The following is a 72,089-nucleotide window of genomic DNA, read 5'->3' on the forward strand; positions in this document are numbered from 1 at the left end:
TGCCGAACTGGCAAGAAGCTGAAGTAATAAAATGCATATATGTCAAAATGTTCTCTGGTCAAAGACTATAAATTGAAATGTATTTTTCTGGTGTTGTTCACAGTCGTTGGAAGTCATAATTGGTATGACTGAAAAGAAAATTCTAGTCAGTGTCTAAAGCAATACTGGGGATCGACTTCTTAAGGTCTACATCAGCTGTTGTGCAAGAGGCCAAATTAGATACTTCCATGTAAATGTGGAGAAGGATCAAGTTTTGATGCTGCAAACACTTATGCATGTGAATGATCATATCTGTTACAGCTTTAAAATATAAAAGAGATTACAAAAACAGCCAGAGGCTTACCAGTAAGTACTTGCACATTTGGGACTTCATGGGAATCCAGTTTGTAATAAGCTTATCAGTTACGCTTCTCCAACAGTGGAACTGGAGTTAGAAACAATGATCCTTTTCTCTGATACCCTAGGAGCACATGTATCACATTGGAAATGTGAACAGTAGTGCTTTCAAAGTTGCTAAATTTTGTGATTTTTAAAGTATTGTAATCAAAGCCTTCTGTCATTTCAAAATCAGGTAATCAGCTAGGAACTGAAAATCTAAAACTAAGCAAACAAAAAGCTCTCTTCCCTGGCTTGAAGAGAAACCTGAATATAAGAGCACAGAAAAGAAAGAAAGAGAATCCCCAACTATTATTAAAGCCTTTTGAGGTAGTGTGTTGGGTTTTGGTTTTGTTTGGTTTGTTGGTTTGTTTTTTTTTTTTTTAATGCCAGTCTCATGACTTTCTGGGAACTGATTTATTGAAAGCCTTGGTTTGGCAGTTCTGTGCTTGGCTAGCTTGGGCTTGACCCAAGTCCCCTTTTCTCTTGGCAGCATTTAAAACAGTCGAGATGTAGCCTATACTCCTTCGTAATCCAAGACTTGTGTGTGCAGTCAAGAACCCTTTAGCACGGGAAACAAGCAAAGTGACCCAAAGCTGTGGGGCCTGGCTGGCAGCGCGGGCTGTGAGGCTGGGCTGAGGAGCAGAGAGCCTGCTCTGCTCCCCAGGACCCGCTCCTGCGTGGGCTTAGCGCAGCTGACATGCTCTGACTGGTGTAGAAATCCGGGTTTACTTTTGAATTGCACTAGTTTAGCTGGCAATAATCCAACTGCTGGAAACTCAGTTGCGCAGAGAGAACTCGTCTGGTATTTCCAGTTCTCCAGCATTTGCAGGAGCTGCTGCTGCACTCCAAACAGACACTCTGCAGCCGTCTCCTTCAGCAGGTCCTGTCCTGCTGGAACTGTGCAGCAGCAGCACCAGGCATTTTCGTGACCGTTCAGCAATCTCAGCGGTAAGGCAGCAATAAAACAATGCTTCCAATGTATTGCACTGGCTTTGCTTGTAGGCTCCTATTTCAAGGCAGAGCACTGCTGGTGTATATATATCATAGAGTAGGTTTCTCTTGCACTGCTCCTAGGGCTCTTAGTCAAACTGCTGGCACAGGGTTGGAGTTAGTAACCCATAGCATCACCGTTGTTCCAAACTGCTGAGGTAGCAATCTACCCTATAACTTTTTTACGCATTTCCGTTTTCTTTATAGAAATAAGGATAAAAGAATCATGCAGCTATCAAGACTTAAAACAGACCAAATGATTTGTTTTAAACTGGCACAGCTGTGCAGTTAGCAGAGTTCTGCTGCATTACACCAGCACAGACCTGGGCTGACCCTCACGATGCAGAGGCCTATACAAAGACAAGTAAATTAATATCTGACTCTGGTGTTTATGTCCTATGTGATTAAGCATGATACCTCTTTTAGTAGCTTCCTTAAGAGCAAATTTCTTTTAAAGTTTCCTTGTAACATCCTGGTCTCACTGATTTGCCTGAAAATTTCAGGACTAATGTTTGTTGCACTTGACAGCTTTTATCTGTAAACCAATGTCTTACTAAGGTGGAAGAAGCTGGAACTATTCAGTTATATAATGGAGAAGCAAATGCTTTTCCAGAAATTACTATTTGTTTATCGAGGGAGGGTGAGGGTGTGTGGGCTGTTTCCTGGGCCGGCATTGCTGCAGTCATTGCAGACCTGCTCTTGTCTTTGTCATTTGGTAGCTGGGACATCCAATTAATTAGGCTGAACTTGTTTCCTTTTGTATCTACTTATCCTGGGTTAATAGTTTAGAGGGCGTGTATGAAAGACTGAAGTCCCTGTCACTGCAAACATATGAATAGTGTTATTCAAAAGACTAGTCTCACTGCATGACAGACCAAGATGTCACCACACACAGCTAAAGCAGAAATACTCTGATTTCTGCATCTTTATTATCAAAAACCACTCAGATTTTACTGAAACAAAAATACTTTGATTCAAACACAAGGTCACAAGAGTTCCATGATTTTATTTCCATTTCTTATATTTTAATAGAAGCACAATAGAAATTAGCAGTTATAACAGCAGCCCCCTATATGCCAAAGCACAACCCGTGTTAAAGTGTGCTTGTCCCTCGTGCAGATGTCAGCCTCTCAAGCAGCCCGTATGGCACCTGCAGAAATGCTCATGGTCAGCCCAGGGGCAGCCTGCCTCTATACTGATGCAACGTGGTGCCCAAAACTGAGATGTCCTTCCACTGTCCTCTGAGGTGTGCTTGCTTGTCTCAGCTCCCCACACTGCAGCACATGGCTTGACATTGCACAGCTGGGTCTAGGCCTGACAGGGTGCATCTATTCTAAAGGAAGAGTGAGGAGGATCCCTCAAAAGAGTAGCTGAGACAGACCCACTCAGACCAAATATGAAACCAGAATTACCCACATCCTTCTCTGCTGTATCAATGTCTCAAGTGTATCTTCTTCTGCTTCACAAGAAAAAAAAAAATCTGGGGGAAATCCTATGTTCTCTTCCTCAGTTTTTTTTTGCTAGAGCTCTGACATCTTGTGTAAAGAAGTGTAATGGTCTCAGCTTCATTTAGGGCAACAGCATCTTGTAATCTCTCTTTGCTTGATTTGCTGAATTATCTTTCTTGTCCCACAGATTTGTTAGTGACTTTGCTTACTCTACAGGAAAAATACCAGTTCAGCGGTTTAGATTACACTGAATCTGGAAAAATTTAGATTGTCAGTTCTGCAAACCAAAATGCATATGAGCAGTTCTTCGACTAAAATGATCAGGACTATTAATGAGACTCATAGGCCTTGTGAGACTAACTTTACTCTGTATTTTAACTTACTGCAATGGAATGCAGTGAGCCTTTGATTATGTTAGGTATTACACAAATATTTTTGTAACTGATTTCTGAATATATTAAGATACAGCTAAGCAGCTTGAGTATCTTAAACTGATGAAGAAAAATGTTAGCAATTAAAAATCTCTTACAGGGATTTTGAAAACGTGATGAGAAGCAAATGACTAACATCTTGAAGAAGGCCTGAACCTTTTATATAGCGTTGCTCTGAAGGCTCTTGTTTTGATGGAGAAATTTCACCAGCAGTGCTCATGTGGCAAGGTGAAGAAGTGAACACAGAATGCACCTACATATCAGTGCAGGTGACAATACAGCTGCTGGTTTTACTCACAATATCGGGATTAAAAGCCCCCATGCAGACTTCGGTCATATTTTCATTTTGCTTGTAAAACCACCTTAACAATAGAGCCTACCTTGCTGTATTTTCCAGGATGTGATGTTTCAGTGTCATCATAAAACTACTAACAAAAAAGCTGCATAAGCAAAAATGTTGTATTCTGCTCTCCTACCATTAGCAGTAGTAGTGTGACTATGCTACCATTGAAAAATAAGTAGGTTACATTAAGAGCTGGATTCTCTTATCCATACATATTTGTATAGTGGGACTACTGCCATCAGATTTTGTATATGTGAGAGAATGAACATGAAAACAAGCCTTTACAAATATAGTGAACTTTAAAGACTATTGTGTAGAACAGTGACAGACCCATAAGAATGGTAGTGCTTTAGGATCTTAACAGTTGGTGATTGCATTTTAAGTTGGAAATTTTAATTACAAAGCAGAGCTATAAACAGCAATCTAACTCACCATTTTCACAGTCTGTTGCATTTGAGAACAAGGTTTTCTGAGCCCAAATAGTTGTACAGTAACACCTGAAATTGGTCTCTGCATAAATGAATTTCCCGAAAGTCTAAGTTGCCTAGAAGAACTGACTTCCTACAGACATGAAGGGTTTTCTGAACAGTTGTGTAGCATATATTTCTTACACTCTTCTAAAGGGAGCTAAAAATTGACCTTTCAGAAAGAGGGAGTTTGGAGCAATTACTTGCTCTTCAGTAGTTTCTTTGAAACTTTGCTTTACAGAATTAAACCTTAGAGATTCCTTCCCCTGTTTTTCCTCAAGGCATATATAGTTTGATCACTGACATGCTCTCTCTGTGGACTAAACCTAGTTTTATTTCTAAGAAAATGCTGAGTTCACTGGAGCATATAACTTGCCATGCTGCATTATGTTCATTTAGTCCAGTCGTGTATTTCTAACTGTTGTCAATTCCCAATGCTTCTGAGAAGATACAAAACCAAAACAAACCCAAACATATTTTTGATGGAATTGGGGTAATGGAGACTCTATCCTAATTACTACCTTGCTTAAACTTTGTGTTTCAAGCTTCTATTAATTTGGTTTTTTTGGTTGGTTGGTTGTTTATGGTTGGGTTGGTTTTGTTTTTGTTTTTTTTCCTTTTAATACTTCCTATATAAATAACAAGATTATCTAGAAATACAGTAATTCAGGACAAGATAATATTACCCTCCCTCTTAGACTCTTGCTGTGTGTTTTTACTACAATAACAACCTGGAGCAGTGAGTTCCACAGTCTAATTTGTTCTTTGATGAAAAGACCACACTCAGTTTGAAATATGCAAGTTGTCAGCTTCAGCTTCACCGTCTGCCTCCTCTTGTACTACAAGACTAAGAAAATGAAAGCTCAAAAACCATATTCTCTATTCTATTTTTATGTTTGCAAGCCTTTTGCTAGGTCTTGACCCAGAATTTCTAGGGATTATTTACTAAAATGTGACCTAAATAATACTGTACTTTGCAGTTACAAACAGCAAATCAAATGGTTTGGCAAAACAGAACGGACCAAAGTAAATCAATTGAAATGGGACAGCAACTACAGTTTCCCTAAAGGACAGTAGTTATAATTTAGAGTTGTCCTCTGATTTCTTAGGGCAGCTGACAGCTACTTGCCGCCTTGGGTAGGACTTTATTCACTGGTACTTAGTGTCAACACCAGTGGATTGACCACCTGCCTCAGTTGAGGCTGCTGCATGCCAAAGTGTCACCATGTAACTTAGGTTAGTTGCTCCCAGTCACCCTTTGTCTTTTCCTACTGACTGTCCTGCTGGCTGTTCCTTTTTGTTCGTGAGTTTGCGCTTTTTCACGAGATCACATATAAAGACACAAATAACCCTCGTTGCCCCAGGAAGATTGTTTTTCACAGAGCTTTCAATTCCACTTCTAGGAGCTGCTGTATCCCCAGGCTGACAGGGAAGTTTTAGATCAGGTTGACTGCTGGCCCCGAGTGCATTTACACTGAAGTAGTTTGCCTGAGCTTTTCACACATTACTGTAATTACATCACTGTTTCAAATTTATACCTTGTTTTTTCTCAGTGGCTGACTTGTTAACAGAAATACAACACAGCATAAACTTCCAACAGAAGGTTTCAAGCTTGCCCATTTCTGTTCAGCTCCTTTTCTATCCACAAGATGCCAACTGAGCACTCACCCCCTCTTGATTTTCCATTCCTCTACAGTGCTCAGTAAAGAGCTGGTTTGGTTTGGTTTTCTCCCAAGCCTCAGGCTTGCATATTTGAATCTATTCTTATTTATTTCATTTCTTAGGCAAAAAGTTCTAATTCAATTAGATGCCTTCTTTTTATGCTCCTTCGGTGTCTGCAGATGTATCCTGATTCTGTAGTCTTTTAGGCTGCGGAACAGCTCTACACAGATTTCAGCTGGGGTTGTATGATTTGTACATATAGGAATCTTAAGCATTTTCTTGATTATAGCCACACACTGTACTGTCTACATTGACAGCTCTGTCGTGTTCTGGAAACAATATTGTTAACATATAATGGGCAAGATTAAATTTTTACCTTCTCTACCTTATACAAACTTCGTTTGCCAATGTGCTCCTTGTACACCAACACTGATGAAATTTCCCCAGTCTTTTGTAGATTGGCAATAGAAATGAAGTTTGCAAGGCTCAGCTGAAGCAATGAGGAAACAAAATCTCAGCTGTCCTTACATGATAGGAAATTATGTAAAGAAGCAAGAAAGGCCAGATCTTCATGCTACCAAACCTCCATTTTCATGTGAAGTCTCAGTGGTTTCGACTGCCTCCATGTAGAAGAAACTCCATATAGAAGATGATGAGCAATCAGCAGGGCAACCAGCATAACCCTCTTGATCTGTTAAGTGAGAGCAAGGAACATACTTTGTTTAAAAGAAGTTAGAAATGACCAAACCAGAGATCTGAGCAGCAGGAATGCTTCATCTCATCTAATTAAATTCCAAAGATAAACATCTAGTCTATAGAGATGTTCAAACTACTCCCAGAATTCATCAACTCCAGGATGTAACAAAAGTTTGAACATTCAAGTGGAAAAGATAGTAACCAAACCAGCTGGTTTCAATGTAGGCTGCGTGTAGCAATTAATGTCAAATGTTGAACTTAAAAATGTGTTATCTACAGTCTAGTCTGAACATTAGGTCAGAAATAGGAAAAACCGTTCATTGTTTAACCAGTTAAATAACTTGGACTAATACTTCTGCCTTCATAGTGGAGCTCAGTTTTATAACTATTTTCAGCCCAGCTGTTTTCATCAGACTAGGTTCCTCTGCAAGTTTAGTTGATAACTTTAACACCTATTAGCCAACCTCAAATGCAACAAAGGTATGGGCCTTGAAAGAAATTAATATCCTACAAATTTCATGTCATCAGGAAAGAAGAAAAAGAAAATTGCAGTGTCCCCAGCTGGGTAGGATTGACTGAGTGATCTCATAACTTTGTGGTCGAGGGGGAGCCACAGTGGGCAGAGCTCTCAAGTTTGCCTCAGCCACAGGAAAGAATTCCAGCTATACCAAGTGAGTCGGTTACAGTGCCCTGTTTCCAAGAGCACACAACGCCAATCTATCTAGTTTCATGGAGCAACATATCTTTTTTGTAATTTCAGCTTCACCAGCATCTGAAGTATCAAATCTGTCCTTATGTGCCAGCCTTTCAATCCCTGTTCACCACTCAACTTCATGCATGGTATTCCCTAAAAAACAACATGTAATAGACAATCGTTAGCATAATTCAGACCCTTAAGGGGACTAAGTAAAACTAATTTCCCATTTCAATTTAATCATATTCCATTGTTTGGGTATTCTTGTAATACTCTAGTCCACCTGGTTTTTCAACTGACTTTGAGATACCCTTAAGGATAGCCAAAGATCGTGTCTTTTAATATTTTTTCTAAAGGCAAATAAATACTCTTAAGTCTTTCAGACCTTCTGCATACACAGCAAAATGAAAAAGGAGCAGCCTTTAAAAGTATACTTGGAATAGCAGCATGCTGAAATTCTTAGCATCCTAGAATTATTTTGCCTTTCTCCCTTTCCTGTCTTATGTTTCTCTTTGCCGAACCTCAGTGGAGGGTGATTTGTTCTGATAAGGTTTGATTGCAACATCGTAACTGCTGCAAGAGCAGGTACCCTCTTAAGGCTAAATCACCTTCCAGACTCAAAATTGCATCTTTGTAGGTGTGGGTGTGCTGATGAGATTCATCTAGCTCTGCAAATCAAGTGCCTTGATACATTCCTTATTTGCTATGCTTGTAAGGTGAAAAAAAAACCCAACAAAACATCTATGGGGGTATCTACTGCAGCAGTAGAACTGCAGCCGGTTTTCATGACACAGACTTTTGTTAATATCAGCTCAGCCTTTTTCTTCCTAAACTCCTTCAGAACGCCAGAATCGCTGCGGATTTATGACTTGTACTCAGTAGCAGCAGATTAACTCTGAAATAAGCCAGTGATTTCAGTGGAGGCATAACATTTACAACAAGAGAGGAATTGTATTCAGTCTCTACTTCTTTACATAATGTTCATGCTGGTACTTTTTTTTTTTTTTTGCTATAGTTTTTTTTTCAGCAGAACTTCATGATTAAGGGCTACACAGGATTTAGCTGAAAGCAACTTTGGCAAAAATTGCCATCTGTTTTCTTCTAACTAAACTGTTTTCCTAATAAAAGTGAGTTCTGGAGGCTGTTGTGGAATAACTCCTTTAAAGAGGTGATGGGGTGTTCCCTTTGGTTCTGCAGGCATTTTTGCATCTTTTGTGATGGTACTGGCGTGCTATCAAAAATGTCCCCTCTCTGGAAAACACAAAACTGAACAGTTTACTTCAATTTTCACTCTTCTTTTTTTTTTTCTAAATATATATAAATATTCCGGAAAATTTATGTCTTAAAAAAAAGGCATCTTAACCACTCCATTTGGAAAGAGTTGAGGGGAAAGATGGACTTCTATTTTGAGGTTTTGACTTGTCCATTTTGGTAGGACAGGGAGATGACATGAAGTCTTGAGAATATATTTTGGCTGAAAAGTTGTACCTCTGCTTCCACAGTCTTGCTTATTCCTGCTTGTTAATAAGGAAGCAAGTAAATGGAGAAAAATTAGAAGGGGCCAGGACCTAAAAATACGTCAGTGACTGGTTCCTAGTAAAAAGCTCTACTTTTTAATGTGATTTTTTTTTATTGACAAAGTTATATGGCTGTATGTCAGAACAGTGTATATGTCCTTTAGGGAGAAAAAAAAAAAAAAAAAAGGAAAAAAACACAGAAAAGCATTTGCTTTGGCTCTAACTTTTGTCAATATTTTTCAAGCTTTCAAACACTTGCATCCAATTCCTTGGTAACCATACGCCTTTTCTTCACCCACAGAAATAGTTCCATCTAAAAAGTTGTTGTCTGGATTTGTGCCTTTAACTCTTCCTAGTACCTTGCCTCCTATTTTATTTCATTATAAACACCTAACATAATTTTGCTGAAGCGAATACCTCCATGATTATGAGTGGCTTTGACTTCCAACGCTATGGACATGACCGAGCTACACCCACATTATAACTACAATAAATGCTGTCACTAAAAAAACAATGCTGTCACTGTGGAACAACTTGCACTTGTCATAATAATTATAACTATGAATGAGATAAAAACATTAAGTGGCCAGAAGCAAGAACTGCAGCTAAGTGCCAGCTGTTAGATGACAACCTTATGTAGCAGTGAAGGCATGTTTGGGTGACATGACACAAGAGCAGTGACATGAGCAGGTATGTCCTATCTGGGATACAGGAAACCAGACAGCTTGCTCCAACCTTAATTGCAAAGCAGCTTAATTTGTTAACTTGTCTCTTGTGCAATTATCAACGCTTACAAAAACAAATCACAAAATTATAATGGTGGCTGAAATAATAGATGGAACATAAAGTGAAGAGAAGCTGCTAAATTAATGTATACTGTGATTAAGTTATAAAATACGTACGCATTATTGGTATTTTATTAATACATGAAAAATACTTTCTGCAATTAGATACATTTAATGTTAAATGACAGACAAATTTAACAACAGACATTAAAACTATTAATTCAGACATTTATTGTAGTTTCACCAAATAATTAAATCATCTGTGAACTGGATTCATCTAATGACCACAAAATTCTTTCAATTCTGTTTCTTTCTAGCAAAGACTTTAAAAGGCAATCTAACATACATGTTTGAAAAAGAAATACAATTAACATCCATTAAGGTAACACAACCTGTTCATGTTGCTCGAATACTAACAAAAGAATAAACAATTTGGGTTTAGACCATACAATTAGTAATAGTAAAATTACCCTGCAATAATTTTGGTCTATGTAAGGTCTGCTTCTGTAAACATATTAATAGAAGAATATGTGTGTATTGAGTCATACGCATAAATATTCCCAGACAGAGTGGCTCGCTTCCAGGCTTGTACACTAAGTCCCTGTATAACTTTCCATGTTAGTGGCATGGTACAGGCAGAACTGCACTTCTATTCCAGGTTATGACATAAATCTTAATTGAATTAGAGGTTAAAGTAAAGGTGTATTGCATACCATTTAACATGCCAGAAAGTTTAAAAAATTCCTCAGGGCGATTTTTTTTTCCTTAGTTCTCCTTTCCAAAATGCCTTGTCCACTAAATGCCTCTTGGATTGCACATTTAGCTTTAGTAAAAGTAGATTCTAACACACAACTTGGTCTTCACCAACTAATGCTTTATGGCTTTGCAGGTGCACTAAAAAATAAGACCATTGGCTTAGAAATCTTTACTTTGAAAAGTGAATCTAGGATTGATTCCTAAGATAGGTCAATTAAAGTTAAAAATATGTTTTGTTTTTAATAAAGAGCTGTATTTTGGCCTTACTGCTAGAAGACAAACTTTTATATCTTGCAGTTACAGCATTCTTATCACTAACTTTATCTTTACAACCTACCTCTTAAAGAACTATGTAATTTAAGTTGATATGAGTATCTGAAAGCTCTCTTTATTGCCTGTAGTTCTTTCTGTAGTTTCAGCTTTAGGGCTAAAAAGAATATGATCGCTAAGTACACCTTTGTTTTTACTGCCCTGTTTTATCAGACAAACTGCAATTTTACACCTTGTTAAGGAAGCAAGGTGAGAAGAAAACCACACTATACTGTTGACAAGGAAGATAAGACTATTATTTATCGTGACATTTTTGAGGGATAATATTCTTCATGTAACAGGATAAGAGATAAAGCATATCCTATGGTGATAATGCACAAATTGAAAGGAACTTTCTTCCACATGCTATCAACACTAGTAAAGAAACCATGCCCTTGTGCAATAATGCTGTATTTGGGCCAGTTCACAATGGACTGTTTTGGAAGAAAAGCGAGCCTCTAATTCAGTCAACTGCACTGCACTGAATCGTAGACAATTTCTTTAGATGACTGCATGAAACAGGTTTTGGTTTTCCACTGTTTGTTGGTTTATTTTTTTTTCCATTTTCATTTCCCTTGGATCTTACTCTGACCTGCAGGTAAATGCCATCTGAAGAGGGAAGAGAAGTACCTTGAATACTAATGGCGGCTGGTCAGTGGAACCGCGTTATCTGCAGAGGCTGCAAGACATTTCAGAAGTTTAATGTACTGCAAAATATTCTGTTTCAAGCCAGGATGTTCTTCATGATGAAGAACAAAAAAGAGAAGGAGGAATCAGCCACTCTCATTTCTTCCTTAGAGAAAAATGGCATAAACAAAGCTGGAATGGAAATTTCAGCCCATGGGAGGAAATTGAACATACCTTTAATAGACTGAGATGTTCAGGTTCCATGGTGATGACTGTGAGAGAAATGCGTGTTCGAAATATACAACAAAATGCATAAAATAATCACAGATTAAACTCATTAAATGCCTTTAGAAGAAGCAATTAAACTCGGGCCTATATAATTAAATTTCATCAGTTTGTATTATGTAGTCATCTAGTTTATAGGAATGTTCTTTAAATTTTGTCCAAACAAATGTAAAAAAAATCAGTTGGTGAAGCTCCCCCAGATTCTCTGGGAGATTATTCCTTGCGGCTTTCCAGGCTGCCCTCCTCTTCTTCTCTTCCTCCCCACCTCCAGTTCATCCTATAATGTTATTATTCTTTTTGAAAGAGCTTTAATTGAAAATTCCTCTTAGTTCTTCCCCCAACCCTTCTTTCTTTATCAGACAGCCAGAGGGCGAGGTGTATTAATAGCAGCTGCATGATGCAGAGTTGGTAGCTCAAGTGGATCCCTTTGCACTGAGCTTTGCTGTTTGGCCTCCCTAGCTGCGTTGCCACTTTGCTCAGGAAGCACCTTCGCTTTCTTGCAAACAAACTGCAAAAGCACAGAGAGGACTGGGACTGCCTCAACTGCTCTGTCCTTCAGGAGTATTATCCTTACTGCTGTTTTCTTCTCCATCCCCATTGGATTGTATTATATATGAAAAAATGAAAATATGTAAATGAAAAAAAGTATGATCCTGTAAGGAACATTTAATGAAGAACTGTTTTTACATAACTGAGGACCTGGGGCCTGACCCCAGCAGGGAGGAAGGACAGAGAGACATCGAACTATGAATCCTTAATGTAAAACACAGTCTCTTCACAGAATATATACTGATACCTGTATGCATGCTGATACCTGTATTTACAAGTTAATTTAGGGGGAAGAGTAGCCAGAGTACCAGGAATCCATATCTTAAATAGATTGATAAGCGGAAGGGTATTGTATGTAAATTGAGGCAGGTGTCGGGGTAGTCTGTAAACCCTGAAGTACCCAACCGATGAGGAACGGGATTTTGGGGGGATATAAGCAGGGGCTTTTTGCCCTATTATGTGTGTTTACCATTAGGCAGAACACCCGATCTTGCAAAATCGTTATTAAAATATGCTTTGCTGAGAGATCCTGCCCGAGTCTATTATATTTGCAAAATAATTGCTTCACACAATCCTACCCCCCAATGTGAGTCTTTCCCCTACCCTGGGTGTTGAAGAAGGTGCGAGGGCCCCATCACTCTGCGCTGAGATGGAAGAGGGGAACAGGGGCAGCGCTCCCCACTCCACCTGCACCCTGCTCTCTCTGGAGGATTCTCTTCTCTCAAGCGCTCCCAGCCCCGGGCTCACCGCACCCAGACCCCGCTCCTGCCGCTGGCACCGCCAGCTCCGCGCCACCCTATCTGCCGCCACACCCGCCGTGCCTTATCGCACCCACGGGGCCCCTGACACACAGCAGGGCACATTATTCCCTCGCAGGGCTTTGAATGGGAACACCCGCACTGCCAACTCCCCGGCTCAGGCTTTACTGACATTTTCCCGCCCGACCTCAGACTCGGCTGCCCAGCTGTGCAGAGCAAGAGCTGCTTCTCCTCATCTCCTCGTTCACGCGTGCAACGAGTTTTTTCGAGGTTTGTTCTCGGACCGCTTTACCGCCGAGCAGCTATTGCGAGGACACACGCGCGGGAAGAGCCGAGTTCGGGTGACTTCCACCCGGGACATTGGCGCTTCCGAGCGCCGCCTCAGACCCGGCTCCGCGCGGAGGGGCGGCGGTGCGGGCTCTGGGGGCGGGGCAGGCCTCGGGGCCGTCGTGCCACAGAACCGCCTCACAGAGCGGGTGCTCGCCGCCGTGCCCCGCCACGGGACCCCGTCCCTCACCCTCGCTCTCTCCCCGTAGGAGCTCCGGACCCTCACGCTCCTGCATCCCCAACGAGACCCGCCGCTGCCGCTGCTCCCGCCGCCACAGCACGCCGCAGCACACGGCTCCTTCCGCGCCCACGGGCCGCTCGCGCGCCTCCTGCTCGCCCGCCCCTCCACCAGCGCCGGCACTACGGGCAACGGCTTCGCGCCGCCTGACGCGCATGCCCGGCCGCACCGCGCGTGCCCAGTCCGGGCGCAGGAGCCACATCTGATAGGGGGGAAAATCTGAACGGCGGCGGCTGCCGCCATATTGCGGAGCTGTCAGCGGCCGCCGCGCTTGGCGCCTCGTCCCCAGCGGCGCCGCGAGCAGCACGGGGCGGCCCCGCAGCGCCTCCTGCCCCGCTGCGAGCGGGGAGCTGCGCGGCGGGGGGGGACACACCGCCCTGCCCCACGAGGAGCGGAGAGCGCCGCGCCCAGCACCCTGCCCAGGGGTCTCGTCCCCCCCCTCCGCCCGACGCCGCGGAGCGCCCGCCCCGCTCGGGGGGAGCGGAGCCCCAGGTGAGTTGGGAGCGCGGGGAGCGGCCGCGCTGGCCCGGCGGGGCGCTGGGGCGAGGCGAGCGGGGGCGGGTCTCCCCTGCGCGACGCCCCGCGGAGCAGCGCGGGGGCGGCAGGCCGCGACCCTGGGGCCCGCTCCCCGCCGCGCTGGCGGCAGCCTGAGGCGGGAGCCCGCCCGCGGTCCTCGGGGCGGAGGGGGGGGCACCGGTACGGCGAGGCGACTTGTTGCGGCGGCGACGCCGCGTTGCGACGCGCGGCTCGTGTCTGGGCGCACCGCCCTCCGCCGGGGACGGGTACGGGGCCCGGGTCCCGCTCGGCGACCCCGCCGCCTCGGAGAGGGCAGCGGGCGGGCGGGCGCTTTGTTGGGGAAGCCCCGGAGCGCGGCCCGGCGTTCCCCTGCCGCGCTGCCCCCGCTGCATTATTCATGTCCCCGAGCGTCGCGGCTCTTGAGGTTACCGTAGACATGTGGCAGTCGGGTCGGCCAGCTGACTGTGGCGGTGTGGCAGAATAATAAGGAATTACTTCATAAACAAGTGCTGTGAAGCATCTGTTGCTGTCTATTGTTTTCAACAAATGCACATTTTTAGAGTCCTTAATACTGACCGACGTAATGGGCACAGCGGCCCTGAATAAGTCTTTGTGCATTGTTTTTTTTGAATGGATTAATGTTTTGTACGAGTCGTGGGCATCTGTAGTTAACCGTGCTGCTTAAAGTCTAGCAGAGATAAGGGGTTTAGCTTCAACTTTGTGGAATTCGCATCCCTTTTGTCAGTTTTCTTAATTCGAACGTGAAAAAAAAAAAAAAAAAGACTTTTTGGACCCCTTGCCAACACAACTAATCATATCACTTGCAAAGTGCTATTAAGCTGTCTTTTTCAGTCTATGTAACACCCTAGACAAGTATTTCATGTTCCACTTTCTGGTACAGGCTTTTAAAAAGATTCAGATTTTTTTAACTGAGTTGTGGGAGTTGCAGTTCTGAGTTTTAATTAATTTTGTCTTTGTGACTTGTTTGCGTTAGGCCACAGACATGTCCCTGCATCTTACTCAGTTTTGTTTTCATCAGAGATGCTTGTCATCCTGTTAATGTTCCGTTTTGAAGATGCATGTGGCTGCCCACCACTTCACGTATTCAGAAGACCCTAGAAATAACATTGCTGCTGCCAGCTCTCATAAAGTGCTTTGGCACAGTGCTGCTGGGCAGTGTGTCTTGTGAGGGAGGATGTGGAGATGGTATGCAGTAACATTATGGCTACTGTGATGAGGTCGTTTTGTGATTATTGAAGATAAGAGACAAGCAGTAACTGTTTATTGAATTATAATACTTGCCTCTATTGATCTATTGGTTTAGCATAAGAGGGGCTGTGAGAAAAATAAACTGCAAGTCAGTGCAATGTTCCCAGATAAGCAGCCTCCCAGCAAATAGCGATTGCAAGGCAGTGGCATATTTCCAAGCTTTGTGCCAAAGTGACACAGCTCTTCCAGCAGGTTGGGGAGACTAGAGAGCAAAAGTACAACCAGCAGCTTTAGAAAACACACAGACAATGACATGGTGTGACATGTCAGGGAGCTGCCCAGGGAGTTTTCCTTGCATGCTGATTGAAAGAAATGATGTAAAAGTGTTTGTGGAGATGACAAAAAGATTTCTGGTCTATTTCTGCCATTGTAGTAGGGAGCGTTGCAGGGCTTAATGATAATAGAGCTGCCAGAAAAAAGCTGATTCACAGAAATTTAGGTAAAGCCATAAAGAGAGTGAGAATATGGATCCAGCTACAAGGTGCAAAATTAGGGGGGTAAGAAGCGTAGAAGTTGGATTAGAAGGCAGTTCCTGGTAAAAAAGGTTACTTTAGCCACTGCCAGGATAGGTATACAGGTGCTCCAATAATCTTGCTCAGCTTTTTGAGAAGGAGTAGTTCTGTTGGCAGAGGTGAAGAGGGAAGTTTTTTAAGGTATTACTTCTTTTTGTTGGATGTGTCAAATACATCAAAGCTGTCCTGTCACTTTGTATTGCATTAGGAGTCTGTGGGAGTACAGGAAAGGGAGGATTTTCAAGTCTGTAAATGTAAACAAAACTTTATACAAACTTCTGAAGAAAGTCCTAATTGTTGAAAGATACTGAGCCATTAAAGTAGCATTCTGTATCTTGCCTACTCAGCGAGTTTACTCTAGAGCTGAAGGGGCCTAGGTAAACTTTCTCCTTTCTACATTGAAGGGCTGCACTTGTGGGCTAACCTTACTACTAGGCTAATTCTTAGTTGTGCTTTGCATTTAAAAACTCTTTTTCCTCTCTGCTTTAGACATTTATTAATCACTGCGTGAAACAAAAAGTTCAAGTTGTGTAGTATAAGGAAAAATAAATATTACATTGGCCTAAAAAGAGGGTTAATAATATTTACGACATTTCGATTTAAGAATGCTAGCTAGGGTATATGGAGACTAGATGCAAGTGGCCAGTTCACATTCATAAGTTTCCTTTGTTTTATGGAACTAGTTCAAAGAGACTCAACAGTGTTATTCAGAAAATATAATGTCTGGTTTTGAAATGGAATATATCCAGAATTTTGGTTGTGTCTTAATTCTTTGCTAACTGTATTTTTAGATAAAGGTTTATTTCACCTTGAAACAACAGAGTACCTGCATCAGTCCCACATCATAATTTCCATTTTTGCTTGTCTGTGAGAAGTACATGGGGGAAGATTTGCCATCCTGTCATTGTAGGAGTATTTTAAAGTCTTAGAGCTATTTCAAGTAGTGCAGTTGTGGGTACTTGGAACCTAAATTTTAAGTAAAGTCACTAAACTATAAATACAAACTTTATGTAAATTGTTTAGCATATCTGTAGCATACCAGTTTATTAACTGGTAAAACTGCAAGTATTGCATGAGTATTCTTTGGCTGATCTCTGTTGCTTTTTTGTTTACCTACTGTTTTAGCACCTGCCAGATTTTCATTTGTAGTTCTGAAGTTCTCAGGAACTCCAGTTTGGAAGAAACACTTTGCTCTTCAAGATATATTTAACTATAAATACATTTAATGTATAACATATCTGAAGTATTTCAGGGAAGGGAGGATTGGGGCAAATAGTGGTTTTAAGAAGGTAAAGATACAGCAGTACTGAAAAAAAATGGTATGCAATGCTCTGCATGTGATATCTAGCACTGGTCAAATCTCAATTATTACCTGTTAGTTATAGAATTCAAATTTTTTTGTGTGTGTGAGATAGGAGGCTTGTTTTGGTTACATCTCAGACAATTATGTAGACAGTGACTGTGTCTGAAAAAGTTGTATGCAGAAGTAAAGTCTGTAGCTAAGGAACTTCTTTATTGGACTGCAGCAAGCATGTCATTAGGGAGCTGTTACTGTAAAAGATGATTGCCCTGCAGGCATTCACAGGCTGCTTTGGAGTAGAGAGGCGTTTCTGCAGAAAGCCGAGACCAGTTAGTCAGGTACCGTAGCCTGTAAGTTGCCTATTGCTGTCTCCTCGAAGATCTAAAACTTTTCATTATCACAAAAAATGGAATGGTATAAGACTTTGAAAAGAAAAAAGTATATTAATTTTAAATAAGTTCCTGTAAATAAATTAGTTATGTTTCGGTGGCTAAAGCTCTGTGGTCCCTGCCACCTGTATGTAAGAAAACATATGATGAGTCTCTTGGTAGAGCTTAGGAGCTGGTGCAGAAGAGAGTGCTTCCCAGAGATGGTCCTGAGCTGTCAGATAGGGATAGGGTGAGTTCTCTGCCAGCCACGCATCCTGCTCAAGCCTCTGCCTCCTATCTCATCCTCACCTGACCTCAGACCCATGGCTGTGTGTATGAATGTTTCTTTTGAAAACAGCTGCTGCATAAATTATTTGACAGAATTTTGGCATCAAGCATTTTATGCACCATCATTTTCTGAAGAAAGCTTTCTTTGTCATCTTTCAACAATTGCTTTATTTGTTGGCTTCTGTGGCAAAACTGGAAACATGGATGGTACTGATTTAAAAATTCTAGCTGCCTTGCATTGAAATTAATTGGAATCACAGTTTTTCATTTCAAGAGAATTCTTGAAGTTCTTGATGATTTCTGGTGGTTTTGTGATATGGAGCCTGCTGATACTTCAATGGTATTGTCCAGATTATTGCACATGTTGTGAAGGTCTTGAGGGCTGGAGCATTGTAGCTATAGGAACTCTGCAGAGTCACAACCCTGATAATCCTGACTTGGAAGAGGTACCTTTGGGAATAGAAATGCCAGAGTGATGAGACTTTATATCTGGTAGGTCTCAAGCTGTTTTCAGAATGCAGGAAGCGATAGGGATATCATTCCCAGTCCCATTTGACTATTTTTTTTTTTCCTCTTATTTGCAGTACCATTTGGCATTGATGTTGAAATAAAAGTATAAATAATTGTTTTGAAGATAAAAACTTAGTAAAACTTACATAGTTTATACAGTAAGTATAAGTTTATTGGAAAGGCATAAGTTGCAAAAGTGAACTCCCACTCCAGTAATAACAGTGGAGATGCACAATATTTTGCCTGGCAGTGATTTTTTTGTTTCTTTTGGCCAAATATTTTCCTTATTTGTTTTTAATATTATGTAGTGCAAGTAACTGGGAAAGATAAGGTATTAGTTTTCTATTTGGTACTTTTTAATTTCAATTTATGTACAGTTGTAAGATCTGTGAACTTCTTTATTTTTATATACATACAATAGTTGCAGTGCTTTTGTGTGAATATGTGGGTTTGAAATTGCGTAACATTTTTTGTGTGAAAGCAAATAGACAGAGGCTGTTAATGGTCCGTGAATTTAAGTTGTCGACCTTATCAGTTGATTTTGTTGTTTTTTTTTCCTTATGTGGCACAAGATCTTTCCAGTCTGAAATAGAAACAAGTTCAGTGTAGTTAACTCTAAATTTTGATTTTATTTATTCCCTCCCTGCACTGCCCGCTCCTCCCCCCCCCCCCCCCCCCCCCCAACTAGTGAAAGATATTACAGCAAACACTTCAGAAAAGAATACCTGGGCTATTATTTGTTTTGCATAGATATTTTTTCTTTTTCCTGTTCCTTGCCTATCTTGGTAGTTTCAGACCCATGAGATCTGTGGGGCTGACAGTGACACTTCATTTTTATTGAGTTTTGCACAAGAGGATTCTTTTGTGTTATTGCATGTGAACAATAACTGTTAATTCTGTAAACTAATTTAAATTACGTGTGTACTAATTGTGATTTGATTACTTAGAATTATCCTATAAAGCTTCGTAGTCATGTTTCTGATTTTTAAAATTACCTTAAGATTTTAAAATATGTTTTTAAATAAACAATTTAGGGTTGGCTAATAGCAGCTTAAATAATTGTTTAGGCAAAACCCAAAGCAAAAAGTTGGAACTTAGGGAAGAGTTTGCAATGATAAAATGCATGGGAGTGTGGCTTTCATTTAAGAAAGTGATAGACATGGTCTCCCTTAGGAAGGCCTCAGACAGTAATCAGTTGATAAGACGGATCTCGGCCTTGTGCCATACGTTCTCATTTGTCTTGTGGAGACTGGACTTAAATAATACCAGTCCTCTTACCATACCCCCTCTTTTCAATGCTAATATGACAACAGGCACATAAAAATAATTGTGCTACTTTCTGTTCCTTCTAGTACTGTTGAATTGGCACGCTTATAAAATGGTGGATGAGAATCTAATTTAACTTCTGCATCATTAATTAACTGAGTTTATCTCTAGGGCTTCAATCTGCCTTCAGTCTGCAAGCAATGAGCCTCTGCTGTCAAAAAGGTGAATATAGGGATTACTAGAGTTCAGAATCCTGCTTACTGTTAGCAGATATTAGAGCCAAGCTTGTTTTTTCTGTTTAGTACTCTTGAATCTTTCTGAGGAGTACATTAGGGAAACAGGGGTGAAGAGGGGACAATCTCTTCTATGAGCTGGAAGTGTGCTGTTGAATTTTATCAAAAAACGGTGCTGTAAGAACCCAAAAAACGTTTTTAATCCCTGAAATCTTTTTCGGTTAAAAAAGGTGGGGAAGGGAATTGCAGAAGAGCGTATTCATATTTTTCAATAATATATTGAACAATATCTTAGAATATAAGTCTTATTTATACTGTCAAATACTTTATAATATCTTCCATAATTAAAACATCTGCTGGAATGTAATTATCTTTGTGCTAGACATACGTAGTATTTTACCTTTGTAGTGGTGCTACCTTAATTATGTCATAAGTGTAACTTAAAGTTATTATTTTAATTTTTTCAGGCTGATTTTTCTTTAAACAAAGTTTGTTCCGTATCTATATTATATCATTAGATCTCTTTCTGTAATCTTTAGTCTTAATATTAATTTTTAGCCAGCCAACAACATTGATACTTCTTAAATCCTGTTTTCATTCATTGTCTCTTTGTTTTTCCAGTCACTCTTTTCAAACATATTTCTGCTGATTAGAAATAGAGAGAAAAATGAAATACTAGCGCACCTTAGATTGCTGTGAAAATGTTTCTCATATTTACTGTATTTTTTTATTGCCAAGGAGCAATAAAAAAAAAACATTTTTTGTAAATATGTGTAACACTTTGTAAACAGTTTTCTTTATGAATGAGAAATCATTTATACAAAAGTTTGGTTTTGATAAATGAATTGTGCAAAACATTTTGGTTTTCTGTTTAGTTTTTTTTTTTAAGCACTTCTGAAGATCTTATTTATCTGATGCAGTCATGGAGTTATAATACTGGAATCTCAGATTATTCCAAGTTGTGTGTCACTTTAATTCTTCTTACTAATTCCAGTTAATATTATATTTGAAGGCAATGCCATCTTTGGTACACTTTGCAGACCAGCAGCAGGTCTGATTCATGGAAATCATTACTTTAAAACTGTGAGAAGGTGACTAGCTGCTTATTCTTTCTGAGTTAGAATGAATTGAAAAGGAAGCAGGGTGCTATCTATCAATTACATTGCAAGCATGTTTTTTCCAAGGCATAAAAACGTTTTTGGAACAGAGCACCAGAGTGAATACTTTTGTTACCATGTAGATGTAACTTATAGCCTTTCTGCTTAAAGAAATTTTCAAAAAGCACTATTATTTTAAGCAGAGCAGATTTTGTTCCTTTTTTTTTGTTTTGTTTTGGGTTTTTTTTTGGTTTTTTTTTTGTTTTACTGTGGTGGTGTACTTGATTTCTGTTCGTTGGGAGAAATTATATAATTCTTTCACCAAGGATGCTTTTATTGACATGAAATACAGTTTTGATGCTTTAAAATTGTTAGATTTTTTTTTCTTTGTTTTCATGATGTTTCTAGTTTTACTAGAGTTGACAGATTAAATTGCAGCTTTGGAGTTCCTTGTACAGATTTTACTTCCTCATAAGTAACATTAAAGGTTTTAATATTAGAGGATACCTGATATCAAAGGTTTTAAAAATACTTTGTAGTACTTGGGGAACTGTTGTCTCTTTGTTCTGACATTAGTGGATTAATATTGTACAAAAAGTAGAAAGGAGGTTACTACTTGGCCAGTACCAGAATTTACAGGTCTTTTACTTGCTACGTACTGTAAAGTATATTTTGTACATGTAAAGCTCTATTTACCTGCTTTGGAATTTGTACTATTTGCTGTGATATACGTGAACTCCATTATGATTAATTTAAAATCAACTCTTTCAATTTTGTTTTTGACAGAAGGGGACAAAGAATTTGTAGAAGACTTGAGTGGATAAGAGATTAAAGGAAAAAAGAAAAATGCCGAAACCAGTGAGTAGCTGTTTTCTTACTCGTCTAAAATCTATCAGGGTTTTCACATTTTAGAGTGGTTATCTTGTAACAGCTCTAATTGTTTTGACTCTGCCCTTTCTAGATGTCACAGGATCTGATAATGTACGATTGGAGTTGAGGTAGTTTCATACCAGTATGTGAAAAAAGATCAGGAAAGCTCAGTGCTGTGAGTTGCCTGGAGAACACTTGGAGGTGGGGGCAGTACTTACAAACCACTATGAATGTACAGCCCATTTGGCTGGCAGGAGCAAAGACTTTTCAGGAATTGTTGACTTTGAAATGAGATGACATACCATGGTTACTGGAGGCATAATTCGAGCCTCACTCAAGGTCTGTGAGAATCAGTGAAAGGATTTGCTGTAGGATTTTCTAGGGAAGACGGAACCTGTGTAAAGTGTCTGTGGGAACAACAGCACTAAGTTAGGTGGTAGTTCTACCATGGTAGAGGGTATAACCTGGAACTTAAGTGTAGAAGGGAGGAAATAAGCAACATTTGTCAGTTCTTGTGCATCTCACTTCATCCAAAATAAGAGCTCATCCACCTTTTATCTAGGGGGAAAAATATCTCCAACTTCTGTTTCAGTAATAGTTCTAGAATTCTCTAAGGAAATGATTACTCAGCAGCTTGATTCTTTTGCTGTTGATGTAATACTAGTTGCTTAGGTTTTCATCTGCCATGTGTTAAATTACTTTTGGTTGTCTCTTCTTGTCTCCTCTATCCAGTGAGTAAAGCATTCAGAAAGGGAACTGAGTTGTCAAGGGAGATTATTTCTGTGTAACTCAATTGGTTTACCTAATAGCCTTCAGGCTTTGTTTACTGGTGTTTCATTGAGGTAGTACATGAGGAGCAGGGCAGATCTACTACTAAGAATAAATATGTCTGTATACATATATGTACATATATACATATCTCTACGTAGACATAGAAAATGTTTTTGCTGTTAATCAGAAATTAGCAGTGTAAATAATCTGTATTGCGTGCTAGTATTTGACACCAGTCCAGCTTATGAGTAGTGTGAGCTCAGAGCTTGTCCAAGGGCTAGAAGTTCTGTTCTGAGCTTTGCTGTTGGTCAACCGACCAACTGGCCATACTGTATTTTTTCTGTAATTTCTTCTCTCTTCCCCATGGATTTGGAATAATATCTTGGCACTTCTGGAAGGTGGAAAAAGTTATTCCTATCTTGCCCCCTTCTTACAGAAAGCTGCACTATTAAGGATGGGAAAATTAGTTGTCAGCATACCATTTTATGACCCTTTTGAATCCTGGCTCTGATAATTGAGTAGTGCCCTTGATAGAGCTGCTCAGTTGGAAAAGTCCATTTTAAGAATAAGGCAAAAAGTCACTGTGAGCCCATGTGGTTCCTGAGGCCCCCAACTCTGTGCATCTGCAGACCAGTGGAGCCACAGAAGTGATGACTAGAAAAAAAGGCAGCCTGAATGAGGGTACTTATTTTTAAATTCTGAGATTGGAACCATGAAATTTAAGCAGGCAGGGTTCCTTCTATTTTAAGGACCTGAGAAAATCATAGGAAATATGGTTTTAGGGTTCTTCACAAGAAAAGCAGTATCCTTAGAAATGAGATTGCAGAGGTGTTGGAAGAGCTCATGATCCACCCTAGGAATGAAAATTAGCTACAGAATCTTAGGAAAGAAGCAGGACTCAGGCGGAAGATGAGATCTATATCTGTATCTATATCTATATCTATTTTTTTTTTTTACTTTTATGAGGCAAGAGTTCGCACATGTGAGATCTTAGAAGGAAGCCAAGTGAAAGGAGCCATTATGAAATGAAATTAAAATGATTAGATTTCTTGAAAAATGTCATATGGATTTCTTCCTGTAAACTACAGGTTGCTGTAATTCTAATTGGTAATTGCTGAATAAAGAGGTAGTGCACATACCAAAGTAATTTTGCATAGAAAAGTATAAAAGTCAAACCTCAGATTTTGCTCTGGTTACTTCTTAAATGAAGGCTTTGGAGCTTCTCCCCTCTCCCCTTTTGATTTTTTTCCATCTCTCTTCTTTGGAGTCTGTAGAAGCCTAGTCATTGGTTCTGTTTAATGAATCCAACATTGTTTTTGGAAGAGCCTTGCTGTTCTGCTAGGGTTTCACAGTACTAGACTGTAGGTCTCTTGCTGTAGAAATTGGTCTCTTGCTGTAGAAATTGACTGTGCCTCTTACCAGTTGCCTTTAAAGACACAATAACCGAATGCACTTCTAGTCTGTAAACTATTTATGCTTCAACTCCTTGTTCTTTATTTTTGACAACTGTTGCAATAAGACTGTCAGTATTCTGTAGTTTTATTATTGGAGGTCTTTTAACCTGAAAACTAATGAAATAATCATGGATAAGACTGCGTAGAGCTAAGAAAACCCAGTTAACATAACTGGTGAGAATTTTGACACTTTTGTTTTGTAGCTCTCTTTTCTGTATTACTGTGACTTATTTAGGTGTTTATGTATATATATGTATTTTTTTTTTTCCCCAGATATATGTAAGTTTTTTCCCAGGTTCTGCTGTAATGATCCAATTGATGGTTTTCAGAAAATCTGGTCATCTTGTAAAAATGTGAACCTGTGCAGCACAACTATAAATTCTCTCCACGTTTTTGGAATGAATTTTTTTAATGCATAAGTAAACACCAGGATTTGGATTTGATCCATATGGGTCCCTTCCAACTTGAGAGGTTCTGTGAAATTTAATGAATAATTAAGCTATAGATCAGTTTAAGTGAAATCAGTAAACACTAAATCACAGAAGGAACAGTGGAACATATTTTGCCTTCACTTCTTTGCTTTCATGGTGGAAAGATATGCAGTATTCCGGACACATTCAAGTAGATGAAGACTAGTAAAGGGTCTTGACATAGCTGAATTTTAAAGCAAAAATATTTCGGTTTTTTTTTTTTTTTTCCTGGAAGTCTCAGTCTGAAACAAAGTTCATGCCACTGTGAATGGTCTTATACATGGTACTAAAAGGTCATTGTTCTTACATGTTTGGGATTTTATCTCTTAAAGGCTACTGGCTTAAATAGCTTGAGTGAGAAGGCTATTTTGAAAGGGCAAAAGTGACTTTAATACATTGTCCTGAGATATTGAGGTAATGTGTCTGAAAAATATACACTAATAAAACATTTTCTTGTTTGATTACTCTAGTAGAAAAGTCTGTTCCTTCACTTTGGTTGTATTTGCAGTAAAGTGGCTTTCCATTATTTCAAGCAGTTCACTGAACATCTCCTCTAATTTTAAAACAAAATAGTTTTGAAATATATTCTGATATATTCTCAGTTCTGCCTAGCAGTGCAAAATCAAATTTCATTTAGCTTTTCTTGCTATCCATCTAAAAAAATATTGATGACTCCGTTGTTTAATGAGGTCTTTGCTGCTGTAATCAAAATTTGAGCTGTTAATAAGGCTGTTTTCAGTATGCTTAGTTTTCTGCTTGATGAAGAATAGAATATTTGTTGAATCTTATTTCCAATGCTTTCTTCCTAAAATAACAGACACAAAATGTTTCTCAGCTGTCTGCTGTTCTCCCAGATCTTCACCAAAAATAGAAACATAGAAACTAAAATTAGACATCATTAGTTACATAACTGTTAATCATTTCATAGGCCAAGAAGATTAGGTTTAATTAACTGAAATATTAGTTGCACTTGTAGGTAGTAAGAGGAGTTAAAATTATCAGCTGTTTTTTGCTGGTAGTTTGCAGCATTTTTGTACAGGACTGCAAGGCGTGAAGGAGAAAGCATTATACTGGGTAATAACAGGTAGATGTCAAAGTTACTAAGATTGAAAAACAACTCTTATTTTAGACTTCTTCAGCATTATACAATATTGTGTCTTCAGTAAGAGTAAATATCAGATTGTAGAATAATACAGATTTTTAAAATCTGAATTAATATTTACTAGGTCAAGTTAATTTCTGTAAAATTGCTGAACAGAAATAGTGTATAATTTTATTTTTACTAGATTGTTGTTTTACAGGAAAATCTGAGATGTGTAGTGCAGTATTTGAATTATGGTTTGAATATATAATTCATGTCTGTGGCATAGATACAAAACTGACAGCAGTTTGGAGGATTGCTTTGTTTTGATTTGTCTATTAGTAATATCTGTTTGCTGTTATTCTGCAGGCTTCTGTTCCTAATGCTGTTTAATCCTTATTGTTTTACCTATCTTCTTTGTTAATTTTTCTTTCATCTCTTCCTCTGTCTGCTTTGAGGTCCATGTGGAGAGCATGCTGTGTATATCTGCACACTGAGCAAAGCAGTGGGACCAATATACTGCTACTCATTAATACAAATATTTTAATTTGCAATCTAGATAAAGTAATTGGCTGAACTAGTGCGAAGAAACTCTGAGAAGCAGCTTTTTGTTATATTCAGGTTTTTTTAATAAATAAGAGGTGGACTGATTTCTTCTGTGGCTTTTACATGTGACTAATAATTCATGTTGTGTTTATTAAAACAAAGCAAAACTACTAGAAACCTTTTTCGTGTGATTTTAAATGTCTTTCTTACTAAGTACCAGTATCTACTCAGTTTTGGGCTTCCTGATAAAAGCTGAAGTGCCACGACTAGTCTCTGTGAACGATGACTGAAGTACAGTAATAGGAAGTATTAGACTACTAAGGTAATGGTTTTTGTGCACATTCTGTGGAGTGTATCAGTGTTTGAGGACAGGTCCACAGATTAATGTGGTGACTGTGTAATATCCCTTTAAATTGTGGAGGACTGAAGTTAGATACTACAAGGAAGTGTAGAAATATTTTTTTTTCAGGTCCTCAAAGCAGTGAAAAAATAGAACAAATATACAATTCCCATGTGAAATGCATTCTTTTAATACATGCATATGGATATTTATCATTCCAGGTATGTTCATTGACTTTACTGGTTGGGATAAATTCTTGCATAGATAAATTGTTTTAGATTTTTTTTTTTTATTCATACTATTTTGTGAGCTGCATCAGATGTCTTTATGGCCCATTAGCAACATTTGTTATCAAAACATCATTTGCTCCCTTCCGTAAGAATACGTATGTCGTATCAATATGTATGCATGTGTTCTTCCCTTTCTCTTGTCTGTTTTTAATCATTCTGAAACAATCTGGTAAAATACAGATAAACCCAGACTGCTAATTCTAATGCCAAGGTAAACAGGATAACTGTCACAGTGCAAGTGTTTAAAGCTTTATTATTTGAGAAAATGTTATTACAAGTAGATTTTTAAATATGTATATGTACCTAGATATTGTGACAAAGCTGTTTTGTCAGAAATAAGGAAAAATGATACTTTTTATAGCATTTTTTTTCTGGATATTGGGTGCTCTTTATATGGTGACAGGTTTCTCTCCTGGACCAGCTGCTTATACTGCTTAGTATTGGCAAATATGCCGCTTTAAAAACCGTGGGGTAGGTGTTGGTATTCTAAACAGAGATTTTGTGCTCTAAAATAGAGGTTTATGATAGCATTTTCCTAAATGTCCAGCTAAATGTCCAGCATTTTCCTAAATGTCTATGCTGTGCTGAACTTCACTGTGTTCTTTATATCCTCTTACGGCAGCTTTGTTTATAAAATGCGTGTTTAAAAGTAGCTACCTGCAGAAAACTTAGTGCTAAGTATTTTCTTCTTCTCAGAATTTTTCTAGAAATTAAAATAACTCATTAACCTGCCCTTTTATATTTTCCATTATGGTCTTTTAAATACAGCCCGTGCTTGTCTAGATGCTTAGCTTGTGTAATTTAATGTCTAATTCTATAAAGGCAACATCTTCAGAATTAAGTTTTGACGAAAGAGGCAAACCCTGAAGGTGTTCACATTTTGCCTGTGGGTTGTGTTTTGTGGTGGTGTTTGGTTTGCTTGGTTGTTTGCTTGTTTTTTTGTTTGTTTGCTTTGTGTTTTTGTTGTTGTTTTTAAATGCCACCTTCTTCGTAGCACAAAAGGTACTACTTGTCCTAGCTTTACTCGATGAATATCAGGGTAGTCATGTATCTGAAGTGGGGGCTAAGAAACTGTCTTATATCCTCTACATGAAAAACGTTTATAGCTCCATGGGTTGGGTGTTGGAAGCATCAGAGTTTTTTGTGTGGTGGTGGTTTTTTGTGTGTGGGTGATGGTTTTTGTGGGGCTTGTTGGTTTGTTTTTTGTGAGGTTCGTTTGTTTTCTTGTTGTTGTTTTTGTTGTATTTTTTTATTTTCTGTTTACCTCACAGTGGCCTAACCGATTTCTGGTGTGGGATGTAAGAGGGCTTGTCTAGGAGCGCTCTATTGCTGGGTATCAATTCTGTCTGTCATTGCAGAGCTGCCGTTCAGGTCTGATATTGCCTGATCTGGTGAGGCAGAGGGGAGGATCTTGCCACATGGACCTTGCCAGAGGATTCACAAAGTCCACGTTACCCAGTTACTAAGCCCACAATAGTATTTTAAGTATTTCTCAGACATGACCACCGTGATATTTTAGTATTTAGTATTTGCATAGAGATCTCTGTCAGCAATAAGTGACATAAATTGTGGCACCAAAAATAAAGTTTGCTTACAGCTGCTTTTCAGACCTTAAAAAGAAAAAAAGTTGTTTGTTCAGGTGTACTCCTATGAATTCCAGAACCATCTAGAGAGTTTTAGTTTACCAGAGTAGGATCATTCGAAGGCATCTAGTCTGACTTCAGTCAAAATTACACATGAATACACCAAGTGAAACTTGTTGCAGCTCTTACCCTGATCCCGTGCACAGTAGAACAGGATTTGCCTCACGACTGATTAGCTGAAGTAATTGTCTAAATCATATCTAGTGCTTTGTCATAATTTCTGGAGTTTGAGGGGAGGCATGTAATCCTGGTGGGAGCAAGACTGAGAAGTGGGCATTAAATGGGTCTTGTGGTATGGTCAGTGGCAGCCTTCCAACACGTGCTGCAGGAAACCTTCGGATGTTTCTTTGTCACCATTGCAAGAGCTCTTTCCTGTTTCTGCATTCATGTGGTAAAGTCAATTCACAGCAATCACGTTCAGATTAGCGTCTGTCTTCGTAATTTGTGGTTCAGATAATTTCCCCCTGTCACCAATGGCACAGAAGGAGCATTGCTTCAAAGTAGCTGGATACCCAACAGCAGATTACATGAGTGACAGTCCATTGCTGAATTTACTGGGCTGCCCTTCTCTGCCTATGTTTTCTTAATTCCCTGCCTTATTTATCATGTGGAAACTTTCTGCATGACTCTTCTTAATGTAGCTGGTTAGCTGTGTTTTAGAGACAATGCAGCTGACACCAAAGGTTTGATTTTTATTGAGGGTGTGCTGTGTGGTCAAGGTTTGAATTAGTCTCAGGTTTTGCCAAAAGTATTTTTCTTGTTTTCCATGCCCAGAAATAACTTAAGCTGTGAAATAATTTTATAAGGTTGTAAAAGCTCAGTATTTGTATGCCAAAAATCTAAGTAAATTTAAATGTCTTTAGAAGGAATGATCAAGTGTAGCGTTGCTTTCATAAGTGTCTTCTTAAATAACTCCTATCATAAAAGGTAAAATTTTAATATTGTCATCATTTAATGTGCAACTTTCTTGGTAGAACTGGCAGTGTAAGTATTAATTAGCAGTAGGGGGATCTGTTAAACAGAAGTTCAAAGAAAAAATTGCTGAAGACTTAAACAGTTACTGTAATGCATATAAGTGATGAGGTACTCGTAATGTCTATTTGTATCTGTCGCAGATGCAGCAGATGTGTACTCTTACAGCACTCTGCTTTTATTTGAGGCAGTAACATCGAGAAGCAAACAATCTACAGGCTCTGAGTTTGCCTCTATTACATCTCTTACTTTATGGTTTCAGTATTTTAGTTCTTGTGAGGGATATAGACTTTCAGGTAGTAATTCTTGCATTTGTAGAAGATGACATTTGTTACAAGGATATTTATATGAGAAGTTCCTGGTGCAGCTCTGAAGGAGTCTGCTGCAGTTAGTTGAACTTGCTGTGCTTTGCAGATCTTCTGTGATGCTTCTTGTTTTGGCAATGGCGCTGTTACATAACAGAGTGCTTTGGCATTTAATAAAGTTACATTTTAGCTGTATCCCTTGTAACTTGCTTACTTGTAGCTGCCTTAAAGCAGGCTTCACTTTTAAAATAGAAAAAACTGTTTTTAACAACTTCTTGTAATTAAGCGGCACCCCCACACACTTAAACGAGTTTGATGGGCAGTGAGTTAGACCTACTGTTTAAAGTGGGTCCTCGTGTTAGAGAACGAGCAGGGTTTTTTCCCCTCTCAAAACGGGCGGTGAGAGAACCTACAGCAAACACCTCTTTTCCCTCCTCCTGACACACACCCTCTAATTTATTTATTTTTTCAATAAAAGTTCACTGTCTTTTACTCCAAAGCCTTCAACTCTTGTTCTTTATCAGTGTTTGCACACCCACAAAAAAGTTTGCTAACCCCCTGCTATCGTCCTTGTTTGCAGGTCTATAACCTAGAGGTCCTCAGACTCCTGCTATTCTTGTATTGTGTATCCAGCTCATAAGCAAAGTTGTTTGCCTTGGTACTAAATAAAGGAGTGAACAAGCTTAATCTGTTGCATGGAGTCTAACTTATATCCATTTTTCTTTTTTGCGCCTTAGATCTCCCTTCTGAGTTCTGTCTTGAGAAGGCTTTTCCAGACTCTCACTTCTCAAAGTATCCCACCTGGTGGCGAAATTGGGGAAATAGTTAATGGAAATGGTTTACGCAGGCATAGATCAAGTACTGCAGGAACCTGTAATACAAGTCCTAATTTATTCCTGTTCCCTATTTTATAGTAGAGAGAGAGAAATTAGAATATATCTGTGTGCCTTGAATTTGTTTCTGGTTTTTGCATTTATAGCAAAGTAGATTTGATGCTTAACACATATTCCTGTTCACTGAACATAAAGACAATGTGATACCCTGGCAGTAGGAATGGAAGAGCGTTTTAACAGTGAGAAGACAGTACGGTGCATTTAGTACTTTTTTCTGTTTCGTGGAAATTCATGCTTTTGTGTGTACTAGTTGGAGAGAAATTGGAACAGGCTGTTGTACTTCCAAGTAAGGTAGACATCCTGATACCTCCTGGAATATTTGACTGCTTGTTTTAGAACCATTGAAAACAGTGACTGTCAGGAGTCATCTGGAAAATGGTCCTCTATTTCAGGACAATGAAGAAGTTCCTTAAGGAGCAGTGGTTTTTCAGTCTTGTAGTAAATGAAATGAATTTATTAAGGGGGGCTAACTTCTATAGTTCTCTTTCCACTGATGAAAAATCTGCCATTAGTTTGTCCTGAGGTCTATAAGCTCTAGTCCTATATACTTGAAGACTGCTGAACCTCTTAATTTTAGAAATTGCAGGGCAGGAGGCTGCTTGTCTTTTTATATTGCCAAGTGTAAGTACCTTAGAATGATAATGTGTATGACTAGGAACTTTTGCACATAGTTGAGAAGCCCACTGAAAGATAGTGCCCAGTAGCTGAATGTCACAGTGTTCTTTGAGTGTTCAATAGTCATATTAGCTATCCCATTAAGTTGATTTTGAACTTTGTTCCCAGCTTTGACCTTCAAACTTAGTGTTAAATATTATCCTGAACATGCTTTTTTACTAAACAAAAATGAGATGTTTTGCTGATTCAAATTTTCCATTTTCATATGTGCTATGTTCTGTGTGTATACAAGACCGTTAAAATTGTTGAATTTACTTGCCATATATTGTTTCTTGCAGGTTAATTGCAGTATATAGAAGCATTACACTGTTACAGTATGAATTAAATATTTCTTTATTTTCTGTAGATCAATGTCAGAGTAACCACAATGGATGCAGAGTTGGAATTTGCCATCCAGCCCAATACAACAGGCAAGCAGCTCTTTGATCAGGTAACTTATGTGTCTCTGTGTATATATTATATGTGTACAAACACATAAAACTATTGTGTGTATTAAGTCATAGTTTGAAAAAGCGGAAGTATAGGTTGTTTTTCCTTACATTATCTAAGGTATGCTCTCAGCTAGTCTCAACGTCCTCATTATTTCTCATGAGATGTATTAAATTCAAAGACAACTTTGTGGAAACAGGTTAACAGTGAGACTTCAATTGAATCATACATGTAGAATCACTTTGAAATTAATGGTGTTTTTTGTTTAGTTAAATTATGTTTGCAACTGCAGTGTGATTGTTAGAGTTATGTGTATGAGAAATTGATACAGCCTTCACTATTTAATATTTTTTTTCCCCAAGAATGGAAGCTGTAAGACACTTTGCCACTTCCTGAATGTTAGAAAAGTAATGTTGTCCTATGATTTGTTTCGAAATTTAAGTTAAAACAACAACAGCAAAAAAACCACCACCAAAAAACCCCACAAACAAACAAAACCATAACCAAACAATGAAAACCGCCACCTAGGTAGAATAGTGAAAATGATGGCTTTAATGTGTGTGTGGATTGCTAACCTGATCAGAATACATATTCTCAGTTGATAGTATCTCTGTTGTAGACCAGTCAAATGGGCTAAATGAGTGAGTTCTTAAAAAGGGTGATTCTCACCTTCGTTTCATGTGATGTTAGCCGTTAGAATCTTGAAACAATTTTTTGACGTAGGTTGTGGAATGTTCTAGAAAATGTTAAGAATAGAATCTTGTAAATGTGTCATTACATTTTTCCTTGAGAAACCAATAAATGTGTTCTATTATCTAGATCCAAGATGTATGCATTTAGTTAATGCAGAAATATTCAAAATTACTCTTCAAAACCAGTTTTAACTATATTAACAGTTGTCTGTTAGAACTGTTGTTTCTGTCCACTCTACTACAGATGTTTAAAGTATATAATGATGGGCATTAAAATAGAGAAACTAAAACATTGAAAGAGTGCTTTAAGAACTCCTAAACTTTTATTTGACCTTTAAGAGTCAATTAAATGTCTTAGTGTATAAGTTGAAAGGAGGAGAATTTTTATTGTTTTGTAACACTGAGCTTTTTCTTCTGAAGAAAAGCAGTTTTCATTTGCATTTTTTGTTTGAAATGAGTGACTTAACACTTCTAACAACCCCTCCTTTCTGTAAGATCAATAGCAGTATATCTTTAGCCTCTACATAGGAAGAGACATCATGACTCTTAGAGACTTCTTGAAGAAAGCCGTTGTCCTGTTTTTGTCTAACCAAGACCACCATCAAGTAGAAAGTCTGGTATTCTGTGGCACAGAAGCCTCAAGCTGTTACTTGTCTTTGCCAACCCGTGCTATCTTCTGCCATGCAGTGTTGGGTGGGGTGACTTTCTGCTGTGTAACGTTTTGTGCCCAGGTAATCAGGTTCATCCAAATTGGGGCATTCACAAACAGGGAACAAAGATACAGCTCCGAATTCTTTTTCATGCTCTCTTCAACTTTGTTCCTCAGTTCACTGTGCAGCTTTTGGCATCTCATCAGCTCTTATAATCAACTTCTTGAAGTTTAAATTGAAAAATGTTTAGGTCAAGCAAAATAAACCAACATAGTTGCGTTTGAGGAGAGAAGCATTTTCAACCTGATCTTAAATTCATATGTGAGTTCCACAGACTAACATCAAGAGCTGAGCTGTACTGCAAAACCAGCATGAACTATTCAGGCAAAAACGTTGCTGTTTCTCTATAGAAAAAGAATTGAATAGCACTGTTATTGAGAGATTGGTCTTCAAGGTTTATGCAGAAATGGACATGACAGTAGACTTGTTGGTTATTGCTTGCAGAAAAATAACCTCTCCATGAATGTGGCTGTTGTTTAATGCTCTTTTACTTTTTTTTGGTGAACTTGTCTTTTTTTTTTTTTTTTGTTAATCATTGATTCTCTTAAGCTTGTAATTGGTGTTTTCTGGAGTTACTGATTTGTTTCCTGTTCCGTGCATGTTTTCATCATCTTAATCTGCTAGCAGACAATAATTCAGAATTTGACATCTTTGGCTTTATCTTTTCTCTTCAATTGTGAAACCCATTATAGTTCCTATGTATTGCACGAACACTTTTTTAAATTACTCTTATTTCAGAGGTGTCTTAACATATCTATTTTTAATCCTTCTATCTGTCCTGTCAGTTGTCAGAATGGACAAGAGCAGATGTGTCTTCCTTTAGTCAACCAGTTTAGCATCTATAACTTTCTGAGGAGAGGAAGAGCCTACACACTGATGTTGTTGGGGCTTGTTTTTTTGGTTTTCAATAAGGTGTTAGCACTGAGCATCAGTACATCTGGTTTACTGTAGTTGTCATTCAGAAACAATGGGAGGGTTGTCTCCTTTATTTCAAGTTACACCCCACTGCCCTTTCCAAACATCTTGGAAGCCTCCCTGATGATCTTTCAGAAGCTGACTCAATGAAATTCTTGCTAGGTTGTCTTTATGTGTATGTTTGCCTGAAGCCACTTAATGAATATTTGAGCCAGATTCAGACTCCTCCTAAGTTTCTTATTCTGTACTTATTTTTCATATCATGCTACTGCCTATATTGTCTCAGTACAAAGTTTCAGAATTTCTTTTCTTTCTCTTGAGCTGAGAGGCAGTGATAGACCATATTCTTTCCTTATTTGTGGAGTCTGAAGTAAAACAGGCTAATGGATAAGCTGTTCTTAGTGTTGATTTGCAAATGTGTAGCTGCATTGCAGTAGACAAGTTGTCAGTATTTAAATAATGTGCAAGGTGCAACTCAGTTGAAGGGCTGTGGTTAGCAGGTGAGAGCAACATGTTTTGACGTGAGCATAAGCACCTGTCTCCTTGTACCTCTGGGCAGAGCTGTTGAGCATCTGCAGTTCTTACTGACTTTTTTTTCAGCTCAGAGAAATGATCGGGTACAAAGGCTCAACTTGGACTGCTGCAAAGTAAAGAGCATTCTCAGAGTCATTTGATGAAGCCAAAAGTAGTTTGATCAGCATCATATAGGAGGTCTGTGCCAAAAGAAGTGCAAGTCTGACATCTCTGTGTTGGGACATCAAATTTAATGTTACTCAGGACCATACTAGTAACAAACTTGTTCTTAACATTCTTTATGTTCTAAATTAAATGATGTGGGAATTCTAGAGAAAATAACTGTGTTCACTAAAGGAATCAGATTGGATCCATGAACATTGTCCATTCTGTACTTCGGAGCCTGAAGGTGAAAGGGTAAAGGAGAAAGAGGTGCACTTGAACGATTGTTAAGTAATAATGGAAGTATGCAAGGCAACAGAACTAAGTTTTCACAGCTGTCCTGTGACATTTTCTAATTGTCAAAATCTTAATTTTTCAACCCAATAGCACTACTTCAAAATGGAGGTGGATCTGTGTGTAAAATTGTTTGCTTCACATGCTTCCAGAAAGCAGCCTTCAGTAAACCAACTTGCCACCATGGTCCAACCTAAGAATATATGTCAACACTGCCATACTGGATCATTTGGAGCCAGACTTCTTAATTGTTTATTGAATCCACGTTTACTTTTACTGTGCAAAAAAAATTATAAAATAGTTCCACGATTTCATTGTACTCTGTGTAGTATAAAAGCTTACTTTGTTTGCTTTGAACCTACTATCTAATGACTTCTGTTGATTATCTTAATTCTTAGAGTATGAGAAATAATGAATAATCATTCCATTTTCCTTCTACATGCCATACAAATTTTATAGACCTATATAATATTTTTCTTTTTCTCATTTCTCCGTCAGTAGCCTTCGTTCTTGTCTTGCCTATACAGAAAATGTTCAGTATCACTGATAATTATTTTCAACATTTCCAGTGCTACAGCATCCTTTTTTGAGTTGGTATGACCAGTCCATTCATAGTATGAGAGATGTGAGAATACCATAGAGGTGTATAGTAATATAATAGCTTTGTTGCCTTTTCCTTTTGACAAGAATTTTGTTCACATAATTAAAATTGTTGTCTTTTACATACAGGATTTTGGTTTTATTAAACATCATCTATTGTTGAAGTTCATCTTCTTTTTTACTGTTCATTCATAGATCTTTGTGGAAGACTTTCTACAGCAGATTGTGTAACATCAGTTTCATCCCTTTTTTCAGATCACATATGAAGTCCTGGGGGACTTCTCTAGTCATTACGCTACAAGTCTGTTGTGAAAAGAGTTTGTTTTTTTCTTTCTTTTAAAGTTGTATATCCATAAAAAAGGCCTTCCTTCTATTCAAGGGCAATTTTATATCTAGTAGCTTTTGGTGATGGACCTGATCAGAAATCTTACAGAAAATCCATGTGTAGTCTACCAGCTAGATCATCCTTATCTCTTCTATCATTAACTTTTAGAAAATCTCAAAAATGTTTGTAGGAGGGTGATTCATCCTCATTACATCATACTTGTCCACAAGTATTATTCTTTATTGTAGTTTTACCAGTTGTCTTCTGTTGAAGTGGACTGACTTGTCTCTAGGTCTGCAAAGTACTTCCTAGACCTGCTTTCGAAGATTGAGGTCCTGTTTGCTCCCTTGTGTTTCTCAGCACCTGGAGTCTGATATATGCAGGAAACTGCACAATCCAGTTGGTAGTCTGACAATGCGGTGTTTGAGTTTATTTAGAACTGAGGTGAATGCTTCTCTGAACCTGATGTTTTGCTACTATTTTAATTTATTTTTGCTGTTGTTCTCGTAAAACTTGATTACATTTCAGTTTGAGATGGTTTCTGTAGCTTAATTGCCTTTAAAAAATTCCTGTTACAGTGATTGCTGATTATTATGGAACCTTTATTCTTTAGGTGGTGAAAACTGTTGGTCTTCGTGAAGTCTGGTTTTTTGGGCTACAGTATGTGGACAGTAAAGGCTACTCAACCTGGCTGAAGCTAAACAAAAAGGTAATAAGTCTCTAACATTTAGCTAAGTGTACGAAAAATACTTTTATAAGGCTTGCTGCTTTAATGTTCTAGGTGAGATATAGCTGGCTTCAAATTTAGTTGTTTTTCATTTGCTTTAAATGGCAAAATGCTGTGTTAAGTTCAGTTAGTTATAAATGAATATGCAAAGCTACATCAACATCTAATTTGAAGAGGAGATACTATCTCCTGTATTTCCAGTACCGTGGTGATACATGCCTTAGGAAAACTTAAATTCACATCATTGTCCTGTTTTCATGTAGTGAAATATAATAAAAGTTTTACAGTTGGTGGTGTATGTGTGTGTGAAATATTTGAGTTTCAGGGATTTGCATCTATACAGCTATAGATTTTTAAACAAGGCATCAATAATAGACTCCTAAACTTCTGTTTAAGTATCTAATAGGTGGATTGTAGGATAATTTTTATTTTGTTTTTCCCCAACAGCACTGAATACCTGGTATCTCACAACTCTTTGGAACCAGGGCATTTTACTTTAAATTGTATTTATGAATTTAAATGGTCACTTTATTTTAATATTGGCTCTCAGGTTATTAATGGCACTGGTCAGAATGAGGAGATTTTTTGGATTCAACTTAATCAAGAATACCTTTATGAACGTCATTATTAGGGGTTAAATTGCAGGGGATTTAACAGCAGATCCCACTCTCTGCATTTATATTGTCTTTCCTTCTCCTCCATGGTAAATGTGGTGAGTTGAACCTGCCAGCCACCAAAGCTATATCCTACAATTTCATGTCTTGTTTTGTAGGCAATAAACATTATAGTGCTATGAATGTTTTGCTAACCCTAATGGCTCACTTCTAGTGGCTGGAAACTACAGGATTTGGGCTGTCATTTGCGAAAAATACATAAAACATTGCTCTGTGAAAGTCTTTAGCAAGTTAAGTTGCAGGTGTAGGTGGTTCAGGAGTGGCAAGGGTGTGCTAATTTCTTCAAATTTGACTAAGGCAGTTATCGATATGTTTTTTTTAAGCTTGTAATTTTTGTTAAATACGTCGTCATAAATAGCTCAAATTTGTGACTATTTAAATATTTGTGTTAAATACAGATATTTGATAAATCACAGAATAGATGTGCAAATAAGGTTTTATTACGGCAAGAGCAAAACTAATTGTTCATTGGTGAGGTTGAAGTTAAATACTGTGTATGTAAATCAGAAGCAGATGGACAATAATGAAACATGAGCAAAACTTTTTCAATTGACATCTGAAATGTTGAAAATAATATTTATGCTGGCTTACATATGTGATTAAATGGTTGCATTGTATTTGTAGTTTTGGATACTTTCTATGAGTCAAGGAAACATGCAGCATTACATGCATACTGAAGAAGGTCTAGAGGGACTACTAGTTCACATAAAACTAAATGTATAATAAAGTGCTTGAGGAATTGGGATGTATGAGATCTGTTTTATTATGAATGTACCTTCTAAAAATCACTGTATTTCATGTTAAAATTAGTGTAATTCTGAATGATTTTGCTGTAGTCATAATCAGTCCTGAAAGCTGAACCCAAATGAAATGCAAAATTCTACATAAAAAATGAGTTTTTGTTGAAATTTGAAATGGACAGTCACTTAAAATGATCCCATCTGATCCCTTCACAGAAGTCACAATTTTAAAGCTTACCCATTTGAGAAAAATAATGTGATTATTGTCTTTGTTTTTTACACAGGAACAAAGCACATGAATTTAGTTCAGTAATACAAAGACTTTTAAAAAATCCAGCTTCACACTTACATTGAAAAAAATTGCTGTAGTTCTTGCTAAGAAACTTTTTTAAACCATGGTGTGTCACTTTCTCCAATTTTCCTTGGATATAGTGTTTTGGTTTGTTTGGAGTTTTTTAAAAATATATATTACAACTTCTTTTTCCAGATCTTTATTGTGATAAATACAAATGTACACAAGTCTACAAATAATTCTTAAACAGCCTTTGAGTAGCATTTCAAAATTGTCTGATTTATCCAAGTGGGTGCACTTGATTCAGTGCCATGGGAACCTTTAGTGAGTTCCACAGTGGGCTTGTCAGGAAGCACTCGATTTCAGTTTAGAGGAGCTAAAGAGTTCATTACTACTGAGTTAATTATATTTGATATACCATTAAGTGCTCTTTTTATTTTTTCTTTATTCCTCTACCTCAGGTAACACAGCAAGATGTAAGGAAAGAAAACCCTTTGCAGTTTAAGTTCAGGGCCAAGTTTTTTCCAGAGGATGTATCTGAAGAATTAATTCAGGAAATAACTCAGAGACTTTTCTTCCTGCAAGTCAAAGAAGCGATCTTAAATGATGAAATATACTGCCCACCAGAAACTGCAGTTCTTCTGGCTTCTTATGCTGTCCAGTCCAAGTATGGAGATTACAGTAAGGAGATACATAAACTAGGCTACCTAGCCAATGACAGACTTCTCCCTCAGCGGTGAGTGAGACTACTTATACCTTTCCATCATCTGCTGCAAATAAACTTGATGACAGCACATTTTTAATAATTAAAATATTAAGTGATAATACTTATTTAATAGTAGCTTGCTTAAGAATGCATGTTTTGCTAGTAAAATTTGGAGATACTAATTTAGACTGTAAATAACGAAGAAACGTTACAGCCATGGGTTTCTTGAGGCCTGTTTCCTGTTCCATCCACAGCTATTTGCACAGATTTGGTAGAACAAATTTCCAAAGTACTCCAAAATAATCTGATGTTCCTGGAGGTTTGCTTCTGCTAAATTTAAATCAAAATAATATAGAAATCATTAAGATTAACTTGATTCTCACTTCTTTTCTGCAGTTTTTGATGTTTTTGTACACTTAAATGTTAATAATTTCCTGAAAATAATAATGAACCATATTGCAAATAAAATATCCTGCAGAAAATGCTAACCTGGACTGAATATTTAGAAACTAAATCGTTGCCATTGCTGTTGAGTGTAAACTCCTCTGTATCAGTCACTCATCTAGGTGGCTAGGAAAATTAAACACTAAGATTATAGTTCTGTGTCTGTGCACAACTGAAACCATGCTCCTGGCATGTTTTGGCAGCAAATGAAGAACTGCAACACAAATGTACAAAGTCAGACAATTATCTTAATATCGATCAATCCATAGTGATGTATTGTGGACAAATGTGTGCTTACTAAATATGTAGCAATGCATCTTCAAAGAAATGAGAGCCATGAAATAGTTTGAGGTTTCTTTAAAACTCATGTCCTTTTTCTCTTTGGTTTGAAAACTGAAAGTAAAAACTCACTCATTAGTGTAACTAAGCTTGAGAATTCTCTAGCAAGCAAAAAAGCATTTCAAAGGATTGCAGTGAAGTATTGAAATATTTCTCAAAATATTTCAGGTTTGTTGAAATCCTGGCTAAGAGCTTAGTTTTGGCTATCTAGTTCCTCCTTGTGACAGTGAAGTCTATACCTTTTTACAAATCTTGGTTTTTGCTCAGTTATGATGACAGCTTGTGAACACTGAAGTGCTTGTGTATGACACAAATTCACATATTTACGATGCTCCTTTTTCAGCAGACAAGTGTTCGAATGATTTCACAGCATATGCTTTAAACCAGTCGTGTGCCAGTCTGCAGCGAGTGAGCACAGAGATTTGTATTGTGTTTTCTGCATTGTGTGTTTCTCTACCATAATTATTCCCGTTATACCTCCTGTCACTAGGAGATTTGCTAAAAAACTAACATGTACATAATAAAAATACTTCCGAACAATATACAGTATAATGTCAAAAGTACTTAGTTGTTTCCCAGACTAGACTAGCTTTGAAAAATTTTACTGAAAAAGGTGAGAAAAGATTTGCAGTTCCTGTTAATTGTAGAGCCTTAATGTTCACCTGTCAAAACTGCTGCATAGTTGTTGGCTCCAAACTATGAACTGGGTGGTAACAAGGCATTAAGTCCTTGCAAAGTTACTCTGTTGCAGTAGTCCTTGCATATCTGTTGGTGGTGTTTCATCAGTAGCAAGCCAAGAGAGAGTGTGGGGGACCATATGATGAGATGGCCATTGCCAAAGACAGCGCCAGCTTTGAAAATATCGTAGAAACACAGAACCATTTGAGGTTGGAAGGGGAGCCCTGAAGATCATCTGGTCAGTCCCCCTACTGAAAGTCACCTGGAGAGGTGGTCAATGCCTCATGCTTCTCAGTGTTTACGAGGCATGTGGACAATGCCCTTAATAACATGGTTTAACTTTTGGAGAGCCCTGAAGTAGTCAGGCAGTTGGACTAGATGATTGTTGTAGGTCACTTCAAATGAAACAGTCTATTCTAGTCTAATTGCAAGAGGTTGCTCAAGCCCTTTTCCAGCTGGGTTTCGAATAAGTGCAAGAATGGACACTCTGCATCCTCTCTGGGCAGCCTGTTCTAGTGTTTGATCACTTTTGCAATAAAGAAATAAAATTAAAAATTGTGTTCAAGTGTATTTCACTTGTGCTTATTGCCTCATGTCTTTCAATTCAAATTCACTTTAAAAAAGTGCAAAGAATTTCTGTAGAAGTAGAAATTTAACTTAATTTGAAAAGCCTAAGAAAGCACAGGTCACCTTGAGGGGTACTAAACTCTGGCACAGGTTGGCCAAAGAGCTTGTGGAGTCTCCCTACTTAGGGGTATTCAAGAGCTGTCTAGATGTGGTCCTGGACACCTGGCTGCAGGTGGTTCTGCTTGAGCAGGGCTGTGGGTGAGGTGACTTCCAGAGCTCCCTTCCAGCATCAACATTCTGCGATTTTGTGAAGAAGAGCTCGGGATCAGGGCTTTTATTTTCAGATGGGCACTTGTGTGCCATGATCCTAGGATTGTGTATTTTGCAATATTCAGTTTTGTCTTTTTTTTTTTATTGTTAGCTCTAAGTTATACTGCTATTAAAGCTTTTGAACATGTTGTGAATATCTGCTGGAGGAAGTAGAAGAAGTAATAGTGGGAAGCAGCTCACAATGTAAATATCACAATGTAAATATCAGGCCTGGTTTAATTACGGAACTTCTTTATTAAATTAAAATTGTCCTATAAGATTTGAAATTTTCTGTGTAATAGAAACTTGAAATGATTGCCAGGATATTTCTAGATTATTACAGCCAAAGCAGGCTGTTCAGCAGCAGGCTTCTGTAAATTTTATTCAAGGCTAAAGACAAGAAAACAAAAAGAATGATCTCCTGTCCTTGCATGTTTCTTGTATCATTTAGCTGTGAATAGATCAGCTTTGTGCAGGTGCAAAAACTAAAATTTCTGTGTCAGTTTTCAGGAGGAAAGCCTGTTGTTAAGAATGCACAGCAAGCACATAAAAAATGTGATATGACTCCCACTGGAAAGTGCACTTCACTAGATATGGGGCAGAGTAGCAAAGCAAGTGACAGGAAAATCCTATAACAGAATAAACATTCATTAGTATCTTCTGCATCACCCAGTCTATTCTTTATTGTACTTTGCTAAAAAGGTAGGGAAAAGTAATAAATCCTTACTTTCCCAAGTAAGGAGAAAGGAAAGGAAACTGTTTTGACTTGTTTAGTATGATTATTTTGCAATCTATTTTTTTTACATTGTTCTGTAAAATATTTCTCTAGGAATGGTTGTAATGCTAGGCACATGGAATAAAAGCATAATAAAGTTATCAAATGCATTTGATTTCTTACTGCAGTACTATATTCAAAATTCTGTTAGGTCAAAACAGAATTCCACCATTGCAACCAGTTGTACGTAAACCTCAAATAATTTTCTCAAACTGCTTCACTACAGATTTTGTTTATAAGAAACAAAACAAAACCCCAACAAACTAGTGTGCTAACTTGTCATCATGTGTTACTTTTTCCATCAAACAACAGCAGAATGAAAGCTTGAGTGTATCTGTGCATACCTAGAGATTAACGTGCAGCATTGTCGTATTTTATAGGTGTGCATTCTCATGTGTTCCAAACATTACATTTTATAACTTTACTGGAAGTTAAGATCTGCCATGGTGTGACTTTTATATTACAAAGAGCATAGAATAACATGAAATAAGAAGTGACTTCATGCTATTTTAAGAGTATTTGTTGAAATACAAAACTTCTGTGTTTGTTTGAGTTAACAAGATGAGCAGTGTTACAAAGTCATGTTTGTTTATTTGATTAAAGCATATGTTTTACTGTGTAACTGAACTTATTTTTATAACTGTAAGATATTAAATTGGTTGTCAGTGTCGTATAATGGCAACAACTTGTATTCACAGTGTGTTAGAACAGCACAAACTGACAAAAGAACAGTGGGAAGAAAGAATACAGAATTGGCATGAAGAGCACAGGGGAATGTTAAGGTACTTATTTTTAAAATGTTCCAAGACCTCTAAGGTTTTTATTATTATGTATTTTGGGAGACATTATATTTGTTTGGAAACTGCTTTATTTTATTCTCACCAGGGTAGGCAGTTATTAAAAGTTTCCATGAAAGTTTTGCTGAGGATTGAGTTTCCAGTTAGTTTATTAGCTTGCCTACGTGGTTTCTGGTAAGGTTGTTAACTGCCTTTGTCCGCAGTTGCCTGCCTTTAAAATATAGTTATTCCTTAGCTCACGGGATGAGAAGACAAAGAATGGTGACTGAACTATACTTGGGTATTAGGGTGTCAAGCTCTACAAGTATCTGAATCAACGTATACATCAGTTTCAAAGAAGAGAGAGTTAATTCTTAACTAAATTTTACACTAATTAGTTATTCTGAAGTTCTCTTACAATGTACTTTTGGTTTGTCTACACTATGCCTTTTTTTTCTTTCATCAGGGAAGATTCTATGATGGAATACCTTAAGATAGCACAAGACTTGGAAATGTATGGAGTCAACTATTTTGAAATAAAGAATAAAAAAGGAACTGAATTGTGGCTGGGAGTTGATGCTTTGGGTTTGAATATTTATGAGCATGATGATAAGTAAGTGGCTGATACTCATTTTGCAATTCTGTCCTAGGAGATCCTATCTGAGATTATAGGAAAACCACCTTATTGTATGTTCCATCACATGTAGCAAAACAGGTTCTCAAAGACCTGCTAATCCATGTAAAAGATATAAAAAGAGAGAAGAAACATTAACTGACAGAATATTTGAATTCTGATGATTAAATAGGAATGCAAAACAAGGGAAAGGAAGAGCAGTTCTGTGTTAATTTAAGTCTACGTTGCTTAATATGGAAATATGATAGCTAGACCATCTTTTTATGGGTTTTTTTTGTGTACTTTTCACTCCCTCAAGTCTTTTTCTTCAGTCAAGATGATAAGGACACTGAGAAGTTGAGCAACATTTAATGAGAAACATTTTATAAGAGCACAGAGCAGGATTAGAGCTGTTAGAGCATGAAAAACTTTGGTATCTAAAAGGTTTCAATTTTAGATACCGATGAAAATGGATTTATCTTGTGTCCTGATAGAGATCAAAGATTCTGTCCTACTTTAAGAGGGATAAAGCTGAAACATACATAATTTGAAAAATATGAAAACTGAAGAACTGACTTATTTTCATATTTCCAAACACTTGTTAGTAGTATGTGATGTGAAAAGTCCTTTCACAGTGATTTGAAATTAAATGTAGTGTGTCAAACACTAGATAACAGCTGTTAACTGAACTGAAATGTTCTTCAATGTATGTACTCTGTAACAAAATTCTGTAAGCCTTAATTGCCATTAGATGGCAATATAACTCCTGAAAGAAAGAAATATTCAGAAAATGTTCAGATCAGCTTGAACGACCAATCAATTTTTGGTATTCTTTAGCTCCTGTAGTTAGCAATCAAATACTGGAACATGTTCTAATGCTTGTAATTAAGATAGTACAAATTGAAAAAACTTTCTGTACTCATGGCGGAAAATATTTACGGTTAAGCAGTTGGTGCATAACGTGATGATTTCTGAATTTTCTTTTACTCAAGATAGAAGGGAAATGAACTTTGGCGATGTAAGAACACAGATCTTACATCTGAGTTAAACTGAAGTACAGCATTGCTGAAGGCTAATTTAATTTCTGTCTCTGAAATGTCAGCTTTTTGTCAACTTTAAATAATTATTCTTTTCCCCGAAAATAAGATTATCGATAGCTTATAAAGAATCAGTACATGATTGTTATATTTAGTGTCTATATGATGATAGTAGAATAAGTCATAAACTGAAATTTCTGGATTCCTTCTGTTATGGTGCCATTTAATTTGATGGAATAATGTATTAAAAATTGTGTACCAAAATATGCCTCAACTGTTGTTAAATTTCGTAAATGTAACTGTGTTACACATAGTGAAAATGGTGTGGAGACTTAGAGGGCATAAACTGTACATACTTGCTGCTTCTAATGACAACTTTTTATCTTTGAAGGCTGACGCCCAAGATTGGTTTTCCTTGGAGTGAAATAAGAAACATCTCTTTTAACGACAAAAAATTTGTCATAAAGCCAATTGACAAAAAGGCCCCTGTAAGTAGTGTGTAGAATAATTTGCCTTTGCACATGGAGAGATTTAAGCGTGCAGGGACTTGCTCTGGCATGATGGCATGAGTAAATATTTTCTGACATTTATTATTCTTATTGGTAGAACAGTTGGTAATTAAAAGGAAATGTTGAAGTACGATATATTTGTTTTCCTTCCTTTCAGTCTGGTTGTTACTTCTAAGGTGTAGGGGTTTTTTTAATTTAAGTCAACTAATATTTTGTGATGTGTTGAAAAGCCACAGTGTAAGAGGCTAAATTCTCTGCCATCCCTCCGCTCTGTTCTTTTTTCTTTATTAAAGAAACAAATTTAATGAGATTTTCTAAGTCAAAACTCTTCAGAAATAGAGTATAGTCTCACTCTTTTAGAAGTTCAAATAAATATTTTTGTGTATATTAGCTAACCTGTACACGGAGGAATCTGGTGTAATTTTGAATTATCTTGCAAGTTCCTGACAGTAACTAAATTTATAGATTATGGTGTTGGATTGCTCAGAGGATGAAGGTGAAAATACTTGTAAGTTTAAATTTAACGAATGCAAGCACGCAGTAATGCTTTGAGTCTTGTCACAATTGTATTTTTAGATTAATGGATATGCTGCAATTATTTTTGCTAGGATTTTGTTTTTTATGCACCCCGCCTGAGAATTAACAAGCGAATTTTGGCATTGTGTATGGGAAATCATGAATTGTACATGAGGAGGAGGAAACCTGATACAATTGAAGTGCAACAGATGAAGGCCCAAGCTAGAGAGGAGAAACATCAGAAACAATTGGAAAGGTAATTAACAAACTTCTATGAAACAGAAAAAAATTCTTTTACCCTTTTAAGAAAACTGAGTCCTAGAATATCAGACATCTTAGGCTTCTAGAAAAGGGAGCTGCTTTTCTTGCTGTAGTATTTAAGCAGGCTTGTGGATTGTCGTGGCTCACCTGACTTAATAGAAAGCTGTATCTTTTTTGAGCTTTCAGCATAGTAATAATAGCAGTACCATTGCCCCTATTATATTTTTGTGAAATAGTCTTAACTCTCTGTTGATTGATTCTTAGGGACTTTTATACTTTACAGATGAAGCTTTAAGCAAGTTCAGTGAAAAATGTCATGACTTACCTTTGTATATTTATAAAATACTGTTTATTTTAAAAATACCGTTGCCGTTTCTAGCCCAGATGAAACATCAGCCATGTATAAATGCTGGTATAATTGTGGATTTACCTGATTGAACCATAACCAAGGCTGTGAATAATTGTTGTTATAAATTTTTTTTCTGTACAGTATTTTGACATAGAAACTTAGTTCTTCTTGTAAATTGAATTTGAGATATTTAAAATTACGTGTTTCTCTGCTGAGTAAACTGAAAAATAGGCTACTGGAATCCTTAGAGTAGCATTTAATCTGTTTGAAGTTTTAAAAAAACCCCTATTATTATTTTCAGGGCACAGTTAGAAAATGAGAAGAAGAAAAGGGAAATAGCAGAAAAGGAAAAGGAAAGAATAGAGCGTGAAAAGGAAGAATTAATGGAACGCTTAAGACAAATTGAGGAACAAACAATGAAAGCTCAGAAAGGTGAGCGCTTACTGGTCCTGGATTTCTTATATCTGATGACGTGTAGTTCAGTTGGGTAGTTCAGTTCCACAATTCTGTGTTTGTGTGTGGTTTGGGTTTTTTTGTTTTTTGAGGATTTTAAAATTATTTTCTTAACAACAATAATTTTGGGGTGTTTTATTGAACTTAAAAGTATATTATTTTTCAATGTTAAAAGATGGGGTGTGTGTATGTGTACATGTCTATACTTGCAATATAAACTCAATTTCTGATATAGCAAAAGCTTCAATTTTCTTTAATAAAAGGGAAATTAATGTGTACACAGTTGAACTAAGAATTATGAAATGCTTAAAGTGCTGAAAATCTAGAGCTGGAGCGAGCAGGGAGCTTAGAGAGGAAGTTTCAAAGTACTTCTCTAGGATTTTGTTGAATTCAGCTTTTCATTTGGAAATTCATTGTTCCTTCATGTTCCTATTCCCTTTTAAGTTCTGAGAATTTTAAAATTAAAATCTTGTCAGATTTTAGTGAATAAATGTCGTTTCACTAATTGATGTTCTTTCTGTTGAACCATCCTGTAGAGCCCCTGACTCTCAGTCCTTGCTTCCATGTTCTTTGTTTTTTGCTTCAGGTTTGGTTCACATTCATAAAAGTTCTGTTTCTCTTTTCTTCATAACTGTCAGCTTCAGATGTGATAGAGAGAATCACTGACTAAATCTGTGACAATAAATTGCATGTGTCTGGCACTATTCTCTAGCCCTACCCCCGGTATTTTTCAGTCTTTCAATGTAGAACAGGTTGGACCCATTCAGACAGGTGGCACGTGATCTATGCCTTGGATTTGTTTAAGGGAGAGCTATTTAGCCCAAGACAAAACAGCATCATCATGATTCTAGAGGTTTAATAAAGTACATTTTCTTGTCACTTTTGTAAGCAATATAGTCTAGTTTCTAATACAATACATAACCTTCATGTGTTGCTGGTCTTTTTAGCCTTCTATTCACATATGGAAAAGTGTTTGTATCAGTAGTGTCTGTGTTCTGTAGTTGACTTGGTAGTTAAGTGTTCTCCATCTTCAAGGGAAGATGTTGTTTGAGTAGCGTGTTTAAATATTTATACATTTTATTTCATTTTCTAAGTACTGCATTTGTACTACTCCACATACTGTTCATTTCATTTTATAACTGAAGTAGTAGACCTGGAAAACCAACTGAAGAATATTGATTACATGAGAGCTACTTAAAACTTCAAGTGCAAAGATTAAGTGTGTGTCAGCATACCTGGGGAGATGCTTTTTTTTGTTTTGGTATTAAAGCATATGGTAAAGGGAAAATGGATTGTTCCATAGCTGAGCAATTGTTTAGGTTCCCTGGTGAAGGAGTCTATGGCAGCTATGCCTAGACAAAAACAGTGGAAAATTAATCATCAGAAGCAGCAAGGAGCTTCAGAAATACTTTTAAAATAGTTGCTCTATTTTGTGCTTCAGAGGAGTGTGCAAATCTTACCTCGTAGTACTAATAGATTATTATTTCTTCCTATTTCACTCATATCAGAGTTTTGCCCTTTAGATTGCAATGTTTTACCAGCCATGCAGCTAGACAGCTATTATCCCTCCTTGAATTTAAAGTTTTCCTTTCTTGTACCTTTTTGGCCCTGTTCTAAGGGTAATTTTTCTGGCCCTTCCAATGGGTTGTGGGTCACTTTGGTGGAGGCACATGACTAAATTGTCTGTTGCAGGTGAAGGAATCTTTGTTAAGGAATCGTTGTCAGGCATCTCAATAGAGTAAAAGACTTTGGCTCTTTTTTACTGTAAGAGAATATGATTTAATTTATATAAAATCTCAGTAGTAAAAGTGAGGGTGTATGTGCATGTATTTGGGTTGCTTAGTTTTATCAGTGAAGTGGTAATTTTCTGAAATGCTGGGCTGTCAGAACAGTCAGATGAGATGAAATATTTCCAAAGTATGGCTTAAAGGGGGTGTGGGGAAAAACAAAGTAGCTTCAGGTTAACACTCAACAGCTCTCTGTGGCTTGAGGCGGCCCTGTAAATCTTTGTCAGCTTTCTAGGTTACTTTATTTTGAGCATGTTACAACTGTTATCTGTGTTACAGATGAGGAAGAGTTAGGTAGTGATGTCTGGTCTGCAAACTTTTCTTTCGGCAGAGCTAGAGGAACAGACTAGAAGAGCTCTAGAACTGGATCAGGAACGAAAACGTGCTAAAGAGGAGGCAGAGCGCCTGGAAAAAGAGCGTCGAGCAGCTGAAGAAGCTAAAGCTGCTCTAGCCAAGCAGGCAGCTGATCAAATGAAGAACCAGGAGCAGCTAGTAAGAAGCTTATAACCCTATATTGAAGCATATTGAAAAAATAGTTGAAAATTTAGTCTTTATTCTTGGTCATTTTGTCAAATGGACAAGTATGTTGGAACACAGATAAAAGTATGGGAAACACCACTACAGATTTTTGTTGGAACGTTAAATATTGTTAGAAAGCTACATTAGATTTCCTACAACTTGCAAGAAAAAAACCAACTCTGGGGCTGTAGGAAATTAAATGATGAAGTAGACATTTCAGACTGACAACACCTGCAGCCTTCTGATAAAGTCAGGCTTATCCAGCTGAGAACAAGAGTACCTTCCTTCTGCAGTCCACTGGGAAGCCTGTTCTTTGAAGCAGGTTTGTTCTGAAGCTTGATGGTGGTGGTGGTGAAGAGCTGGTGACACTGTGGGGTTGTTTTTGTTTGGGGTTTTTTGTTGTGTTTTCCCCCCCATTTCTATCACTTACATTATCTTCTCACATTATGTGCTTGACTACTTCCAATTCAAGATTTGCACATAATAACTGAGAAAGGCACAAAAATAGTAGAAGGAATGATTTCTGAACTGTAAAGCAGCTTTTGATCTTCTGTAAACTTAGCACACAATTCTGATGGCAAGATTTATCTTAACAGCACTGAGATTATGATCCACAATCATAATCTTACTGGTGAAACCATTAAAGTAGTATTAAACTGAAACAGCCCCAAATGCTAATTTGTAACTACAGCTTGCTCTTTCCCCAGCAAGTTTTGGAAATGCGGAAGAGAAATATTGTTTTTCTGGACTTATTTCCATCAGGCAAGAGTACCGATTTGTTCCCTCAGTCATCTATGCTTAAAATGTCTATATTTAGCAGAGAAGTCATGGATGAACTCTTTTCAAGTCAGATCACAGCAAAGGCTCTGCTTTCTTCCACTACACAGCCAAAATGATACCAAATTAAAGCTTCTGCTTCATTTTGTTTGTTTCAGGCAGCAGAACTTGCTGAATTCACTGCCAAGATTGCACTTCTAGAGGAGGCCAAGAAAAAGAAAGAAGAGGAAGCCTCAGAATGGCAGCACAAAGTAATGAGCTCATGCTGTGTGAAGTCTGAACTTCAAAGAAACTAAGGGAGATGAGTGCGGAAATCTCACTGGAAATCCATGGGATCGAATCTCTCTCCTTAGGCTTCAGGAAAGCCTCTCTTAAAGTTTTTTGTTCTTCAGCCTCCTGAAGCCAGCCTATACTTCTATTTAACTCATTTCTTAATATTAAATAGTCATGAAGGGGGGGAAATTCTCATCACAAAGGTATAGTAAAAGATTTGAAACGGCTTCCTTACGAATGGTGGTAAAATAGATTGGAACTTCGTGTTGGATAAGAAAACACCTTAGGAGGGAGATATATAAAATCATGAGTGGTGGTGAAAAGATGAACCAGAACAATAACGAAGGCACATCAAATGCAACTGGACAAAAGTTTAAAGCGAAATAGTATTTCATTACAAAATCCTCAATTAGGTATGGGATGTGAATATTAATTTTGTGTACAGGTTCAAAAAGTAATTCAACAAATTATTTTAAGTTCTGGTTGAATATGTAACTGGAAGACATCACCTTTAATTTAGGAAGTACCTGAGCCTCAAATTTCAGGTGGCTTAGGAAAGTTGGAAAGTAATTAGTATCTGTTCTCTCATTCTTGTCTGCTGCTGGAAATAGCCAGGTTCCGGTACAGCTGCTTTAGTCATCTTTTTTACTCTTTTTTCCTATTTGACAGTTTTCAGCTAGTCATGTCACTTATAAAGGATAGCTTCCACATGTCTGAAAACACTTCGAATATTTTTAAAAATGTTTCTCACTATTCATAAATAATTTTAAAAGATGCTAAGTAGTGTTTACTATATTTAGGCTTTTGCAGCCCAAGAGGACTTGGAAAAGACCAAAGAAGAACTGAAATCTGTGATGTCTGCTCCTCCTCCACCTCCTCCCCCACCAGTTATTCCTCCAACAGAGAATGAACACGATGAACATGATGAGAACAATGCTGAAGCCAGTGCGGAACTGTCTTCTGATGGTGTCATGAATCACAGGAGTGAAGAAGAGCGGGTAACAGAAACACAGAAAAACGAACGTGTTAAGAAACAGCTCCAGGTAATGAAGGTTCTTAGCTGTATCAACATAAGTCAGGCTTCGGGTTTTCATTCTTTATTTGTCAAAAATCTAATTGAAATTATGGTGTGCGAAGGAAACGGCCTTTTTGTCATTTACTAGGTTTATTACTAATTTAACAACCAATATCGTTCGTAGTGTTTCAGAAGTGGAATAGATAGATTGGATGTAAGATTGTGCTATATAGCTCGAAAGTATTGGTATGTTGTCCCATTGGCCAGTAAACATTTATAATAACATTCAGTGTCCTGGAGATTATATAATTAAAATGTAATGCTTTCCTTTCTCAATAGTGAAATTCATTAAGTGGTACGAATGGATGCTTTCTTGATACTATTTCTGTTTATTTGCAGTCATTTACAGACGTTGTAAATGCAAAAACTGAATTATGCCCATTTTGGTTTAATCTTACTTCCCTGAAATGGAGTATTTCCTCCTAGACTGCTTTTACCCCTCAAAGTGTAATAACCTATGTCCCTGGTAACCCTTTGGTTGTTATGAAATGCCTCCTTGGGGAGGAAATAAAAGAAATGGAAAGCTGCTTCTTTTTCTGGCAGCAGTATCTTAGTAGCACGTATGTGCAATATCCTTTCTTCTTGGCCAATCGCCGGGCAGGATCAGGGAGATAAACAAGAGCTGTCTTCAGTCAAGCAGAAGTGGAAAGATAAGGGACCAGCAGGATAAAGCAGAATGACCTTTTTTCTTGGATGTTACAGTATGAGGGCTTTTGGTTTTTTAAGTTTGCCCATACTTATGTAAGGGAAGAATCCTGTGCTCTCCTACTCTTTCCCTCTGCAGTCTTTCTGATAGACCTCACTACTTGAGTTACTGAACAGCACAACCAGCATTTCCTAGGTTGGCGTTCAAGATATAAATCCTTATCCAAGTCGCAGAATAGTTGTTACTAGAAATTCCAGGATCATTAAAAGATTAGTCACAGCACTTAAATACAAATATTTTATTCAACAGGCTTTAAGTTCTGAGTTGGCTCAAGCCAGAGATGAAACCAAGAAAACACAAAATGATGTCCTTCATGCTGAGAATGTTAAAGCAGGCCGTGATAAGTACAAGACTCTTCGACAAATCCGACAAGGCAATACAAAGCAGCGTATTGATGAGTTTGAAGCAATGTGAGAGCTGTTATTTTTGCATGTATGTTCCTCGTAAAGCTGAACCACCAACAGAGAAAAAAGCAGGCCTTTGCAGATTTGATGGATTGCACCCCACTTTGCCAAAGCACTTAATACCAGTTTGACTACAGTTGCTACAAGACAAATTTAGGGGAATCTAAACAACAGTAAGGCAGTCTGCCAGCTTTTTGCGGGGGGGAGGGTATGGAGAATTATAGCGTTTTTTTTCCCCATCATGTTTTCAGTTTTGTTGTTTCATGTTGTTTTTTCTTTGGAAACTGATGTGAAATATATAATGACTGACAAGTGTATGTATTGCTGAAACATTAAGAAATAGAAAGAAGGGAACTGAACCTAAACTGGATGGGTTCTATTTCAGTATCGAGTTTGAAATTACATTTTTCAATGTAGCTACATCATTAAGAGTTTGAAATTGCTGACTTCCAGTTTCTTTTTTTTTTCCCTCCCAAGTGAAATTCTTTGGTGTTTCATGTCCTGTCATCATTGATGGTTTTCTTTGCCTACCTGTTCACAAAGGTCTGGATGGCAGGTGGTAGTTCCAGGGAGTATTTTTAAATGGAACGCTACCTGTGGGCAGCATGTGGCTGCTGGCAGGCTTCAGTAAGTATTGCTTTTCCTAGGTCATTCTTTTAGATGCACAAAATGTTCTAATGCAGCAAAGGAAAAAAAAAATACAAAGCTTCATGTGCTATTTGCTTGTAATTATTTTATTTGCAGTAGGGAGATCTGGACCTTTCTGGCAAGGGAGCATATGAAAACATCAGTCCCAGGGAGGGGACAGTATCCTACCTCACTACTATATACATGATGACTGGTCCTTCAAACACCATGAAGAAAGCTGTTTAAATTGACTGTCACTCCACAGCGATTACCACAGAATGCTAGGAGCCCTTACTCCTAGGGTTTTGTTTTACTTTAAGATAGATTTATAGTGCTAAATACTGTCTACTGTCTGAGTTTAAATTGTAAAATCATCTTCTGTGTTTTAAAGCTGTACCTGTCACTGGTATACCATCTCCTGGGAGGGGTGTAGAGTGTGCATGTGAGTTAGTTTGGGTTTGGGTTTCCAAATACAAAATGAAAGTTCTGAGAATTGGAGTATAAGTGTTTGTAGCTTCAGTTTTCAGTGAAGCCAGTATTGTAATTGTCTTATCTGATGTCAGATCATTGTTATTATGTCCTTTCTGTCTGAAAAAGGAGACCTGCATTTTTGAGAAATTCGCTTAGAAATTGAACTTAACTGTGAAGTTATTCCTTCTGTTATAGTACCTTAGTAAATATCTACAGTGGAAGAACCCTGCTTTCTCTGAGGATGGTTCAGCTCTTTTCTGTTTGATATTATGCACTCATAAATTTACACTTACCTATTAAAATTTGCCATTTTATTAAACATTTTTTTCATGCACAATAAGTTGAAATTTCTTATGAACAGTCCAACTAAGGCTTTTTTTTCCCCCTTTTTTTTTTTGCGGAGTTAAAGGTTGGCTATGTGGGGTGACATCGTGAAAATTAAAGATACATTAATATATTTTTGGTTTGCGGGGCTAAACATATCTAGTTGACCTTGAAGACTGATGTGCAGATGGTGTGCACATGCTTCAAAACGCTGCTTGGTGGAAGTTGGTGTTTCTACTTGCAGTGTGTTCTAAGAACAGTTTTTGTGTCAGGCTTCATACACTGAAACTTAAGTGAATTTCGGAAGTATTCAAACCGTTTGCCATAGCAGGTGAAATGCCGTGCTTCCAGCGAGTTGTCATTTTTCCCTGCAAAGTGTGCACTAACACTGATACATCAGTTTCAGTGTTGGGAAAAATACCGGTAAAGTTTGCTGTTCATAAATCTACAGTATGTAGAGTAGGGCTAAATGGATTAGATCCATTTATAAAGCTGTGTGATTATTATTATTATTTTTTTTTAATCTAAACAACCAGGAACAACCATTTGTAATACGGATTTTCACAATGAACAAAGTGGTAATAGCTGCTGTGACCAGCAGTTGGGAACACTTACTGGTCCGGAAATACTAAGAATACATTTAATGATTAGTTGGTGAAGTAATTTTCCACATGCTTTTTCCTTTAGCATCATGTTTTGTGTTGTACAATTAAGCTACAATTACATCTACTATTTTGGATAACATTCATTGGTTAACAATAAAGAGATACAGTTAATTTCTCTGAGGTCCACTGTTGTTATTTAACACACTTTTTTCCGACTGCTTGGCTAAATGCCCTGTAATAGCATTTTTCCAGAGCAGTGTACAAATTTTGATCATCTTTTGTTTCACACTCTGGTCAAAATGAAATTTTTAAAAAAGAGTATTTTCAAATTGTATGCGTAGAGAATGGTGCTCTGCTTGAGAACTTACCACACACAGTTGGGAGGAAGCACTGGTGATTGTCAATTCAAAACGAGATGTGAATCATCAGAGCAAATTGGCTTTCTGGAGAACAGAGGGTAATTTGGCCACATAAGAGCTCTATGGGTAATGTAAGAACTTTCAATCACTGCCTACACATCTTAGCCCCAGGTTAAGTGAAATTTAATTTAATAGATCAATGTCTTAAGCACTGAGAAACCTTGATGTGTTTTTTTGCTACTGCATGTTATAGTGGACACTGCTGTCAGACATATGCATGGCCGTAAGCTTTAGATAACGGCAAGTTTATGGGCTTTTTCAACTGTCTAATACATGTGGAGAGAGCAGGAACAGTTCCATCTAAATAGGTGCACAGATTAATCTGCTAAGCAGCTCTCACATAAATTAGGTCTCTTCATTCTGTCTTGTATTAATGTTTGTTTGGTCTTGCAGTCAATACAAGCATATGACCCTTTTTGTTACTCTGGCAAAATCACTGTGATGAATTAAAATGTGTACTCGATACTTTTAACTGTGCATATTTCTAGTTCTATACATCTCTCCTTTTGGACCCCCTCCTGCTGAAGCATTAGATTTTAGGTTTCTCATTTGTTAGAAAACTTCTGCATAGGTATGTAAAATCAGAATATTGTGCTTGAAGGGGGAGGTAAGTGCTCTGAAAGTTCTGTGGTTTTGTTTTTGTTGTTGTTTTGTTTTTAAATACATTCCTGAGGTGGAGAGAAAGGTACAAAATAGTGCCACTGTTGGCAGGCCAGACTAATACAATCACCCAGAATGCCTTGATGGGAAAGAAGACATTCTATCTTCTTGAAGCAGTCCCCTCTGCACATCAAAATGTACATTTTCTGGTGGTTGTACTTTTTGAGTATGTTTCTCATATACTCTGTTTATTTTGTCCAAAATGGAACAAAATTCACATCTGTCTTTTTAACCCAGTTTGGAAAGCATTGTTATGCTTTTGCCTCTTTCTTAAAACATCTCTAGGGCTGTTCAAGTAAACTCCTGAAGTGCCTCCAAGGAAAAAGGAGGTTCATTCTGAATTAGGTATTTTTAAGCTTCTGAGGAGAAAGTACCTCCAGTATGTTTTCGTATCTTTCTTTCAAAGAAAATACAGAGTTTAAAACGATTACTTAAACCTTTTGCTTTTGAAAAGCAGCTCTCCTGCAAGCATTTTTCATGTCTGTTCACATGTGGATAATGTCTTGTTCTTCCCAAGACACCAGATTAGTTTCAAGAACTGAAGGTTTTAACAAAAAAGATAAATCCCAGCAGGATGAGGTGGTTGATGCTAGTGTTGGTAATGATGCATTCTGGGTAAAAAATATCAACATAAGAAAATGGAAAACTTCCTTACAAAAGAGCATAGTTCACTTATTAATAGCCGTTGTCTCATGCACATGACATAATGTGTCTTGGCTGGCTGATCAGATTTTCCTGGAACGTGATGATCGTCAGTAGATCAGCACACACACTATGGTAATTTCTTTGACCCCCTCAGCGCATATTCTGTTGTTTGTGCGTGGAGATGGAGAGTCACCTGCCCCCCAGCCGAAATGCTGTGCTGGCCAGCTGGCTGGTTGGGTGGCCAGGAGATGCCACCATGGCCACCTGCCAGGCGCAGGATGGTGATGGCCTCAGAGCAATGGTAGAGGACTATAAGGGGGTAGGAACACAAAACCTTGTGGTGAGCTGGAATCCTTAACAGGCCCATTTAGTCACTTGTGTTGGACTCCTTTTCAGTGTACTACCGCAGCATCCATAAATTCACATTGTGTGAACAATAATTTGTTTAGCAAATTCAACACCTAATTTGTTGGAGGGAGTTGCACTTTTCATTTCACAGAGCTGGACCCAGGTCTATAGGCACAGGCCAGTTACCTGATCTTGTTTTGATTCGTGGAGTCTATCGCTTGTGTTTACTACACAGATTCTGAGTTGATAAATTGCTCCTTTGGAATACAGTTAGATAAACTTTTTGGTTTGTTTTTTTTCACAAGAAGAGACCACAGTATTTGCAGCAGTGCCTGCAATATTCTAGATATTCAGGAAGAGAGAGATTATGCCCACATCACTCATAGTTTAGGGAAAGGCGAAGTTAGCTCTTGGAATTGCTGGTATTCCACTAGGTGTTTGTATTGGCTTTTGTAAATAACGTGTCAGAGTGTTTCTGTTGGCAGCTGAAGGCTTTAGGCAGCACAAGAAACGAGGGGAGATGGAAATGCACATCAAAGGAGGCGGCCTGGTTGGTGCAAATATTCCTAATGCATGAGAGCGTAAGAGTTAATGTTCCCTGTGCTCTGGATAAGTGGATCAGGTGAAAGGACATCGAGCTCAGAGGTAGGACAGTTGCTTTGCTGCTTTTTGCTTGTTTGGTGTTTTATTTTTGGTTGTCTGGTGTTTGTTTGTTTGTTTTGTTTGCTTTTAAACTACGTTATTTACACAAGAGGAGTTGCCATTATCTGAATATCTAGCTGAAGGCTTTTAGAAAGCCTGCTGCCCGGCGCTTAAAGGTCTTGGAGTTCTTAAGGCCACGTGTACCTAGACTGGCCTCTGTATCACAGCCTGCTAAATTCCAGAAGTCATCCTGTGCAGCCTGATCATCTTGCCTTAGAGCATTTCTGCCTCGACAAGCTGAGAGCTGTGTACACACACGGCTCTGGCTGCCCCACGCTTGTTCCAGCAACGCGACACCCACGTGTGCCCGTGTGAAACAGTAATCACACGGCAGGCCCCACGACCGCGGGCGCTGAGCTCTGCGAGATCCCGTATCAAGTCTGCGGCTCCCTGTGGCCTCAGCTTTCACGCTTCTTATTCACCCTTAGTTTCTTCATTAAACTTGAATACAGTGTTTATCTTCTTAATTTATAACTTCAATGATGTCCTAATAAACTGAGCTTCCAGTAAATGGTTGACTACTGTGTCAAATGTTTTGTTAAAGTCCACTATATTGATAAGTTGGAATAGCCTAGCTTTACTTTTATGTAAGCAACACTTCTGATTAATTGATAATCTCTGTGAATATGGTAATTGCAGTTGTATTGCCAGAGAGATTCATTTGCATCGGGGCTGAAGCTGAACGCTCTTCTGCCAAGTGCACTTCAATCTTCAACCAAGTACGTTGCGAATGTGTAGGTAACATCCAGAACACACAGACCAGTCTGTCTTGCCGCTGCTTTTATCGCTGGGAGCAAATTTGTTTGCATTTGAGTGAGCAGATTCAGTGTTCAGGGATTTGGGATAGGACAGCAAACTTGTCAATGCATCAGGAAATTTCTGAAAGTGCTAAGAAATCTTTTTATCTCTAACCTACACTTCTGCTCTGTGTCTCCTGCCCTTGATAGTTTTTCTTCAGTTTAATTCACGTTTTGAATTCTTAGATGTCTTCTCTTGTGAACAGTGTTTCAGGCATCTGTTTCTGCTCCGTGCCAGTTGTACTTCTCTTTATTACTAGAAAACGCAGCACTTCCTCTCTCTTCTTTTGCATTTGGGATTTTGTAGTGGTGTTTTGAACAGCACCAGCTAACTCATCATGTTTAAATTTAGAATATTGCCACTACTCTTGCAGCAGTCTCCGATTCATTTTGGCTACATGTCTTATCTTATCTTATCAGGCATGCATGGTATATGCTGCTTTATAGAAGAAATAACTGACTAATAACTAATTAATAATTGCAGGTAGCAGAACATCTCAGAAAACAAGTATGTTAACGCACACAGAAAACTGGGGAAGATCTGAATCGCAGTGGTTATGCCCATCCGGTTCAGCTTTGAGCCCAGGCCTGGTCATGCACACAAGGGAGCACGTGGAGAAGTTCTGTGATGTGGTTGTGTCACTCGTCCGTCTGTCTGGACTGTGCTGGGACAGGGTGCTTATGGTTATGTTCCTGTCTGGCTTCAACCCTCATCTGCAGGTCCCCTGGTAAAAGCAGGTGTCTTTGAGGACTTGTCCATCTGTCTACGCTGACTTGAAGCAGCAGCGTTGGGTGTTTGGGGAGATGATCTCTTACCTGCCTCTGTTCATTTTTATATGGGGCCATGAAAATAAATTCTGGAGAACCTTCTTTCTAGCAGTGGCTTCTACATGGTTTGGGTGGCCCTTTTCATGCATGTTTCTCCCAGTCTTTGAACTGGTTCTTATTCCTCACCTTGCTTTACTGCTGTTGCTTTTTTTTTTTTGCCCTTGCTCATGTGTCATGCTATTTATTTCATCTGAAGATCAGATTTCAGTTTAGAGCATTGAGAGTTTTAATGCAATTAAATAACTTTGTTTCAGTATGAGAATGCAAATAAGGACAGGGAAGGAAGATGTTGCATAATTATTAGTTTAAAAACGTGGGGGGAAAAAAGTTGGAGCCTTAAGACTTACTGAAAGCAATACTGACTACTGAGACTGCAGGGTGAAGACACAAGACAGGCAGCTACATGTGACAAGGTAGACTTTTTCTCAAACTGTACTTGTGGTAGCAAAGTATTTTGGTAAAATTCACCAGGCTTTTATTTCTTTATTGACATTTGCTGGATTCTTTAGAGAGTACTGGAGAAGAGAATACGGGGTATTTCTTCAGTCATTTTTCCTTTAATTACTTCTGTTGTGTCTTATTCTATCAATTTAAGAGTAAAAATGCCTTTTGCCTCCCCAGTGATTTTGTAAAACTGTGTTTTGCCTATGACACTGCAACTAGATTTGCAATCTGCAGCTTAACGGATGAAACTATTTTCTGAGGGAAAGGTAATATATAGCTCAGCTTTATATTTAGCTGAGTGATGTGTGTATCCAGAAATGTGTATATAGCATGGTTGAACTGTAGATTACTAATACAGTATGCGGCATCAGGCTTTGTAATGCCTCTATTAAAGTGAAATACACAAGTTGCAACTTATTTTTATATAAACTTCAATCTTGAATAGTTTTAAAATTCAAGCTGTTTAAAGCTGTGTTTAAAAAGTTGGTTTAAGAATGTTGCAGCGTACAGAGTGAGTATGGTTCAGTTTTGTCCTTGAAACCAAATTGAATCTATTTACCTGCCTGTTTGTTTTTATCCTCCCGCACAAGCCAGTTATTTCTTGGGGATCTCTTAGTACTGGGAAGCGCGTCACTGGTGTCACTGGTACCTTCCCACTCCACAGTTCCGCTGGCTGCCAGAGCACAGTTTCTCCTCCCCAAACCCAGCCAGAAATTGCTGTCACACTTTTGAAACACCTGAGTGATTTTAGTGCTTCTAAATCTTAACCGCATGTCTTATTTGCCTGTGCTGGAGCCCTGGGAGTTCCCACTGGCTTTCTGTGCCAGAAAATGATTTGTGTGGGAAACAGGCTGTGGTATGAAATTGATGTGACGTTCCGACGTGTCCTGAGCTGCGGCTGCACTCGTAAACGTGGAAAAGTGCCGTTCAGGGTTTCTTACTTTTGAATATCAACTCATTCTCTATGCTTATTGAATGACAAACTAGTAGTTAAGTATTTTTCCTGATTCCTTTTCAATAAAATTCTGATTTGTTAATAGTTATGACTCAAGTGTTTCTCTCAAACAATCAGGATGAGAGGTTCACGCTATAGGAAGGCTGAATTCAAAATACAGGTTACTCTTGGCCTATTCACAACATAATATATTTAAGGAAGTTACTCTCTAAAAGGAAAACATTTTCAAGCCACTTCAACAATGCATTTTCATAAAAATCAACATGGAAAATATACATTTTTGAAACGTATCTTCACTCAAGTAAATTTTGACTTGAGAGAGATTCTTTATACTGTCCTCACCTTTTCTCCAAAAGGCTCATGCAAGACAGCAAACTGAATAAGCCTCAGAGCCTACAGAGCAAACGGCACGTGTGCTGTGCTAAAACAGGGTCTGAAATCATATTGGCTGTGATTGAACGTTCTACAAATACGTCCTAGTTTTGGTGCATTTATGTACAAGGCATCTAGTTTCAGCCACCTTTGGGAGCAGTTTTAACACAGTCTTACCTGTGTTGCACTCAGCTGTGGTTTGTGTCCTCTGCATTAGCAAATTAGCCCTTTAAAACTACTCCCTGGGTGGATTTTAGGTTAGGTTCTTCATAATGCTAAAATTTGCCATCAAAACTGTGTTGTTATGTACAAGAATCTGATGTAGAGGAGCAAAGAGAGCTGGACCTGCTCTTCAAGCTAGAAGTCAATGAAATTGGGTTCTGGGTGTCCTTGGGGGCCTTGGCCACACGTGTTTCTTAAACCGTTCTTTTCTGGTACTCCCTCATTCTGCTGACATCTGAAACAAAATTCAGTTGGAAATTAAATTCAGGAATGTGATACTTTTCAGAGTAGTTGCAGGGAGTGTAGTATGGCTCTTGTGATGTTGCTGCATAATTCTATTTCTTGCTTTTGTTCACTATCCTTTTGCTTAATCTGCTTGATCTCTCTGTGTCTTTCTGTGCAGGTTACAAAAGTACGATCTCTTGCAGCCCTTAGGATAGGAACAAGGTAAAGCTCAGCAGAAGACCTGGGGTCTGCCAAGGCCTGCCATTGCGCTTCTGTAAATCTGGACAGTTTACAGCACTTTAAATTAGGCGCTGCCTGGTCCGTGAAGAGTTTTCTGGAAGGACCAGGAAGTGCCGTTACAACATTTCATTAATGTTCGGTTCTCTCATGGTCTCCCTAAATCTTTCCTTTGTTGTCTTTTCCCAGGAGAAAAGTAGCTTTTTGAAGTATTTAAGCTGTTGTTCTCCCCAGAAAAACAGGAAATAATACTAATATGTTAATCTTTAACATGTAACGGGATGTGTTAGAGCGAACGGTGACGTGACCCTTCGAAGTGCTCGGGGATCTCGTAGGCTTTGCCCACAGCTGATGTGGTGTGGGAAGCCTGACTCTATACCCAGCTGGGATAAAGGGAAATGAGAGGAGATACTTTCCAAGTTTTATTGGTTTTCTACACGATTTCTAATAGCCTTGATGATACGTGAATAGCGTCAGATAATTTTCTATTGTAAAACTCCCAATTTAATATGTCTGTACATACATTTCCAATGTAAGCACCTGTTGCCACTTGCCTTTTTGTACGCTATTAGGATGTGCACACTGTGTATACGTAACTGCGTTGAATTGTGCACCCTGCAAAAAAAGCCTAAATAAATGGGTCTTAATGTTAATCCAAAGAATCACTATTCATTTGATGATCACTGTTGCTTATTACTAGTGATTTTTTTTTTCCACTTCTTTGAGTTTAATTCATTTTTTGGCACCAATTCCAAGTGAAGTTTTCTGGTGAGCATCTTGTGCTGTGATTAGATAAGCCATGGAAGGCTGAATTCGCAAAGAATAGATTGCTCTTGAAGGATGAGATGGGAGCTGGTGATTAAGGCAGCTGGTAACTGAGTAGATGGACACCTGAATTATTCCCAAATTCAGTCAGCATCCCCTGGGAATATACCAAACCTTGGAAACATTAGTGCTCCTCACGGTGCCTTCCTGCCCAGTGACCTGCGCAGGGAGGACTGGGGTCTGACACGGGGCTGTCACAGCCTTACAGCACAGTGTCCAAAACCAACAGCCGATCCCTGCTGGCCGGGGGCTGCCGCGGTGCTCTGCGGGGCTCCTCCCGAGCAGGGCTCTGCCTCCGTGCCTCCCGTGCCTGGCGCTGGGTTGCTCCAGGGCACCACGGCTCCAGCAAGGCCCTGGGGCTCAGCCCTGGGAGGATGAAGTTTTGGTTTCAGACCCCCAAGGGAATATCAAATCCAGAGCTGTGGGGTTTCAGGGGCTGCTTTTGCACATCCAGGCCAGTGCAGGGGCCTTGGCACTGATGTGCTCAGCACTCGAGTGATTCTTTTAAAGTTGTTCCTGTAGTCTCTCCCTGCATGACCCATGTTGGGGTTAGAGATGTTCCTGGTGCTCAGGGGAACCAAGGCATGGTGGCATCCATGAATTTTATCCCTAACCAGATTTTAAAGTGTCTGCAATAACTGCAACTTGAAGCAGCCTTCTCTGAGACAGTGCTTATGTCAAGTTTCCAACAGTAGAAGGTAACAAGACCCTTTCATACAAATACATCTTCAGTACAATTGCAAAATGTTCCCAAGGATGTTATCTGCTGTTGTGCTGCCCTTGCTGATGTCACCTACCATGCTTTCTGGTTTCTGTTGCCAGTGTTGAGTTCTCTGGCGGGTGTGCTGCAGAGGGGCAGTTGGGCAAGATGAAGTGTAATGTACCTTAGCAGCCACATTTAAAAATAGAAACCTGAACAGAAGTGATTTTCGGTGTAATGGAAGCTTTGGGCTCTTTCTCACTGCTGGTTGTCGCTTTGTTCAAGATGTCGCTGCTCTGACCGCTGTAACAGGTTGGATCAGCCCCACGCAGGTGGGACGTGCGTTCACACCTGCTGTTGGTGGGCAGCCGGAGCTGGTCTGGGAAGGGGTGGCAGGTCCTGCCGGTGGCTCCTGGAGACCCAGTCTGGGGACGTCACCTCCTGTGCTGCAGCAGCCGGTCTGTGCAAGCTTTGGTGGCTGAAGTGGTCCCTGTCCTCCATGCGGGTGGCCAGCGTGCCTGTGGGCAACCGCAGGAGGGCTCTCAGTCACCCCGGCGGATCAGGATTTCACCCTGGTGAATGGGCTGTTGTTGAAATAGCAGATTGGTATTTGCTTGTAGGTAAAGGTCTGTCTGATGTATTGTTGTAGCAGCGTTGTGTGAGGAAAGGTGCTGTGCTGCAGGGCAGGAAATGTGAACTCGGCCATGCCTGTGGATGCCAGCGTGAGAGAGCGGCGCCTGCGCTGCAGGGCAGGAAGCAGCTTGATCAACGCTCATGGTGTTTTTCTTCCTTCCCCCCCTCACCTCGGTGCTATTTCCACATGTGGTGGCAGAACGGCGGCTTCTCTGCTTCTTGCAGAAGTTCATGGTGGGTGTTTCCTCTGATTTCACCAGTGGATGTCGCATTGGTGGCCACAGCGGGGTTTGGGTTCGAAGGCAGCCGGGCAGGGGCTGGCTGGGGTGCAGACACCCGGCCCTCAGGGGCTCAGCTGCCCCGACTGCGGAGGGCAATGTCATAGATATACACACAGCTGGGTTTTCCCAGTTCCTATGATGGCATGGCTGCAGTTCTGCTGCCGCGTTGCTCTCGCTGTGCGCTGCCCACCTGCCCAGCCCCTCTGGCAGTGCTGGCCCTCAACAGGGGTTGCTATCCCACCAAATTAGTTTTAAATGTCAAAAGAAAAGGGTGAAGCGAACAAATTCTATTTCATTAAAAGCCTGATCCAGGTTTAGCATAGGGCAGCAGCCCATTTCCCGGCAGCACGTGGCACACGAACGCTTTCCATTTTTATCATGCTGACATTTTCCTTTCTCTGAAATAATTCTCTAGATGTAGCCCATGCCAACCGCGAGCAGCTCTGCTGTGTCCCGTGTGCAGCGGTGCAGCGTTAATTAAATCACTTTGTTGCAGAAGGAGCCAAGGGAAACTAATTTCTCCTTGTATGAAATAAATCAGTAAACAACCACACTGTCACCCCGCTCTGCAGCTCCTGGGTCACCTGCCTCTCCTCGGCCCTGGGGCCTGTGATGAGACCCCAGACCCCGAGTGCGGGGGGTGGGTCGGGAGGGGGGTCGCTGTGCTCTGCGTCCCCCAAGCTTGTTTCACTGGGGCTGAGCCCCAGCAGGTCCGTGGTTTGAGTCAAGTCTGCAAACGTGTCTGACCCCAGAGCCGCCGCACAGCAGGGACAGCGAGCGGGGCTGGGAGCCGGCCGCCCTGAGGGAGCAGGTAGGAAAATGCACCGCCCGAAATGGGGAGTTCTGCTACTGCATTCAGTCTGTTATTTTGCCCCGAGGGAAAAAGAGACTTTCTACTTCCAAAACTGGCCAGATAGAAATTCAATCCAGGTTTGTGCATGCCCAAAAGCTTTGCACAGGTGGATGGAAACCAAATTCCTTCTCCCTGCCTCCCAAGCAGCCCTGGCAAGACCCCCGTGCAGATTTTGCAGTTTTCCCCTTCCCAAGGGGTGGAGGGTCGGGTCACCCAAACCTCCGCTGCAGATCCGGTTCCAGGCGCCATTGGGGATCCCTATAAGCCGACCTGGCCCATGGAAGGAACCTGCCTGGCAATCGCCCATTGCCCGCTCCTCATCCCCCGTGCTCCCGCTGCTTATGCTTCATCCCCCTCATGTAAATTAATAGCAATGTTTAACTTCTGTCATACGTACCTGCTGCTCTTGGCGAGTTCTGCTGAGGGGAAGGGGGTGGGAAAGGCCAATATAAGAAAAAAGGGTCCTTCCTGTGGGGGTGGTTAAATAGAGGGACACTGTGAACACCTGTACACCTACCATGGGGTGCTCACGTCCCAGCACTAGCTGTTGGCCATGGGGGGAGTGGGGCAGCCTGGCTCCAGACTCCAGCCCTGTCCTGCCCTGTGGGACACTGGAGAGGACAGGTCTCCTGGGTCTCCTACAGGCTGGTCCTCCTCAGTCTGGAGCTTTTCCCAAGCTCTTCTTGGAGGGCCATGTGGGGTCGGACAGCAGGGCAGCAGCTCCTTCCTTGGTGGTGGCCACAGGACCCCAGGAGGCTGCTGCCTGGTTGGGAAGGTGCAGGGAAACAGGGTCTGTGACAAACCTCATCCATGCAGGATATTTCAATCATTTTCAACACGTTACTGCTTCTGCCATGCTGAGAGTCTCAGGGGTGGGTCCTGATGCTGAGGAGCAGGGCAATGCTGGCATTCACTGCGTGCACTCGTGTGCCCACACTAAACATTTCTAGCCAAAGGGATAGTTCACACACTGAAGCAGGAAGTCTCTCATCCACTTCTTCAGCACAGATTGATCTCAAAGATTCTACAAGGCTGGAGGACAGTGCTTGGAGCAGCCAAAGAAATGCTTTCTCCTGCTTGGAAATGGTCTTGCAAGAAGCATCCCTGTGTGGTTGTACAACAGTCTGTCTTGTAGCTCCTCTGAACAAGGTCACACAGTCTGCACATTAACTCTTGTGTCTTACGGCCCAAGCCTGGTGACAGCTCAGGACACGCTCTAGGGCCTGTTACCTCTCGCTTTTTGCAGGGACAAGCTGATGGTTGTGGTTGGGCTGCAGGGACCTGCCCAACCTGCCCTCTGCTCCTCAGCTCTTGGCATTCACAGCTCTCAGCCTTGGAGCAGCTCAGCTTCAACCCATCTCCTGCCCGCAGTTCACTTCTGCATCTGAGGTGGGTGAATGTGGTGTTGGTTTTTGTCCGCTTGCCCTCAGCTGTGCCCTTGAGGGAAATGTGACTTGCAGGAAAAACCACCTGTCTTCTCCTTAACTCCTCTGGGTGGGGGCTGCAGGGGAAGCAGAGCAGGATGGGGCCCTTGGACCTGTGTGCATGTTCTTCAGACAGCTCTGCTCAGCCTGATAAATGCAGCAGAAGCAATTTGCCCCTCTGAGACTATACTGTGAGTCCTTCCTTTACCTGCACTTTGGGGATGGAGCCTCAGCCCACCAAAACTGCATTTTCTTACCTGGTGAGTAACATGATGCTATTTTTTAGAAGTGTAAGGGAAAGTGTGCAGAGGATGCTTTTTCATTTCCTCCTCTACTGCAAATAGATTTCTGGATCTATCACGCAGAGATGCAATGCAAATGCTTTAGAGCTGGGATGTCAAGCTCATTCTCACCGGGGGCCACATCAGCCTCATGGTTGCCTTCAAAAGGCTGACTGTAATTTTAGGAGTAGTTACATTTATGAAGTGAGCCTGATGTGGCCCCTGTGAGGATGTTTGACACCCCTGCTGTAGAGAGAGCCTTGGAGCAGCAGCCCAAACAAACCAACAGCACTGCGCCGTGCGCATCTGCAGCCACGGAAACCTGGCCTCAGGTCATCGACTCCTCTCTTCTGGCTGGAGATGTGCTCATGGAGATGTGCTCATCCGCCCCGAGCCCGCCCGCTGTTTACATACGCGCTCTTTGCTCAAGCTCCAAGCAGTGATCTAATGAAAAGTAGCTGCGACAATTCAAACAGTGCTTCCGGAAAAATACTGTTGTGTGTCCATGTGGCGCGTGTGAAGGCTCAGCTGAGCTGAAGGCGACGGGGGCAGCTGGGCCAGCACCACCCTGCCATAGCCCAGCTGCGCTGCTGGCAATAAGGCGGCAGCGGTCCTCCCAGTCCAGCAGCACATCAGAAAAACGCAATGTGACCACAACCCTCTATGCTCAGGGCCAAGTGGCCTCGGCAGAGCTTGCAGAGGAACCACAACACGAAGCCCAGCAGCTCTTAGCGGTTGGTGCCTGGTCTGGAGCACTCCGGGAAGCGCCTCCCACCCCTCACACTGCACACAGGCAGCTCCCGCGGCTCCCGCTCCGCTGCCGGTGCGACCCGCCATGGTTCAGAGCACCCCTGCTCAGCGCCCAGAGCAGCACCCCGGAGGCGGCGCTGCCGTGTTTCCATGCAGCTGCCGGGCAGGGACCCGCGTGTTTGCCCTGGGGCCTCAGCACAGTAACAGCGCGGGCTCAGACTGCATAGGGCACAATGGCTCTGCAAACCCGCATCAAGCAACTCACTCGTGGTCACAACCGATGAAGGGCATCGCTTTTTATTTGCAGGCCAGCTGCTCATTCCAGCTGCGTTCGTGCCACTTCGCGTGGCTCCTCGGCACGTGGGGAGGGAGCAGGCGGGACTGGGGGTCCAGCCAGGCAACGCCACTGGGCAACAAAACATCATCCAACAGCTCCGTTTATTCTGAACAGTCATTATATCACAGCTTATTGCAGCTTCTGCTGTATCTTTGCATCCATCAGATGACTGATAACTATTTTCATTCTCTTCTAAGTTCTGTTCTGTCTACCCCACAACATTCTGAGCTCCACCAATAATAACTGCACGATGAAAGACAAGCAGATGTGTAGCAGGAGGTGGAAGGAGAGCAGGTCCCTTGGCACGGTCTCCATCCAAATCCTGCTACTGAATAACTGACATTGCTATTTAACCCCAGAGTTTTAGCCATTTCAGTCAGTAAAATGATGGGAAAGCACCTATTAAATATTAATTACTGCATTAAAAATGAACTGATAATCTACAATAATTTCATGTGTTTGAAATCCTGTTTAAATTTACTCAGAGGGAGCACTTCTGTTGTGCAGGTAGGAAAACGAAGCTGCCTACAACTCACTGCTACCTTCTACACTGCTCTTGAGATCATTTTGTTTTTATGAAACAAAACCAGCCCATCAATGAGGAAAATGAATCTTTATTTTCTTCTCTAAAAGCAGAATCCATGTACATCTTTTTCTGTATGGTTTAGAAGGTGGTTTTAAGATGTGAATAGTCACATCACAGAAATCATACAGAGTAACCAGTGAAGGAACAAAGAGCCAGTATGACAATTGCTTTATCAAATAGTCCAAACATTATTTTTAACTCTTTTTTTTTGCTGGAGTGGACTTCAGGACAATATTAAAAATCTCACCTAGTCAACACAAGTACAGAGATAATGACGGGGAAATGAACTACAAAACACAATTATTGCTGCTGTATCTGCATTTCTGTTTCCTGGCAGCATGTTCTGTAATATGCTGGTAAAACAGTTTTTAAATATCAGTTCAGATAAATAAAAAAGTAACCAACCAGCCAACCTAACTTGGTAAATGAGACTTCATCTGAGAGCAAAAGAACAAGTCAGCTTAAAAAAAGCAGTGAGGTTTTTGTTTTGTAAAGTGAAGAGAAGGTTGTTACACCTTTGATGTGCTTAAACATCTACAGAGATTTGGTTTGGAGCGTTCCCAACAGCCACAAACTGCGATCCCGGCTGAACGACCTGTCAGCACCTGCGAGATCTCGGCTCTGAGTGGGTGCAGGCAGCTCCCCAGCTGTGCTCCAGATGTGCTCCTCGAGCCCCCACTCCTCCCGTGCTTACACACAGGCCCGGTTTGACTCGGGTCTCCTCTAGTGCCACTGGAATCAGCGCACAGGAGCAACCTGCGCCCGAGCCGGGTCAGTGTGTGAGCACTCGGAGACCGGGCCCTCCAGCGGCCATTACACCTGAGAGAGGAGATGAGAAATATTGCCATCATTTAGCTTAGAAGGTAGACAGAGGAATAAACATTTCAAGCACGAGTTGTGACAACCCTTTACAACCTGAAAATGGAAGCTGGGACACTGTTTAAAGCATACTTGTGTCTATGAACACCACGCCGTACTGATGGTGCCGTTACACCCAGTGTCCTGCCAGGGAAACCCAGCGCGCAGCGGGTGAGTCACACACAAACAGGCATTTCACGTGCCATTTGGTGACCAGAGGACCAGTTTCTGATGAAACCTCAATGAAATGTATTCTAGAACATCTAAAGATGAAGTCTGAGTGTCTCTGATGTTACCTAGCAAAAGGTTAGCTGGAACAATAACACAGGTGATTTGAGGATTAATGACATGGTTAATCTAAACAATGTGCACATACATACTCAATTTGAACAAAATTCTTAAACTGCGCTTCTCTAAAACATACAAAGTATATAAAATGCATGATTTGACATTTATAAAACCTCAGCCCTTGTATAAAAAAAACAAAAGAAGGCCATAGAGTTTTTTTTTGTTGTTGTTTTAAGTTTAAATCTATTGGTTTTTATTCTCAGCAGTTTTAGTTTCTATGATAAATAAAAAATATAAACAGCACTCCACCACGGCCTTATAATGCAAGGAATAAATTAGCAAGAGTCACACTGTAAATCAAAATAAATAATTTCTACATGATTTTTATTTAAAAAAATGGTATCTTTAATTGCACAGTATTTTAAATTTTCAGTAGCAACGAAAAGTCAGTTGGGTATTTTTCTAAATGCTCCAGAGAGTACGAAAACATCGTGTTTCATTTTTCAAGCTTTAGACATCGAAAACACCTTGGTCAAACCATCAGCTGAAAACCGATGAATGTTTGGCAGTCTCGGTGCAGCCAGATGCGGCAGCAGCTCTCACCCAAGGCTTTTACTCCTCCGGTGCTCCCCTCGCCGGGGCAAACGCTCCCAGCTTTCTGTGCCCAGTGAGGTACTCTGGTTGCACCGACAGCTTTGATACTCTTGGAAAAGTGTCCACCATTAGCTATGACTTCCGCAGCAGAAGATCATCAAGAGCCCACAGGCTCCACGGCTGCACAAGTCCCCTCCCAGGGCTGTGCTGGCCCGTGCGACTCCTTTTTGGGGTGTCACACAACACATCGGGCTGCTGGCTGTCCCCACAGCTATTCTGCAGTGGGGCACCAAGCTACGACTCAGACACACCACATAAAACAAGGACACCTGAAAAGATATGATCTTACCTCGGATTATTAGCAGTAGGCTTAAACCCACTTGCCAAGTGCATGTGAGTGTGTATATATGTAGACATATACGCACACACATTTATATTAAAAAAAAAAAAAGAAAAAAAGGAGAGACAACAAAGCTATTAATACTGTCATAGCCTGGGCATATTTACCTCAAAGTTAGGTTTAAAACTCTAAATATTGGCAACACGTTGTATACAAAACAGTCGTGGGCAGATGCCTCATGTAAATGTGCATTCAAAATACTGAGTATCTATATACTATTACTGATAGAATAGCTTGGGATTGTATCTAAAAATATGGAGTTTCTGCTAAGTATCAAAACAGCTCTCAAGTACTGAAGACAAGGGAGAGTGTTGCCCTCTTCTCGCGGTGGGACAGGTCTAACCTGAAGGTACCTAATCCTTTGCTGCAGTTCCAGCATTCAGCTGGGGAGGGATCACTGAACCACCTTCACTGTTTAAGTAACACGGGACATTACAGTTCATTTATTTGCATCAATGCAATTACATTGACAAATGTAGTACCTTACCAGTATCATTGCTTCATGTTTATTACTGGTGTCCTTCCTAAAGGCTGTTAAATATATAGACTGGTGTCTTCTTTGTGGAGGAGTTCACAGGCAACTCCTCATTATTATCACAGCAAAAACCAAGGAAATATCAAGGCCAATACCTTGTCCACAGCAAATCTGCTTTACCCAACACAAGAGAGTCTAAGGGGAACTAGCACATCATTGCACAACATTAAACACCATCAGATTACTCCTTTTCTTATACTTTTAAAGCATTTTCAGTGCCTGAGCACAAAGCACAGAACCTATCACAGGAATTCTCTAGCAATCCACACACTTCCAGGGGTTCAATACTGCACTGAACCCCCCCCGGAGGCAATCAATACGAGAGCACACAGTCCCACGCGTCTCCTCGCACCGTTTTAACACCATGGCTGAGCCCAGACCGCTCCATGTACACAGCAGGGAGCGTTCTGATGCTCACGCGATAGGGAAAAGGACCAAATGCCTCTACTACATACACATGTTTCTGTTCATGCTCAAAGGAATTCAACTTTTGGCAGAAGTAAATTCCTACATAAAAAATAAATGTAGAAACCCATTAAAAACACAAATATAATAATTGCATTATTAAAACAGCTGCATCTACACTATGGTGTAGTACTTAAGTGTAATTCAATTTCAAAAAATCTCAGTGTACAACTAAGATGAGACCCATTTCCCAGTTCAAACCTCAGCGTCAGCACTGCATCGATCTCTACATTAAAACACGCTCTACAGATGGCGACCAACCAAATCCAGGGACAAACTGTTGCCACGGATGAAGAAGTCCTCTCCCTGAACAGCCAGACAGGACAGAGGCACCGAGTCCCCCGGCGCTGCCGCAGGGACAGGGGACAGATCCCGCAGCACATCTGCAGCAGGACCCACATGAGCACCACCTCCCGAATCGTTTTGCTGAACATGGTTCAGATTATTGGATGTGTCTATAAGCACAATGCTCTTTAGAAGCATTTACTGTATACCCAAACCCTACTCGTTGCAACACACGGTGTCGCACAAGTAGTGAAAACGTCTTCGTATTCAAAGGTGCTTGGACATCATTTTCAGGCAGCATTTTACCTTTATTTTAGCGAGTTCCCACTACAAAGATTTTAGAAGGAAGAAGATGCCAATACTTGCTTTTTTTTTCTTTTTAACGTGTGAAATTGAGACAGACACCTAAATAAATATCTACCTTTACTTGCCTAAACCTGTTCTATGCCTGAAATCTCTAATTTTTTAAATAAGGGATAAAATGTTGCCCAAAAGACTAGTTACACATTTGTGTTTCTATTTAATCTACAAATCAAAATAGTTCTCAGTTAAAAAGATACAATTTGTATCAACAGTAAAAGGTACTTTCTGGTTCTTCAGGGCCTTACTTTAAATTCCAGCAAGCGTACCAAAATTATCAGCAGTAATAGTGTAAGCTAGTGATTTTTTTTTAACACTGAACATTGTTACAATGGATGAAAACCTAAAACTGTTGGCAACTATGTCACATAAATACATCTGACATCAATTGCAAAATCTATTTCTATTATATATATATATATATATAAAAGCTTACGAAGTGCTAGTAAAACCCATGACTTAAAACCAGAAATATCCCTTACTAATACTAAAACAGACTTGGTTTGTCTGTTTCTAAAACTACACTATTTGTGGCAAGAATTGGGCCTACACGATGCAACAGGCCAAAAACTACTATCAGGAACACCTACGGTATCTTCTCTCCTCGCAACCCTCCCCTCTCCAACTGAAACAGAATCAAAAGAAAAAAGTTTAAGTTATTATTTTGAGCTACAATATCATTACCATAGTGCAGTCAATAAATGTTGCATATCCTCAACACACAAAACCTTTTCAGGCCAGCCTTGATAAATAGCAAGAAAAAATCAAACAGTATCTTAAATACAAAACTTGCATTGAGATAATTAAATTCATTTAAAAACAGGTAAATACTTTATGAAAAGCGTATTTTATGCAGTACACTTGTGCAGCAATACAAA

General features: G+C 39.5%; 1 protein-coding gene across 2 annotated transcripts; it reads left to right on the forward strand.

Moving 5' to 3' along the window:
* Nucleotides 1-12,845: 12,845 nt before the first annotated feature.
* On the forward strand, nt 12,846-54,495 carry RDX (radixin). 2 transcript variants are annotated; one of them, XM_080343403.1, is made up of 16 exons: nt 12,846-12,965; nt 13,232-13,752; nt 19,461-19,511; nt 21,406-21,477; nt 31,276-31,359; nt 36,183-36,278; nt 38,464-38,738; nt 42,519-42,602; nt 43,063-43,209; nt 44,638-44,734; nt 45,364-45,527; nt 46,183-46,313; nt 48,453-48,613; nt 49,576-49,668; nt 50,491-50,733; nt 51,721-54,495. In XM_080343403.1, exons 4-16 carry the CDS (start codon nt 21,466-21,468, stop codon nt 51,883-51,885), a joined length of 1,752 nt encoding a protein of 583 aa, XP_080199529.1. In that variant the 5' UTR covers nt 12,846-12,965; nt 13,232-13,752; nt 19,461-19,511; nt 21,406-21,465; the 3' UTR covers nt 51,886-54,495. The 2 variants fall into 2 exon arrangements, with proteins under 2 accessions (XP_080199529.1, XP_080199528.1); XM_080343402.1 differs by lacking the exon at nt 19,461-19,511.
* The last annotated feature ends 17,594 nt before the right edge of the window (nt 54,496-72,089 follow it).

The sequence above is a fragment of the Nesoenas mayeri genome (assembly GCF_963082525.1).
Source record: "Nesoenas mayeri genome assembly, chromosome: 1".
In the NCBI taxonomy this organism is placed as follows: Eukaryota; Metazoa; Chordata; class Aves; order Columbiformes; family Columbidae; genus Nesoenas; species Nesoenas mayeri.

Excerpts from the sequence above, each read along its gene's own strand:
- RDX (XM_080343403.1), top strand. Across the intron at positions 38,739-42,518 it reads GACAGACTTCTCCCTCAGCG|TGTGTTAGAACAGCACAAAC; the intron begins GTGAGTGAGACT and ends TTGTATTCACAG. Across the intron at positions 49,669-50,490 it reads CCTCAGAATGGCAGCACAAA|GCTTTTGCAGCCCAAGAGGA; the intron begins GTAATGAGCTCA and ends TACTATATTTAG.